Source organism: Lepisosteus oculatus, chromosome 10 (genome assembly GCF_040954835.1).
Source record: "Lepisosteus oculatus isolate fLepOcu1 chromosome 10, fLepOcu1.hap2, whole genome shotgun sequence".
Lineage (NCBI taxonomy): Eukaryota > Metazoa > Chordata > Actinopteri > Semionotiformes > Lepisosteidae > Lepisosteus > Lepisosteus oculatus.
The window spans coordinates 31624822-31696910 of record NC_090705.1 but is presented as its reverse complement, the minus strand read 5'-3'; the positions used below and the strand labels follow the sequence as shown (position 1 = coordinate 31696910).

General features: G+C 38.1%; 2 protein-coding genes across 6 annotated transcripts; one reads left to right on the top strand and one right to left on the bottom strand.

Annotated features, from left to right (window-relative positions):
• Positions 1-15213: 15213 nt before the first annotated feature.
• anln (anillin, actin binding protein) lies at positions 15214-37310 on the bottom strand. Of its 5 annotated transcripts, none has more exons than XM_015357528.2 (25): positions 37140-37307; positions 33527-33674; positions 32911-33189; positions 32064-32413; positions 31198-31693; positions 30159-30352; positions 29757-29864; positions 28784-28907; positions 28193-28321; positions 27646-27902; positions 27054-27211; positions 25002-25143; positions 24310-24445; positions 23991-24179; positions 22733-22859; positions 22503-22551; positions 22003-22056; positions 21692-21727; positions 21409-21430; positions 20723-20835; positions 19949-20002; positions 19293-19379; positions 18744-18851; positions 18049-18221; positions 15214-17695 (listed from the first exon to the last, which is right to left on the bottom strand). In XM_015357528.2, exons 1-25 carry the CDS (start codon positions 37155-37157, stop codon positions 17581-17583), a joined length of 3666 nt encoding a protein of 1221 aa, XP_015213014.1. In that variant the 5' UTR covers positions 37158-37307; the 3' UTR covers positions 15214-17580. The 5 variants fall into 5 exon arrangements, 4 of the variants coding, with proteins under 4 accessions (XP_015213014.1, XP_015213015.1, XP_015213016.1 ...); XM_015357529.2 differs by having other exon boundaries at positions 27054-27199; positions 37140-37306; XM_015357530.2 differs by lacking the exon at positions 19949-20002 and having other exon boundaries at positions 37140-37306.
• A 9012-nt stretch (positions 37311-46322) lies between these two features.
• On the top strand, positions 46323-66171 carry matcap2 (microtubule associated tyrosine carboxypeptidase 2). The gene is made up of 7 exons (XM_006635775.3): positions 46323-46604; positions 49831-50513; positions 56652-56795; positions 57753-57885; positions 59965-60270; positions 61207-61304; positions 65241-66171. Exons 1-7 carry the CDS (start codon positions 46580-46582, stop codon positions 65397-65399), a joined length of 1548 nt encoding a protein of 515 aa, XP_006635838.2. The 5' UTR covers positions 46323-46579; the 3' UTR covers positions 65400-66171.
• Positions 66172-72089: the final 5918 nt, after the last annotated feature.

Sequence of the window (72089 nt, the reverse complement as noted above, 5' to 3'; positions counted from 1 at the left end):
AAACTTGCCTTTTTATTCGCTTAAATGCAGTGCATTAAAGTGCTCAGAGGCTTTTGTAAGTTTTTCACCATTAAGAAGCTGGGATGCCACTAGGTAACAATTGGTGGCTATTCAACACAGCTTTCAAACTTAAATGCATTTCCCTGGAGTTTGTGCTTCTAAGCAATAAGTAATTGCTTATTTTCAGACCTTATGCTCAGCTCATACAAACACCTGGAAGCTCAGGAAAAATAGATTTAAAAAAAAATCATAAGAGGAAAAATATTAGACTGGCCCGATCTGTGTTGATTTGTTACATACAAATTTTGGAAAAACAAATGAAGACAGTTACATGTAGACAACTTCATAACTACTGTATATCATCTGTATTTAATGGAAAGAATAACTTTTTCTCTCAATTTACAGTCAGAAAGATTTAGCAAGCACTGAGTAACATGGATAAAATTTATGTCACCATTAAGATCTCATTTCATTTTCAGAACCAACATTTCTTTGTAGACTGTCTTTTGTGCTTTCATGACAAAATTAATATAGATTTGACTAAATATATTTCTGTATTTAACCCTCCTATCACTGCTGGCACAATGAAAATTGCAATTGTAAACTAAAATAAATAGTCATCTGAATTCCCTGCGTTCTTTCTTTTTCTTGTGCATTTGTCTCCAAATTTGCTTGCCATACTTTTTGTTATTTATTTCGATACCTGAAAGCCACTAATTCCTGTCAGGTTTCAAAGAAACCAAGGGCCTATCTTGGAATCAGGACTGCACCCTGGACAGTATGCCAGTTGATCGCAAGACACTCACACACAGGCACAATTGAGAAATATCAATTATCCTAGCCAGACATTTAGAGGAAACCTGAGAAGACCCACTTGAATGTAGGAAGAACTTACAAACCTTTCAAGGAAAGCCCATGAACCCAGAAGCTGTGTGATCAGTGACACTTAACTGTGCTACCCGACGTTTGTCCATTTTATTTAAAAAAATTAAACATCCGGCAATTGGTAATATTTCATTTATTTTCACCTGCACTTTATTCTGTTTTTGCAATAGGCAAAAGATGCCTTTTGTAATGCTATATTCATTATAGAGTAGCTTGTTAGCATGGTTAAAAAACATCTCAGAAGACACAAAACAAACAGGAGGAAACTCCTGATTAAATATTCTTCTTCTATATAGACCCTAATTGCATTCTTGAGAGCTTTTCCGATCCATACTGAGTTAGCTGTGATACATTTTCACAGGTTTATTATAAATAAAACTATAGATAAAACTCAATAATAATGTGCCTAATAAAGCATAATTTATTGCACATAGGCAAGGCAATTTCGAACACTTCCCACTAATTAACACTTGCACAGAACTAATGCTATTTTCTACCGGCCAATTGACCTAGTTCCCAGTTTAATTATTTTTTAATACAAGTATTATCTTGCCTTGCTAAAAAAAAAGAAAAAAATGGATTCTCAAACTGCTTTAATAAATACTTTGAAGCTAGTCATACTGAGATTGGTAAATAATTGGTAAATAATATTAAACGTAAGGCAGCACGATGGCACAGTGATAAGCATTTATTCGCATTTATACTATGCTCCTCTAATGAGTTTGCCAATTCCCTCAGTCAGACAAGCTATAAAACAAAGTATGGAACAAGATACCAAAATTGTTAATATCTTCACAGATGCTCATAAACAAAGTAATCAAATGAAAATCATATCATAGTTGGACACTAATATTAAGGACATGAAAAAACAACATATTAAGATATATAAACTATGAATTAAAATACATGGGAAAAGAAAATGAGAACATGATATCAACTGATTCAATTTTTGGATGAGTACAAGTTTCAGCAAAGCTCAGCAGGTTCACATATATGGAGGAAGATCTATGTTGGTTTTCCGTTGGAAAAGCCCGGTTCATTTCTTCATTAGGCCCAAATGTCAAGTGAAACAAAAGGGGAGCACTTCACAGTGTTAGAGGTTATGTGCAGAGCAGGTAGTGACCCACTCACACACTCTTGATATAGAGTTATTGGCAATCCATTCACATACCCTTAACAGAATAATCAATTTAGCCTTAACCTTTGCGAATTCTCAGTTATGTATTGGGGACAAATTACTTTTGATCGTATTGAACCAAAAGACAGATAAATACTAGGAATAAGCAGTTAGAAACAAAGCAATCACAAAAAAATGACTTATTAAAGAACTTCCAGCATCTGAGCACTAGATTGATATGAGAATGAGATTTATATAATGGAAAGGATAATAACTTCTCTCAATATACAATCAGAAAGGTTTAGCAAGTACTGTCTAACGCGGTTAAAATCTATCTTGCCATTAAGACCTCATTTCAGACTGTAAAGTAAAATTAAGTAATATTTCTGTGTAGACTGATTTTTTTTGTTTTTCTGTAATGATCAAACTAATCCAGATTGGACTAAATATATTTCTGTATTTTACCCCTCGCCCTTCTGCCACAATGTAAATAGTTCCAGAAAGTGCAATTGTAAACTAAAATAAAAGATAAAAGGAAAACAATAAATATGTATAATGTACTTGTAACCATTTATTTAAAAAATAGCCACAAAACAAATTAAATCAGCACATGTATGATTTAAAGATATTCACTACAAAGACAGTTTAAATTTAATTTTATTTCCTAATTCAAATCTATTAATTAATAGAAAATGTATTTATTGTGAGTAAGAAGTATTGTGTTGTTCATTAATTGTCCCTTTAAAGAAATACAGTAGGGCCTTCATAGTATTGACCAGTTACAGTTGACAACAATATTATCTTTCAAAGTAAAATTTTATACAATACTAAAATTCGCTTGGTAATTTGCAAAGATTAGTTTAGTTTAGGTACTTGAAAAGGTCATTTACCACAACACAACAATGCCATAATCTTTCTTTCTAGAGAGAAATCTCCTGGGTTCTCAAGGTGCTGTTTTTTTTATGCAGCAGTCCTGATTTTTAAACGTAGAGAAATTTACAATTCATATTTCTAAGTGTACAAATACCATAGCTGCCATTGTCAATGCACATCAAAATTCTTTACTATTTCTTGATTTTTCTTTGTGTATTTGTCTTGGGATCTGGAACTGATGTTGTTTTCCAAGGCACTGGGCTGTTGAAATGAAATGCAATACAGAGCATGTGTCCCTTCTGCCTGCCTCTCAGGGTTAGTTACTGTGGAGATTGAAACTGAAATGCTTGCCTGATGCTTTTTGTTCCACAGCTCTGATCCCTTTTGATGGAGCTGAGCAACTGAAATCCCACTGACGGTAGGTAAACTCAATTCTGCTTTGTCCATCTGAAAGTAATAAAATGGGACAATCCAGTCAAGAAGTGTAGCTTTTTTCTTTTGCCCTGTTATGTCCCAGGATAATATCATTGTTAGAACAAACATCTAAAGTATTAACTCTTGCACAAATGAGAGGTCTTGTAATGACCTTCACCACTAAGCTTCAAGGATATAGAGGAATGGGCACCTTAATTGCCTTGGCATTGTATCTCCAGCACTATATTTCTGTTTCGCTAGACTGCGTTCCTGTTATATTTCCAATTATATTAAAATAATTTCTTCATGCCAGGTGATGCCCATATGAAAATTTTGCTGGTTAACTTGCTTCACCTTGTAATGGAGTTATCATGGTTTGCATGTTCTTGAATTTTTAAGTTCTTTAGAACCTGTGCACAGTACAAAGTACACAGTATCCAAATAACTGCAAATGTCATTAGAATTTTAAACCATATTCCCTATTGAGATTAAAAACATTATTTAGAAAGCAAGAAAGCTTTCAATGCTAACATATAATGCTGTTCTCAGGGGGATGAGAAGGGCCTCTTGTCTATGATTTGTGCATTGCACTTTGTAAATTGTCATCTTTCTACTATGTTTTCATAATACCCGTTTATAGTGACTCAATTAATGCCTCACTAATAATACTATCTTCAGTATTATGAGTGACCTGTCATTTTAATTTAGGCACAAAGGCTTGCTAATTAAAATATACCACATTTTAATCAATCAGCCACTCAAAAGGTGTCCATAAATTGTTAGCATGGCAAAAACACTTTGTTCAGTTAACCGAAACACTGAACTTGATCTTAACACCAACTCCACCTATACTGAAGTCATTAGTGTGCATGGTATTGGACATGTCAACATTTTATTGCGTCCAGTTTTTATTTCATTTTTAAGACGCAGAATATATTCCAGATTAAAATACATCCATTGAGAAAGAAACTGTGCCGATGTTGATTGAAGGGTATGTCAACGGAGGCTGAGTCATATACTTTGCTGGAAGAATAAGAGAATATAGGAAAGGGGTCCATAAATAATGGATTGCATCTGGATTTACAAATCCCTTGTGTACTCAACACTGCTTATGACAATACTACACTTTGCAGCTTCCTCTTCATAACCGAAACAGATCTAGAACTCATATTTTAGTTCAGTTTACTTTGTGGCATCAATTAGTATCTGAATTAATGGAAACTCTCAACTAGATGCCCTTGAGTAAGAATAAACAAGATCACCCACTGTAGTTCAGTCAGGAAAATAATATCATTTGTTAGACCTTATAAATTTTACACTGTCGGCCTTTGGTTCTGTCCTTTGTGACAGCTGGTTTGTGGGCCATCAGTGGGGAATTTGTGGCAAACACAGCAAGATTTACAGTTGGAGGCAACTTTTAAAATGCCTTCCCTGCTGGCCATTGGACACGTTTATGAGCTATCGAATAAATACCAGTTACACCCTGAAGTGTGAGGATGCAGGACCTGGACCTGAGTTGCAGAAGATTTCTTTGTCTGAACCCTGGAGATCCTTCGCCAGGCTACAGAACACGATGCAGCGGTTGAAGTTACTTTTGATTCACTTCACAGGGAGATATACAATTTCCTGCAGTTCTCTTTATGGCCCTGCTGGGATTGTACAGGGCTGCAATGTCACATTGTCTGGGATTCTGTGATGAAGGACTTTCACTAACACCTTTCGCTGAAGGTCTAGTGACTGACCTGGTTTCTCTTGTTCTGAGCATTCAGTTTTCCCTCCTGTCTATCCCCAAGTACCATATTCTGTAGCTGGTCACCCTTTATATACTACATTTCATATATACTCTCTTCATATGAGATGAAACAAAAAAATGTGACTCAAACATAAATTGAAATAATGTTAACTTGACAGTACTTAACATTTTTTAACCTTTCTGATTATTCCAACAATTCAAGACATTTAAAAGGGTACATTCATGTGAAATCATGAAAATAATTGTCTCTGTATCCTCAGTAATTTGTGCATTCTGGATTTCAGTTGATTGCAAAAGCACCTATATTAAACAGTCAGGGAGACAATTATCTCTGACACAAAGGAGAACTGGGTCACGTGTTTGTATTTGTGGACAGAATCTAGACTTTATTCTGTGAATTAACATACTATATTCATACCAGAGGAATGGCAATTAACACAAAGGGACAGAGACAGAACAGCTCGTTCCCTGCTCAGTTTTAAAAAGAGTCAATGTATGGAGGTTTGGGCTCATATGGAAAGTCAATTTAATAAGAAATGGAGATGTGAAATACAGTCACAGCAGGAGAGGCACATTCACATCACAGTTGCAGTTGTATACAGATGTCCCACAGGGACAGCACAAAAAAGTAATGAGGAAGCTCCTTTCAGACACAGCTTGTGGTAATTGCATAAAGTGACATTGATATAAACTGTAATTCTAAATAATAATTAATCAATATATAACACAAACCCTTGTTAAGAACAATACAAAAACATACAATATGTAACTACAATATAGTTGGGATCGATGATGTAAAATACAGTAAATCCCTTTCTAGCTGGACAATTTCCGCATGGAATTGCTTGTGCTCAAAGATCTGTATGTTGAATGAACTACAGTATGAACTATGAAATGGACAGTTACAATACTGTTTTGAATGAAAGGCTCAGAGTAGAAAAAAAAATTAAATTAAACATTCCACAGATTGAATAAAGATCTTTGAGCTGAAATGGGGTTTTTTAGACATTTGTTTAGACATGGTTAATGTGCTGGGAAAATGAAATTGTTTGACACAAGCAAGAGCAACAAAACAGTGACTGACGATCATTTTTAAAATGTTCCACAATGCCTACACAAACCAGCTTCAAACATTTCTTACACAGGTTTGGAACACATCTTTTGGACAAATGTGTCTGTGTTTTTTTTTTAACTAGACAAGAAAATTAGATTGAGCGTATCTTATATGAACAGTGATGGCAATGTAATTTAGTAGTGCTGTAAGCTCTGATACAGGCTGCAACAGAGAGTCCAAAATGTACCTTAAACAAATTGGCTTGGGCAGATGGGACCTCAGCACTCTGCTATGCTGATGCATTTTAGATATCTGAGATAAACCCCTATCCTTCTGTTACAGTGCCTTTATTTATTGCTTATTTTTGTTAGGGATCAGAATCTAATTTTGTTTTCCTTCCTTAACCCCCGAAGGTATTATATGTTTTATATCCTTACCAAGGAGAAATGCAACCATGAGCTCAATGGGAGAGGTATAAATAACAGTGATACAACTGAAAAACGTTATGCATTTTCAGAAATGCAGCAGAAGTTACTCGTGTTTATTGTAAGTCTAAACGTATAACTCATTTTTAGTTCATGAAAAATTGAATTCAATAAGGTATTTATTTTTTTAATTTTAAAAAAAGCTGGTCTTAAGTTAGAAAGCTGTGAAAAAAATAACATTATCTGCTAGCTATAATCAATATCACTACCATATGTGATTATCACTACATGGCCGTATGGGGCGGCCCATAATTGAGGCACTGATTCTAGGCAGGCCCCGAGCACAAACACACCCCACCCACAAGATTTCAAGTAAAAAAGAAGGTTTTTATTCATACAAGCCTTTGTCGTGTGGTAAAAGTAAGTGTCTTCAGACAGGACTCTGAGAAAAATACTAGCCTGCCTTGAGGAAAAAATAGAGCTCTTCCCACAGGACAAGATAATAGTGGGGAAAACAGTGAGCTATGACACTCTCCCCAGCCTGAGCAGGAGAGGAAATAATAGCAAAACTGTGGCCCTCCAGCCAAGCTGTGGAAGACTAATAGCCAGCAGCCACCTCAGCCAGAGATGTGGCAAAATAAATTAGCCGTAGTACTAATTAATACAATTTATAAATTAGACGCAAGCATTAAGACAAGCGACAGATTCAGTCTTTGCTGGTAAAAGACTAGGCGATCCGACAGGGCTCTTTCTGGGATTCAGCTCAACACCACACACCACACAGTGTTCCATTTATTCTGTCTGGAGCAGAAGGCAAAGCTGATCCCGCACCAGTGATTGCTGGTTAGCTGATCTGCGTGCCTCATTCTCGGGCTAGGCGTAGCTTTGATAAAAACTTCCTTCCAGGCAGTATGTGTTGAATGACTGGGCATTCCTTGAACAAAGGGGTCAATTATTATTTATTGTGTATTTTGTGAAAATTTGTTAACAACTCAGTTATATTCTCCAGACAGATTCTTTCTTACCCAAACTGTCATAATTCAATAGCAAGCTTCCTCAGTCTGACACCATTAATAAAGCAATAAAAAATGTAGTTTGATCCTAGCTATGGATTTGTTCTCTAGACATTTTAATATGGCCTTATGTCATTTTTAAGATACTTGTAAAGCAAGTCTTTTCAAGAGATGTGAAATAAAAGGGTCAATTACTCACAAACTTGTCAGTGCTGTTTCATGTCTAAGTCACAAGAAATGAATAAAGTTCAGATGGGGCAAGATTTATTCTGTCACCCTAGGGACCCACTTTGAAGAGCTCAACTTTGAATTTCATGTTAAACAGTGTACAGTACTGCATAAAAGATGATTCCATCATGAGCATCATGAGCATCAGCAATCTTGCTTCAGAAAGGTCTTAGACATGACATTTAATAAAAAATACAGTATGTTGTACATACAGAAAATTAGTGTAAAATGAATACAATAGCTTTTTTCACTTTTGAAACGATAATATTAATTTTTTTTATAATGTTAATAATAATAATAATAATAATAATAATAATAATAATTGCTTACACTTATACAGTGCTTTTCTGGACACTCCTCTCAAAGCGCTTTACAGGTAATGGGGACTCCCCTCCAGCACCACCAATGTGCAGCCCCACCTTGATGATGCGACAGCACCCATAGTGCCCCAGAACACTTACCACACATCAGCTATCAGTGGGGAGGAAAATAGAGTAATGAAGCCAGTTCATCGATGGGAATTATTAGGAGGCCATGATTGGTAGGGGTCAATAAAAATTTTTGCCAGGACGCTGGGGTTACACCCCTACTCTTTTCAAGAAACACCCTGGGATTTTAAATGACCACAGAGAGTCAGGGTCTCAGTTTTACATCTCATCCGAAAGGACAGTAGTGCCTGTTTGCAGTATAGTGTCCCCATTAGGATCCACACAGACCGCAGGGTGAGCACCCCCTGCTGGCCCCACTAACACCTCTTCCAACAGCAACCTTAGTTTTTCCCAGGCTCACACCTGCTTAGCTTCAGTGGGTAGCCAGTTGTGAGCTGCAGAGTGATATGGCTGCTGACATGTGCTGTTGTGCACATGATTACATGCATTAACAGGTTCACAAAAGCCAAAACATTATAAATGGTCTCCATTACTGTCTAAGAACATTTTTGCATTGCTCTGGATAAGTCTGCCATCGAAACTTGGACTGATGTCACAAAACTGGGTGTTGACTCATACAGTAACCAAATTATTTTGTTTCTGTGTTTGCTAATAAGAGATTCTGTTGTTTCTGCTCATCATTCAGTGACCCGAAGTTATTTTTTTCAAACCCGAAGAAGGCTCCAGAACCGAAACATTGTGTTTCCTTTCTTCTCTTTTCAGCATGGAATAAATCTTTACTTGTGCCTTTGCAGCCTACGCATGCCGACGCAGATACCTACTTGAAATACTAAAGTAAAGTGGCCTATAGTTATGAATAGCCCATGGGAGCTAACAGAAGACTAACAAATGGATCATTTCAGTAGTTCTGTTAGATCATAATGAATGCAATAAAGGGACAAGAAATGCTTAGGATGTTTGGTATGACTCGCTAAGCTGAGGGAATGGCAGTCTTGCTGAGAGGATTGAGCAGGAGAGTTTGCTATAAGGCTGTAAACGGAGGGGTGGTTGCTTAATATTGATTTTCTAATAATGTTTTTATTATATCCTTACACTTATATAGTGCTTTTCTAGACACTCCACTTTTCTAGACACAGACTGGCCTGTTGCTTCTCTTTTCAGTTTTGTGCGGAGCTCAACCAGTCAACCCTGCCAAATGTCCGGAAATGGAAAGGCTCCAGGGGACTGTGGAAATGTATCGTCTTTGACGAGCCTGCTGGACAGTCATACAAGGTAGGATTGTTAGACCTACTGAGATCCCCATAGAAAAAGGCTGGTTCCCTTTTAATTATAATAATAATAATAATAATAATAATAATAATAATAATTGCTTACACTCATATAGTGCTTTTCTGGACACTTCACTCAAAGCACTTTACAGGTAATGGGGACTCCCCTCCACCACCACCAATGTGCAGCTCCACCTGGAAGATGTGACAGCAGCTGTAGTGCACCAGAACGCTCACCACACACCAGCTAACAGTGGGGCGGAGAAAAAAAGAGATGAAGCCAATTCATAGATGGGGATTATGAGGAGGCCAGGATTGGGAAATTTGGCCAGGACTACAGGGTAACATCCCTAGTCTTTTTGAAACTTTTTGTGTCAGGACCTCAGTTTTATGTCTCATATGAAGGCCGGTGAAATTCTTACAGTATAGTCTCCCCATCACTATACTGTGGCATTAGGACCCACACAGACTACAGGGTTAGGGCCTCCTATTAGACCCACTAACACCTCTTACAGCAGCAACCTTAGCTTCCCAGGAGGTATCCCATCCAGGCTCATACTTGCATAGTTTCACTGGGTTGCCACTGAATTGCTGGGTGGCAAGTGGCAAGTGGCACAGTGATTAGCATTGCGTCCCTTGGTTCAGTTCCAGACCTGGGGTGCTATACTTGTGGGTGTTATCTCAGTGTCTGTATGGGTTTCCTCCAGGTGCTCAAGTTTCACCCCCACAGTCCAAACACATACTAGTAGGTTAATTGGCTACTTTGAAAATAGGCCGCAATGTGAAAATGTGTCTGTGTGTGTGTCCAGTGATAAACTGGTGACACCTCCTTGCACCCATTGCTTTCTGGGACAGGCTCCTGCTCTCCCATGACCACGAATTAGATGAAACAACTAGAAAATAGATGGGTTTAGAGAGAAAAGTTTAACAAAAAAGCTTTTTTTTTCTTCCCATTTTGATGTAGTGGATGTTTTGATTACAGTACTCTTCTTCTTTTGGAGTGCACTTTGTTTTTTTCACAAGACTCAAGGGAAGACTTAGGTTCACTGGTTAAACAAGAAATCAGCACTGAATTAGTATCACTCTAATAGTGAGAAAAGAGTTGAAAAATGAGTCTAGGATCTCTGCTTTTGCTGTACTATCATCACTGAATGTGCAATTCTGCAGCTATTTAGAGTCTAAAATAGCTGTAAAATTTCAAAATTTCATGCTCTTGAGCTGCCATTCCTTATTATTAGGGCAGATTGGAAGATTTTTTCAGTAATCCCCAGCAGAAGATAAATGGATTCCCATTAAGCAATTTCATGTTTTTCTCAGTCAGCAAGTAAGTCAGATGTTTCTAAACTGTTTAGATTTTCTAAATGGAACACAGATCTCAGGATTTTATGTTCTTGTTAAGTTTAGTGTGACACCAGTTACTGTAAATTCTACAAAATGCAATTTGTTTGAATTTTAATCCATACAAAAATGCTTAGAAAGTACAGAAACGTGAGCCACAACCACGTTTTTGCCACAGGCAGGTTAGCACATTACCTAGTTTAGCAAAAGAATGTCTTGTTTTTGCCTCTTTCACACACACTGATGTTGGGGTTTATACATGAATTTGCACACAGAATACTCAAAAAGAGGTACGTTATAAACCATTAATAAGGATTTGTAGATGGCAACTGCTAGATTGTCTTTTTACATCAAGAGTACAGTTCCTTGAAAAACGTAACCTTAGATGTAGCTTATTCGGCCTCCAGTCAGCATAGTGTGAAAAGTGTTAATATCTGGGAATACATCTATATTGAAAGGCCAAATGGCACAGTGATACTGTACACCATGAATCAGTAATTCTGCACCACAACAATATGAGATGACTCCACGAGTGTGCAGCTAAAAAATCCTTTGACACATATAGGACATCAAGTTTTGTGGCATGAACAATAATAATTTTAATTATTTATCTTTACTTGATTTTGAGTGTTTGGTCGCTCTTAAATGTACGGCTCTGGGTTTTTAGCTAGTATTTTCAGGATATGAACAAAATTCAATTTTACAATTCACTTAGAGTTGCCAACAATAAAATATAAAAATCATGTAGGATACTGTAACAGAAAGGAAATGCATTTCACTTTATAATACCATGTATTAATCTTTAGATAAACAAATTGGAGGCAGAAAAATAAATAAAAAGATTCACCATGGGCCAGCTCAACCATTTAAATCAAACAGCATGAAATGCTTTTTATTGCAGAATAAAAAAATAATAGTGGACTTTTGCTTGGGAAAGTTCAGTATATGTCTTAAATCTACAGACCTGAGATAGGATTTGAACTGTGCTTAAATTGATAACTGAATTCAGGAATTACTCCTTCGATTAGATGAAAACTGATCATTACCTGTGAGCACTAAATATGAGATATTGATCAAGAGTTCATTATTCCTACAAACGTGACCAGCTGAACAATATTTCAGCATAATTTCATGTTTGATTCATGGAGGACAATATCATACATTGACTAAGCAAAGGCAAAAACTGGCAGTATTTTCTTCTCGGCAAAGTCAAACATGCTCAAATTCTTATTGCACCGTACGTCTACCATAGCTTTTGGCTTATTTCAGGAATCATGTAGAAGTGAAAAAGGATAAAAAGCATCCATCCATTTTCTGACTGCTTCTTCCAAATCAGTTATGGGGGAGTTAGAGCCCATCCTGACTAGAATGCCTGCAAAACAGGGTACACCCTGGTTGGGTCTATTTACTCCAGGGACAGATTAGCTTACCCGTGTGGTTTTGGACTGTTTGAGGAAACCTACATGAACATGAGGAGAAAGTATAAATTCCACACAGCACTTCAGGTCCGGAACTGAGCACAGGGCCCCATCACTGTGAGCAGGAATGCTAACCAAGCTGCCACATCACCCTGCAACCCACTGAAATCTAAGCAGGGGTGGGCCTGGCCAGTACCTGGATGGGAGACCTCCTGGGAAAAACTAAGGCTGCTGCTGGAAGAGGTGTTAGTGGGGTCAGCAGGGGGTGCTCACCCTCCAGTCTGTGTGGATCCTAATGCCCCAGTATAGTGACGGGGACACTGTACTGTAAAAAGGTGACGTCTTTCAGATGAGACGTTAAACCAAAGTCCTGACTCTCTGCGGTAATTAGAAATCCCAGGACATTTCCCGAAAGGAGAAGGGGTGTGACCCCAGCGTCCTGGTCAAATTTCCCATTGACTCTTACCAATCAATGGGAAAGCCTCCTAATAATCCCCATCTATGAACTGGCTTCATTACTCTGCTATCCTCCCCACTGTTAGCTGGTGTGTGGTGAGTGTTCTGGCGCACTATGGCTGCCGTCCCATCATCCAAGTGGGGGCTGCACATTGGCGATGGTGGAGGGGAGTCCCCATTACCTGTAAAGCTCTTTGAGTGGAGTGTCCAGAAGTGTAGGGAATTATTATTATTAACCATTGTGCCGCCAAGCTGCCCCCTCACAAAACCATGACAATCATCAGCAGGATTCATCACCAATGCAGAGTGAGAACAGCTGAGTGCTACAGTTGGTTACCTGGAAGCGTCGAGCTTCTGCTGCTCCAACAGCCGCCGCTGAACCTCCCAGCTCGACTTCTCCTCCTCAAACTGACGCCGCTTCTCCTCCAGCTCCTTGTGTTGAGCTTCCAGGTTCTTCTTCATCTGTTCATGGTGGCGCTGGAGCTACAGAGGAGACAAGTAGAAGATGAGTGTTCTGACTTCCTATTTAAACTACTGCACTTATAACTGCAATACATTTTCAGTTATCAGGATTTATTTTCTATCAAATATAATGTTGCTTTTTTCTAACAAAGTAGAATCATTACGCTAATTAACATTCATCATCCACAGGGTAGATTGGCAGATCTACTGTAAAACCCACAGCCTTATATAGTGTCTCTACTAAGAGAAGCTTGCACATTTGTGAAACCCACCTTACACTAGTGCCAGATGCGGTCTTCTGCGATTGTGTTGCTTTTCTCTTGTACGGCCTGGGCAATCACGTGCCTCTTCACTAGTCTTTGAGCTCTAGATGCTCAAAATCTTAATGGTGAGTGGGGTGTGCACAATGCAACTCTCATATTCCCAGAAGAAAAGCTGTTACATGAGCAGCATTCGCCAACGTCTGTTCATCTGAAATGTCTTCTCACGGAGTTACAGAAAAGGAAGCAAGTGATGTCCCAGGGCTTGATCAGTGTAACTCCATGCTGTCATATTGCCATGAATACCTCGAAAGTAGAGTTCTGTACAACTGGAAAGTAATTGAAACTACTGGTTGGGAGCTGGCTTTATCCAACTATCAGAAGTCTTTACCCACCTTGGACTTTCTCACAAATTATTCTTACAATATTAAATATTAAAATTGTATTAAGTTGGGATTTTTGTGCCATTGATCAACACTAAACACTATTGCCAAAGAGCACAATTCTACAAATTCCCTTAATTATAACAGAATATAACTGATTGCATAAGTATTCACCCTATTTGCAATGACGCACCTAAAAAGTCTCTGGTGCCAACAAACTGACTTTAGAAGTCACAAGTGTGAATGCATTATGATTCCATATTGTAACACAAAACATGAGAAAGTCCAAGGTGGATTTAGCAACGGTCACTAAGAATCTGACAGCACTTTCAGCTCCATTTTTTTGAGCAATAGCTTTCAATTTTATATGGACTTTATCTCAAAACAAAATTAAAATTTCAAAGACTTAAATCCACTAACAATATGTTGTATATTGCACACATACAAAACTTGAACAGTAGCTAAATTGACAGAGAAATGTGCCAGGAGAGCCGGATGTTGAAGAGAGTGCACTACTGAGCTACTTTCATCTAGGCGTTGTTATAAAAAGGGATAGAGACACGTGGAGTGGTTTGCATCAAGAGCTATGACCAAGGATTGTGGATTTTTCCTCAAAGTTAAGTACCATCCTGGAGCTGTAGGATAGAGGAAATTAAGCCTTTATCTTCCTCAGCAGAATTATTTTTCATTAGGGCACCAAACCCAGATCTCTATTAATATTGCGGAAATGAACTTTGAATCTAAATGACAATATTTCAATAACTGTTATTTTAATTACAATAGCATCCCTGCTGGAGATAACGACAAGCTAGAAATGCACAGTAGGTGGGATTTGTTGCATTTTTAAACTATACAATAAATGGTATACAGATTTGGCAAGACAAATAAGCTGGTTTTCTTTTGCAATGACTTGTTGCTGAGCATAAGTATAATAACCAATTACAATTATACACTTAATTCATCCTTCAGTATATTCCTTTAAGCCGTTTCTGCTTTGTAAAACTTACTCAAAAGCCATTTCTTAAGAATAACTTCTTGAAAAACAGACTGTGAAGAAATGAATGTGCAACTAACCATAATTGATTATGACCAGTATGGGCTTACACAGAAGAAAATTAATTTATTCTGTATAGTCATTACTATTCTGTTATCTGCAATTTTCCAAAATGTCATTCAAGCGATAAATAGGAGATAGAATAACCAATTTAATTAACACAGTAATTTGGCAAATAATTAAGAATGGAAATAACACCATTTTTATTCAGTTACCATCCACAGCCATCATCCAGCACAAATCGTACTTATAATGTATGCTATTAACTTTATTTCTTAAGCAATGGCCGATGAACTTTAAATTTGCATATTCTTTAATACCATTTATTTGATAACATTTCTGATTTCAAAACTATAATTATCCTAGTAACACTGCCAGTATTAAGCATTCAATAATTAAATGACTTGCAAGACTACAATAAAGTTGAATAAATGGCATTTATTGGCATCTTAATTTCCAAGGGAACACTGCAGATGCAATGTTGTACAGCTTGATCCACAAACATGCTGAAAGGCTTTGCCATTTTCATTAACTGAAAAAAACAATTTAAAAATGCATTTCAGAATGGACATGCTAGCAATATGGTGGAGGGGGGGATTCTTTACATTAAAAGCCCTTTGTAGATATTGATTACAATGGAAATTTTCTAGATGAACTATTTCCATTATATTACTTCCTTTCATTAAACCAAAATTGTCCGTGGAGAGCAATCTCAAAACCGCGTTCTTATAAAGTATTTAAAAGCAATTTTAAAACCAAACCAAAACCTGAACCCTGAAGAGATCAACAGAACAATTTTTTTTAAAAGGTTAGTGTTTTATGAAAGCATCAGTACTAAGCAGTTAAACTTATATGCAGAAGTTCACTTGCCAGTAAAAGAATATCCAATTGCTGTAAGTTAATTATAAAAAACTCTTCCCTGATAATAAATCACCACATATTAAGCATAAAAAGTAGTTAAATGTAGATTATCTTTAGGTTTAGCATTGTGTAACATTCAATTTACCTGGAACTTTAAAAATGTTCATAAATGTAGATATGACTAAAAACATATATATAGAAAAACAAACAAAAGAGGAAAGTTCCCTGGAAAGTAAGTGACTACAAAGACTGCCTGCTTGTTCTAAATTAGCAAATTGAATGTTATGCATGCCACAATTAAATGTACCTCTTCACAATTCAAAAGCAGTCTAAGTTACAGGCTGGGAGCTGTTGAAGTGATCGTTCAAAACCGTGGAGTGTCAAAACCTCTTACATTTTCTATGCAACGTGCGTTTTCAGATATACAGCCAAAAGCAATACTGTACGAAAGGATAAAATAGTGACATATTCATAAAAATGACCTATATCGTCCCACTTTGTCACCTTGGTGTAGAGTTTGCCAGTTACCGCAAAATAAGTCCCTTAAGCAGTTATTTTAGGGAGGCTTCCCTACACAGTAAAACGTTAACCATACTTTTCTTTCAAACTTAAAATGACACCGATCAAAAGATAGCGAAACAAATAAATGGATTTCTGAAACAAGCACAAAAATTGGAAGGCACGGTTAAAAAAAAGCTTATATTACTCTACATTGTGCTGCTTTAAAAACTATAAATAAAATTTCATATTCGTTTAGATACAGCTAGAACCCTTAAATGAATAAAATCTCACTGGAAAGTAGGAAACAGCTTTCTGGATCACTAGTATGTTTTACCACATAGTGTCATGTTTTCAGTGGGTAGTGATAATACTGCTATTATATCTGTAAGAAATATAAACCTGCTTCTTTACCTAATCTTACAACAAACACAGCTCGGATACATAAGTTAATGTCATGTAAATCCATTAAAAACACATGCCCTTGATCATTGGCTGCCAGCCTTGCTTGTAGCTTTCTTTTTATTCAGCTTCAATCAATCTATGCTTTATGACTAATACAGGTTATACATTGTATAGCATTAAAATAACTTGTGAAATAAAGACGAGTGCACTTGAAAAGAAACTGCACTGCGGACTTAAAAGCGATTCAGATAATCTCTCATTTCACATTCATGCAATTTGGCTGAAGGATTAGAAGAATACTGCAAGCATGTATTGTAATATTAATAGACAAAGCTGAAGAGAGTTACAGTGGAGTAAAAGGTGACCAGCACTAGGTCAGACTTTGAAAACATATTTAAATTTTGGCCCGATCCAATGTGAACCTTATGTCTTTCACATTCGGTCTTTTGCAGCATTTGCAGTTTATTCTATCAAAATATACATCAATGGGTGTGTAACACCTCATTGTACAAGGATGTATTTTTTTTCTGCCACGAACCGACAACCAGGTGATGCAATCTACTGAGCCCAGCAATACAGGGATGAGCTCAGGATGATCTCAGCATAGCTGTGGTGTAACGATAAAGGGAACAAATGCCATCCAATTTTTTTCCGCACAGACCTAGGTAAAAACTGTGCCATCATCACAATGGCCTCAGCCAAGATCAGAGCTGTTCTCGAATTGACAATCCCTCAGACACAAAGTATAACACTAAGACGTTTTCAAATATTTCTCCTTTAACAATGTTTTAGATTTATGGCTTTATCTACCAACAGGATTCCAGATCAAAAACCCTCAGAACACTAAGTTGAATTGCTTGTCCTTATATAAAAAAAAAAGTTCAATGCTTTATTCATTGCACATATTATTGAGTTTTAAAGAGGTTAATTGTCCAGCAGGAAGATTTGTTCTCTGCTAAATTCTGGTAGTAAACACTCTGTTTTTTCTCCTTTAAGTCGACTGCTTTATCAGCCCAGTCAACATCCTCAGGTGGGTCTATAGCAGGAGTCTGGCTGCCACATTCGAAGATCAACTAAAACCTGGTTTAGCTTCTGCATCCACAAATTACGTTCGTCTTTGGTGTCAGCACTTAGCCAATTCCTGTATTAAAAAGAAAAATATTCTATGAAATACCTTCAGTATCCACAGTTAAAAATAGAATATAAAAATGTGTAAAACATTTAAAATATCTCATTGGGACTAAACATTGTTTACACTAATGGTCGTCAATGGCTGTAAACATGCATATCTACCAGATGTTTGTGTTCTGGAGTCTAGCTTTATAATTCAACTTTCAATTTCTGAATGTACACATCCTTCTGAGGTACACTTTATCTACCTAATTTACATTTGAGGTTTAAGACATCATTTCTCATATGGCAATAGCTTAATTTTTCAAGTAGCTACTTAAGGTCTTACATCAAACCACAAATCCATACTGCTAATTGCCTTACTTGGTAACACACAGCGTATTCCTGCACTGGCTAACCAGAGTCTCTTTGTCTTCTTCTCTCTGAGGTCTGACGGTGATTAATTCAAAGGTATTGGGTCGAGCACAGAATTCCCGGTTCGCAGGTTCAATCTTCCTGCTGGTGCAATTCGCTAGGTTTATTCGACCAATGGGATTCTGAAAATAGATACAGGAAACCATTATTATTTAATCCCCCCTCTTCTCCTTGTGAGAAATGTATACATATGCATGAAAAACTACCAAAAATCACAGGTGCTCCCTAAGTAAACATACCAAATAAAGGGCACAACCTAACAGTGAGACCTGTACAGACATCAGCAGTTTGAGTCTGGGCTATGTCCTTAGCCACCAGTGACTGGCATTCCCCCATTAGTTGTGCACAAGGCTCACTTGGTTTGGGTGATACAACCCTCTTCTAATAAAAACTAACTGTGCCCTAAAGCAGTGCTTGGGATACAGTGTCAAAAATGACATTTTTGTGTCAGGCGAGAGCACTCACAGTCCTCATTTCACCTGTGCCAGCAATGTCACAGCAGGAGCAGGGATGAATTACCAATGGCAGTGTGAAAGGATTTTTTTAAAAACCTGTCAATTCCAGGTGACAACCAGACAGTAAAACCACAAGCTGAATCACCAGAAGAGGCTTTTTTCACTTCACATTTAAGAAATAAAACAAACCTTGCGCTTCTCATCATCTGGGTATGTCCAATAAGAAATGCAATAGCCGGAGAGAACACACCATCTTCTGTGCCAAGCCCCAAAGCCACTCACATCTTCAAACATTGTCTGCAAGAGTAAGATAGTGAAGGTTCACATCTGTACTACATAGATATTAAAATTTGCCATTCTTTCTGTTTGAGAGACACTGCACTGAAACTTTCAGGCTGATGCAGTGATGCATTTTACTCATTAGGAAGCAGAGGCCACCTAGTGGTATTTAACCTCCATAAAAAGGCGAATTAACCATTTCCTGCAAGAAATGAATATTTACTTACAATATCTTGGTTTAAAAGCCAGTTAATACTATAAGTACACATGACTGATCACTCAGGTGATATTTAAATGACAAGCAATATAAAGCACCAGACAAGCTTTCTTTTCTAAGAATGTAGACCAAATTTTATAAGTTATTTCTATTAATCCACTAGATCCAATAATATAAAATACTTTATTCTGTACACTAAGGAAGACTAAGTAAACACATCCTGGACAAAGGACTGAACTTACCAAAAACCCTCTTTCTTCGATCGATGATCCCACCTGACATTGAAGTTTTAAGTAAATATGACCTTCCAGAGGGCACAAAAATGGCACCTGAAAGAAGCAAAAACCTTGGTTCACATATAACAAAGAAAACCATAACTGGAATCAAATTCTTAGTGCATTTGCGATGTCTGGAAATACGAGCGAGGGCTTGTCAGTCAATTCTGATGAGTAAAAAACGTTTTACAATAATCTAATCTTTTTTGGTCCATTTCCCATAAATGTGGGTCTAACTTCCACCTTTTCTAAAGAATAAAAAACTTTCAAAATATTACTCATAGGATCTTAAATTACAACCAAATAGAATGTTGTAATCAATTAGTAAACAACTGGTAATTGATGTTAAAACCAACTGATTTTACAATTTTAAGAATTGTATCTATAGAAAGAACCATAAAGCCTCAACAAGTTGGCTGAAGAACAAAATCAGTGCATCTCAAACCTAGTCAAATTAAACTCAAGGACTTACTGTTGTTAAAAAGCGACACACAGGGTGCATTAATCCAGATATAAATGCAAACTTTCTATGAAACGTTATATACGAGTAGAAATTAAGCATGAAAGAGAGGCAAAGATACAGCAGAGAAAACTAAATGTACAAGCAAAGCAAGCATAGCAACCTTGTACTGAAACATATCACCGAGAAGTTGCTTGTCGTTCCCTTCATATTTCATCTACAAAAAAAGAAATTGATATCTAAATATATGCATTGCTAACAATTAACAGAAGCGATTCCGGAAGCACTAGATTTGGCAGTGAAAGCAGCGTTAAAAGACATGCAGCTCTATAAGTTAATACTGAAAAGAAAAGACTTTGTGCTCCCCAACCCCCCACCAACATACCCATGAATTTATTTTTAGATATTTCAATGTGACTCAGCTTCTACCATAGCCTAACAGACCTTGGAGAAAAAACGCCTGTAGAGAAATCTATTTTGAAGTCCTAGAACACCAATTTATGACCAAGTAGATTTTATAAATTTGTACTACATTTCTGGAAATGTCTTTGGACAAGACTTACTTTGTATATTGCATATATTAAGTATAAAGTTTATAAAAAACATTTTAGAGAAGATCCCCCATTATTTCAAATCATTAATTTATCAATAAAACGAGGCTGCCATTACTTAGAGCAAAGACCTTGATCACTGCTTTTACAGGTACAGACCGAGGCAGAACCAGCTTAGGACAACCGTGAACACTTATTCATTCTTCTCATTGCCTTAATACACATTGAAAGGTAAGTCAACCAGACAAAGAAGGTACACAACCCAACACTGAACATTTCTATAAATTCGAAAACTAAAAACATCTAGGTCAGGTATGAATCTGAATCCATGTCAATAAAGTCTAGTCCACAAACACATTAGCTGTAATGACAAATAAGTGGTCTACCTTATCAAGGACAAACTTGTTTTTCCCAATAGACGTCAGAGTCAGCTTGTGTGATCCAACAAGGGCAAAACTACTGGTACGAACAGCATTCGGTCCTCCAGGGCTGGCCATGACTGCAAGCATAAACAAATAATTTAACTTTCTCCGGGAAACACTGTACAACGCCAAGAGAAGTATACCCAGACTTAACCTGGACTTCCTACCCTTGGCAAACTGAACTGCCAGAGAGACTTTCATTATTTCACTTTAACGTATGTCCCATGGGAATCATTCCAAAGCACAGGTGCTCCCCCATGTTCAAAGAGTGAATTTAAACCTACACTGGTTTCAACCTACACTTAAACCATACACTGGTGTATGAAAGCTTAAATAGATACTTTATTGATCCCGTGAGGGAAATTGCAGGGCAATGTACAAATCTATAAATAAATACAGGGCCCAATTCATCTGATTCTGATTCTGAATACATTAATGTAGTAAGGCAGCTATAAGGGTGTGAATCAACATATATGTTGTATTAGTTTTGATTTAAATTGAGCAAGAGTGAATTCAACTGCTTTAGTTTCATTTTGTGTCACCCCCCCCCCCCCAAAGTGTAGCGCATTGAAAAGTAATGTTTTTTATAATTACTCACTGTAATAGCCTCAAAACATCTGGTTTATAAATGTAAAAAAAAAAAAACTTACCCGGAGTCTGAAGGCTGCTTTTCTAGAAAACAAAAATAAATTCAACTTCAATTTGCAAATTTACCAAGCCTGTGGCGAGAAATCCATTTTGTGTTGCAGCTAGTTATGTGCATGTTTCTTAGGACTACATTCGACATACATTTAAAAAAAAAGTCTGTTTAAAAAGGCTGCACAGTTTCCAACAAAGCCACTAACACAGCCAGACAGCCATTTGTTAGAATGTGTCGCATTATCGTAAAAGTCCAATTACTATTCCACTATAACATTTAAAAAAATCACTTACAGTAATAGAAGTAAGAAGTCGCTTGGGAGTAATTGCCTAAAGAGAGAAAGAATCGAGTTTCATTACAATCAAAACCAGTTTTAAAATGATACAATTTGATGAACTAAAACACTGGATTGCAATATACTGTAACTTTGGAAATGTGTCATGATTAATTTGTGATGGATCTCTTTTAATACGCAGAACCTGTGATAATCCGTCACCATTAAACTTCCATATCAAGAAGCATATTTTATGGGCAACACATTCTGGGATATTTAATGCAACGAAAAAGATGACTGAATTCATGCTACACTCGTTACACTGCATACCTTTGATTTATTTGCTTTTTTGCGCTTGTCAGAAGGTAGTTCTCGCTTTTGCACCTGCAACAAGAATTGCAATCCATCAAAAACATCATCACAGTTCAAAGTAGTGTCCCAGGCACTTTTCCTGTTAAGTCAGCAGCACTCACAAAAAGGTGATGCTGGATTTTGAAGTAGTGCTATGGAAGATATTTAGACCACTTTTAAAAATCCAATATTTCTACATTACCAACACGCAAAGTGCATTTTAAAAAGTGCGCAGTCAATTTACAATTACAATTACATAAATTAATCCATGTAACGAATCTAATCAGAAATTCTCTGGCAAGAGAGGCTCTTTAATCACATCTACCAAGCTGCACTCAAACCCTATTACATTTAAGCTCTGAATTGCTTAATTTATTTGAGGTGTTTTAAAAGAAACCATACAACAACATTGTACCAGAGTAATTCATGGACAAAACACTGATTTACATGCAACCACTTACAATTTCTGATGTACTTACCAGGCAATAAATCTCTACATCTATTTCAAAGTCATTGGAGACATCAGAACTGAAAGAGTAAAAGAGGAGAAAGAGAACTACAAACACTGCCATTTTTTTTCACATTTACAAATCTGCAAACATGCTTATAAAATCATAAAGCCTATAGCTTCCCAAACGGAACTGTTTCGGAAGATTACGTTGAAAATACATCAAACTGCACAAAAGAGAGCATACATTCATTTACTTACAGTGTGAATTTAGTTGGAAAGCTAAGGGCATCTCCACTCAGAGCATTCTGAGTACATGCTAGGGGTGTCGCCACAGTATTTTCAGCTCCAGCCCGGATCATTATGAAAAAATAATAGTTTGCCGATTCTGAAAATTAGCGGAACAAGAAAAAAAAAAACATTTTGCAACAGTCTTAATAAACCTTCTGCTTGGCTCTTGCCTCTGCAATTTCCCTCATGGGATTAATAAAGTATCTATCTATCTTTATGCACAGCAATGCTTTGGTATGTGCCCAAATGTTCCCTCATCAACCCAGAGATCCATGTTCAACTCCTGGTCAGGGCACAAGTTTTTGCCGGTAGCCAGCCGTTATATCGCCCTGCAACTCACAACAGGCAACCCAATGAATTTAAGCAGGTGTGAGCCTGGCCAGTAATTGGAAGGGAGACCTCCTGGGAAAAACTAAGGTTTCTGCTGGAAGAGGTGTTAGTGGGGCCAGCAGGAGGTGCTCACCCTGCAGTCTGTGTGGGTCCTAATGCCCCAATATAGTGACGGGACCACTATACTGCTAAAAGGCGCCATCCTTCGGATGAGATGTAAAACCGAGGTCCTGATACTCTGTGGTTATTAAAAATCCCAGGGTGTTCCTTGAAAAGAGTAAGGATGTTATCCCAGTGTCCTGGCCTCCTAATAATCCCCTTCTATTAATTGGCTTCATCACTCTGTTCTCCTCCCCACTAATTGCTGATGAGTAGTGAGCGTTCTGGCGCACTATGGCTGCCGTCACATCATCCAGGTGGATGCTGTACATTGGTGGTGGTGGAGGGGAGTCCCCATTACGATAATGATAATGTTATGATAATATTTCTTTATTAGCCCTATACAATTTCTTGCATTAGGAATTCGTCTTTTCGCATACCCCAGCTTTTCTCCATGGAGACACAGACACACAGACAGGGGTCAGAGCGCAGGGTCTGCCATTGTACGGCGCCCATGGAGCAGTTAGGGTTAAGGGCCTTGCTCAGGGGCCCAACGGAGTAGGATTCCTCTGCCGGCCGCAGGATTTGAACCGGTAACTTTTCAGTCACAGACGCAGATCCTTAGCCACAGAGCCACCACTCCGCCCAAAAATACCTGTAAAGCGCTTTGATGGAGTGTCGAGAAAAGTGCTATATAAGTGCCAGGAATAATTATACATTGTGTATGTGCCTTTCATGAATTGTTCTCGTTTTAAAAGACATGTTAGCACAACATTAAATCAAAAAACAAAAACCTTACCAGGTTTGTGTGCAGAACAAACAAAGTCAGCTTTTAGAGGAAGACGCAACTCAAACAGAGAGATGGATCCCTTTGACGCAGAGCAGCTAGCATCCTGAGCTTTACATGTGCTGGGAGTCTTCTTCTGAGCCGACGGCCCCTCGCCTTTTAGTTTATTCAGCTCTTTCAGCAACGCTGCTCTCCTCTCGGCTAGAAAAATTAAAAATAAAAATACACATATTTGACTGAATTCATATTTTGCTGGGATACCAGAATGTTCTTTACCAAAGCAAAGATACTCAATACATGTTTCAGATATGGGTGACTCGTAAAAGCTTACTGGCAATGAGAAGAAGCCTTTCTGCTTCAGCCTCCACCTGAGATCCTTTCCCATGCTCCTCGTCCACACAGCAATTCAGAGCTTGGCTGGCCTGATGAATCACAGTCTGTTGCATATTGATCTCATTATTAAAAAACTGGAAGATAAAAAAAAAATAGGCATTACAACGTTTCCAAGCACATGTGGAAATACTGCAGATTGCACTAGAAAGAATTTGTGACTTATTGATCGAAATAGTAATCTAGGCCACGATCATTTAAAAAACAGAAATACAGACAATACTCAAAGATTCTTGGGACAACGAAACCCCACCTCCAGCCCCAGATAAGAACTAAAGCCCAAATTGAAGGGCAACTTTTGCACACATACCATGAATTTGCTCTAGGCTACAACTGTGGTGTCAAGCAGTTCACTTAACTTCAAACGTTTCAGACAAACTAAGCCAAGTCAAAGCACCAAGACAAAAAATTAACCTTTCAGCGGCACTACTGAAACAATCTGAGGCCTTGTAGAACTTACTCTTGCTTAACGGTTTCAGTTTAATAGGTTCACCTTAAAAATAGAGGATCTGGCTAGAAACAAAAAATACACATTGACAAGAACTACAGGAGACCACACACAAATTCTGACTAAAGAAACTTTTAAAATACCTTTGACCAGAACAGATTTGAACAAACTTGAAGAAATGTTACCTTCATTTTCTGCTTAATGTTCACTTGGCCTACACTCCTGTTCTCTTCAAGCTTTTGGGAAACATCTTCTTTACGGACAATCACTTGCTTAACGTGAGGTCGATCTACTTCCTTAATTCTCGTTGATCGATAAGCATCGATGCTACAAAAAAAAGGTTTCAGATGTTACTTTTGCCTTCGCAACACATCTTTTCTATTTATTCAAAAGACCACCACACCTTCAAAATATAACATTTGATTAATATATTTTCAGTCTTTACTTGGTCCTTTGCAGTAGGGATGTTCACACACCTCGTAGGAACATTTTAGAACTCACAAACAAAAGTTAACTTTAATTTTTTCATCATAACAGTGGTGTAAATCATAATACCAGATTATGTACTGTAATCAATACCTCTGAATCAATTGTTATAGCCACAGGCATGAGAGCAGTACAAAGTAAAGCATCATTCTGCACTGCCACCTAGTGTTTTAACTTAAGGCCATTTAGTTATGATTGCTACCACAGAAAAATAATATGCTAGCTATTATTATTCATCTTCATAGACCTGCTGATTATGCTTTATCTTGGTGCTTCTCAAACATTAATATTCTATATTTGTTTTTCCAGGTAAGATCTGACAAAGTCTTTGGTTTCAAAATTATTATACTATGATATTGTTGTCTCTCTTTATATAGTTGGGAAAAAATGATCAAACTCAAAAAAGGACACTGTTCTGCACAAAAGATAAATAAAGCCAAGTCTGAAACTCAGATTTTGCTTCATGGATGATAACACAAGCCAAGATCTTATGTGCTGTAAAACCACCATACTGACTTAAGTGGCTATTAATTAGCCTGAGTGTTAATGAGCTCAGTTAAATGAAAGAGACAAAGGTCACCATAGGCCAGGATTTAGAACCATGTATTTATACAATATAATTCTAGTAACATTGTGTAGGAAGGAGATGGTATGTCTGCTACTGCTGTAAGAAAATGTAATGATTAGAGAATTTTTTTTAAGTCTTCAAAATGGAAAGCAATGGCTACAAAAACTACCAAATATCACCACCCTGAAACAAAATTCTAACATATACAAGGTGGTAATTTAGCTAAAATTCCTTCTAGGCCAGGTGTAAAACTTGATACTGAAGGTCCAGTATACCTGCAGGTCTGCATTCCAACTCCATTCTTATTGAGCTAAAGCAGGCAATAACTGGCCTGACTGGACCAATGAAACAGATTATCCGAGCTCTTCAGATTACAACACTTTACAAATATCCTGAGGCACTCACTGGCCTTTGATGAATAGGATTGCCCATCCTTGCTACAGGCTGGTCTTGGTAGCTAAGCAAGGTTGGGCCTGGTCGGTACTGGGTTAGGAAACCTGAAAATTCATGAGAATGAGAATTCCCAGCCATAGTTCTAGAGACCCACACATTCCAGCCCAGCTCCTTACTTAATTGAACCCTTCAATGAACTAGCTTGATCTGAAGCTTGGCAATTTTCTTTCTACTCAAAAGTTGGAGATCTTAATGGTCTTATAAAACATAAGTTGAAGGACAACTTACAACATCTTTAGAAACAAAGTAAAAGCTTAAATCAGTCTTGTTTAATTAAGGGTTCAACTATGTAACAGAGCTCGACTGGAACAAAATACCAGCAGACATGTGGATCTCCAGGACATCTCCAGTTTGGAAAGTCCCACTGTAAGGGAAACAAGGCTTCCAAACCAATAGCCCAGTATGGGCACAGAGGACGATGAGCTGTAAAAGGTACCATCCTTAAGATGAGATGTTAAAACTGAAGTTCTTTAAAGATCCCATAGCACTGTTCAGTAAGAATTCCTCAAATTTAGGAAGTTAAATGCTTGCATGTTGAGGGTTACTAACACTATTTAAAACAGTTCTGGCATTTATCAACAAACACACTTAAAATGTTTATATCTAGTAACCAGGACTGTATAATACTTGTAAAATCCTATTTCTAATCTTAACTAGAGTACATCCCATATCTTCCCAACCCTTAATTTGACTTTTAAAACAAAGCAAAAAAAACCTTAACAGGCTATACCTGTACAGGAGGTTTTGGTCATCAGCCACAGAGTCAACACTTTCAATCGATTCAGCCCGATGAACTCGAGCTCTTTGGTATCTGGTGGGTCTTTTCCCTTCTGGCGTTTTGCCTTTCTCACGAGCTGTGCTTGTTGGGGTAGATGCCTTTGGAAAGAACTGTAACAGTTAAGCTTCAATGATAAGGATACATATTTTCATACATTTCCAATAAAATCACATTACCAGGTCTAAAGATTTAGTTCAGAAATGAGATTCAAATTGTAAATAGTTTTTAGAATTTGCACGGCCCAGCATAACGAAGAGAAAATTATAAATATAATAACAGAAATAAAAATAAAACCGAAAAAATATGCTGAATGAATTTATTTTACAAAACTTCAGGATCTATGCTACTTATTCATTGTGTTTCTGCCTTCAAACTGGTGTTTGTATATATATAAATAAATGCACCTATATTCATCAACAGACAATGCCATGAAAATAGGAAGAAAATTCTTTATGGTGCACAAACTTGAACAATTTTTAATCTTCTTATACACTGATAGATCAGCCCTCAGTGCAATGTTAAAACAAGACCCTTATCTCCTCACCTCTGGACTTGTGACCACAGAAGCCACTGTCTCGGCCAGGGGAGTCAGAAGGGACATCGAGGAAATATTCAGAGGATCCTCATCATCTTCAACATCCTGCTCCTCTTCATCCTCCAACCGATCCTGTCCGGGAAGCTTTGCTAGGGGGCTCCGTGGACGCTGCTCGTTATCGTCTTCCTCATCAAACAGCTCATCGATGACCCCAGCGCTATTGATCTCTTCATCCACATTCATCTCAATCTCCTGATTCCCTGCCGCTTTATTCAAACCATAATTGTATTTCATTAGTGGTGTCATGAAAATTTTGGAGCTCCGCTAGCCCACTCCACCATAATCCACTGCTACAACACGGCAATAACTTAAATTTTAAAAATCAGCCACCAACATTTATTTATTTTTTTTAAAGTGGGATATCACGGGACAAAACGGCAGACATTTGTACAAAGATTTAAGGGATTTAAAAGGGGTTCAGTGATAACGGATACTACTAAACTCCAGTCCTATCTTGCAAAAATCAAGAAACTAAACCCATACAGGTGATACATACATATATCTTGTTTTTCCCTTTTGTCTTCTAGAGGCTCAGGCAAGTTCTTCTCTTCCTCTGTGAACGCAACTTTCTTCAGGGGACTAGATGTGGAAGAACTGCTGACAATCGCGTCCTCTTTGAGTGAGTCTTCCGAAATAAGGAAAATGAATATTGTGTTAAAAAAAATCCATGCCTTATTATAATGTCCATTCCAAAGAGTTTCCCTCAAATACATACAGAAACAAGCTTAAGTCATTTCTCATGAAACTATTGTTTAATGATAGAAAACAGGACTTCTATTTACAGACTATGTGAAGTCTCAGAAATCTCTGTATAAGTGTAGAATAAGGAACTCAATGTCATGTGTTCAGTGCTGTAAACCTTTCCAAACTGGTTTTCTACAAGCTATAAGTTCCTAAATTAGTAACTTTTTTTTCCATTTATTTTGCAAGCTTGTATCCAAGCCTTTATAAGACTGTAGGCCATCTCCTTGTTTTTCTAAATTAAGTCCCAGACATCAATCATTATCACTTATGTTGCCCTACTGTACCTTCCTGCAGAATCATATATTATGTCCTGATTAATAAGACTTAGGATTCCATTACATACTCAAAGAGGTGCCTGAGGATTTCAAAGACGAGCTGGTTGGGGTCACATCTTCTGGATGAGATGCTGGTTTACTCTCAGACTGTGGAGTATCCCGAGGCTGTCCCAGTGGTTCATATGCAATCCCCTACAGGTATAAAAAATAGCTTTAAAGCCTATTTGAAAAATTTTGTCTCGTTCACAAGAACTTTACATTTGACTACATTTCCTTCTTGGAAAGTGGATTACTATTTATCAATCAATCAAGGTTTATTTATCAATGCACGAACAGTACAACATACAGTGGTGTTGTCGGCAGTGAAATGCTTTAACCGGAGAGAAGTTATCAGGGATTAGGTTAGGATTATGATACAATACATGATACAATTGCTATTTGCAATACAGCTACAGATTGCACGAACGTAACACCAAATCCAAAGAGGAATACAAAGTGTACTTATTTATGAGTAGGTAACTGCGAGATAAATTTGTAGGTGCCCACTTTTGGTAGAGAACCACTGGGATATAATTTAGCTAAGGTCTTCTTGGCTTTTAGCACAACAGCAATTCCTTTGACTTGTGAAAAGCTTGTGGTGACATGAGCAAAGCACTGCTCTTCCAGCCAGCATGTGTAGACCTTGCCGCATGTCAAATGTTGAATGGCTTAGCCAACGGGCATATCAGAGGGGCACATTTACAGGCCTCGTTCTTTCCTGAGTGGATGTGGAAGCCATTGAGTTTGGTATTCAAATTGTAAATTATCATGCAGATAGATATACAACAAGAACAACTCTCTATGGAGATAGAAAATTTGGGTTATCACATAGATGAATAGATGCATTTTATCTTGTAAAGTCTTTTATCTTTTCAGATACTGATCTTTGTAAGTATTTAACTACATAAAAGGACCTTAAAATATGCTATAGTATTAGCATGGCAATATTTAAGGGATGTTCCATTTACAAGGAATGACTGCAACAGGGAAGCAGAGTCTTACACTTGAGGAAGGCAGGTCTTTTGTGTCTGAGCTTTCATTTTTGTCGCTCTTCCACATGCTGCCCTTCTGGAAACGATTCCGGATCGATGCGAGTTCCCTTTCACGCTCCTAAAAGGGAAACAGTATAATACAGATGTTTTTTTAAAACAAAACAGTATTCCATTGCTATATATTTTATAACTAATATTATTTTAATATGTGTGTGTTTACAAATTACTTGCATTTCCATTAAAAAATTAATTCCAGCCTTTTTTAAGCAAACATCACATAAGTCCATCGCTGAAACTGAATGGAATCACCTTAAGCTGAAAGGCATTAATGAAGTAAACACAGATGTCGTTTAAAGTTGTAAACTCCAAAAAAAAAAAAAAGTTGAATACAACATCAAAAAGATGTAAATACTTGTTTCTGTTTCTGAGCGAGATCTGCAGTTGCGGTGCCTGACTGGTGTGACTTCAGTCTTTCTTGAACTTGCTTCGTGTTTGGCGTGACAGCGGGAGTTCTGTGTCCCTGGGCGGAATATGGGGGACTCTGGACTGTGCGCTCCTGGCAGCGTTCTCCAAACCGTTCTAGAAAAGACTTCACACCACTTCCACCTAGACAAATACAAAAATCCAAAATCAAGATAATAATAATAATAAACATTATTTTATATAGAGCCTTTAAAGCTGGCTTCTCGAAGCACTTTATAGAATGACAACAACAATAAATAAAAAGAATACACAAAATAAGACAACTACAATATACAGAGGAGAAAAGGATGGTGGTACTAAGAAAAGCAGAGGGGTGAAGAATGGAACCAGTTAAGTAAAGGCTTTTCTGAAGAAGAGGGTTTTGAGTCTGGATTTGAAGGAGTTTAAAGAAGGTGACTCTCGGATATCCTTGGGTTCCAGAGCTTGGGGGCATAACAGGAGAAGGCCCTGTCACCCATACAACGTAGATGGGCTTGGGGGATAGTAAGGAGACCAGAGTTAGAAGAGCGAAGGTTGCGAGGTGGGGAGTAGGGCAATAATAGTTCAGACAGGTACTGAGGTGCCAAGCCATGCAGAGCCTTATAGGTGAGCATGAGGATTTTAAAGTCTACACGGAATTTGACCGGAAGCCAGTGCAAGGACTCCAGGATAGGAGTAATGTGAACACCTGCACTACACCTGGTCAGGATTCTGGCTTCTGAAGATAAATATAAATCATCGCATTGCTCCCTGATCAATCCTTCTGCATTAGTGAGCTTAACTGTAATTATCTTTAGGTCAATTGTGATCCTCAGGCCTTAACATTGCTTTTTATCTTTGACTTAAAACAGCTCAATTAATTATTTACAAGGGAACTGAACAGTAAAAGCTGCTGGATCGTTTTACAAGCTAAAATCATGTAAAAGGTGCAAAATACAGTTAAAACAAGCAGGAGATAAAAACATACTTCTAAAACCAGAACTACCTACCTGGTGTAACTGCTGTGTTTTTCGGCTGCTGGAGTGAGCCGTCTTTGACGAGTTGTTCTCTTGTCAGAGGAGCTGAAGAGGTTGCTTTGGCTTGTGGAGTGGAGTTGACCTCAGTTTTCCTCACATTAGGAGAGACTTTTCCTGCTTGAAATGCAGGGAGTTCTTTGGGTGGCTGAGATTTCTGTGGGCTTTGGGAATTAAATCTTCCTATCTCACCTGAAGCTTGAGCTTTTGATAATTCTGGTTTCTTGGGACTAGGAGAGAAAACGCTCCTAGGAGGAAGTGCAGCCTGGTGGCTGGGAAGGTTAATTTTCTGAGGACTTGAAATCAGTCTTCCTGTATTTGAAGCAGATTGAGTCGTCAATCGAGTTGTTTTCTGAGGGCTAGATGGGATGTTTCTGTTGGTTGGCAGCACAGATCGGGGTTCTGGTGTCTCAGCTTTCTGAGGATTTGGTGGAACTACTCTGGTTGACTGAACAGGCAGATGGACGGAACTCTGGAAAAAAAACAAGTTTTAAGTAAAAAATGAGCAAATAACCCAAAATGTTCTATCAGAATGATAGTTAATAAAAAACTAAGGACATTTCTGCAAGTCAATAGCTGGAGAACAGACACTATTTAATAATTAACTATACTGGACTTCACATATGACAAATTATCCAACAAATTCAAACAGTTATATACGAGCAAAAGAAATAACACACAGAAGAAATTTAAGATCTTTAAAACCTAAATTTATCGCTAGTTCCTGTATAATCCACCTCATTATTCATTTGCATAGAACTGCCAAAACAGAAGAACGCGTTTCTCAGTAACAATACCAGTTCGCAAAGCAGTAAGGAATATTAAACTCTTTGTTTACCCACCTGTTCACCAGAAAGGACTGGTTTATTCAATGATGCTTCAGCAGTCTTTTGAGAATATGATGCAGTGCTTGGCTTTACACTGGCGCTGCTAGCACAAGCAGATGCCCCATTGGTAGCGGATGGTTTTGATAAACAAGTGGTGCCAGGCTGTGCTTGTGCATTGTTTCGCTTTACAGATGGATGGCTGAGGTCATCTTCCCACGAGCCAATAGTGGCTGCAAGGTTAGCAAATCGGCCTTTCCTTCCTGCTGGAGTCTCAGAGGAGCCAGACACCAGGGGCTGTTTGGGAGGGGAAGGGTCTTGTCTTTGTGGCTTGATAGATGAAATATATCCATTATCTACAGCATCACCTAAATAAAGAGATTAAAAACATAGGTTGTAGATGCACTTGATCAAAGTGTTGCACCACCCAGCTCCATCTAAATTGCACCACTCCATCTAAATTAGCTTCAAATATCTTGTTAATTATAAAATTGTACTGTACAAAATCATTTGGCAAACTTTAGAGGCGTGTGGGTCAAAGGTACGATTAAAACAATCCTGGCAGCATGAAAACAATTTGGAAGGAAAAAAAACCAAAGTACTTGGTACTTTTAATCTCTTGACCACTTCTCATCTTCATGAAATGTACTTGCTGGAGGGAGAATCTTGACATCTACATACATAATTTGTAATATAAACCAATAAAGATGAAAAGATTCAGTTTCCTTCCCAGGACAAAAATGCAGTCATGACCAAACGTATAGACTGGTTTAGACATAACCCCTGTAGTTCAAACAGTACACTCACTTTCAGGTGATATTGTAATTAAAATACACTTTTATACAGGAAGAGCTAGGTCCATTACCTTCGTTGTCCCAGTACTGTCTTTGATCAACCAGCTTCTGCATGCGAGATTTTATGGATCTGGTTGAGTGGGCCGGGATCTCCTCTTCCTTCTTGTCAAACTCTGGGGCAGGCCTTGCGGAGCTGCTCAGAGAAGCTACAGCGGGCTTTCTGTCAGTCTCCGCGGTTTTAGGCACAGCCTCCTGGATTACAGGCTCTCTATTCTCTTCCCCTGTGGCTGGGGCCTCTTTGTTATCAGAACACCTTCGCTTAGATGGAGACGGCTTGGTGGAAGGTTGAACTTAAGAGGGAAAAAAACAATCATATTTCATTTTAAAGCAAATCAAATGCTTCAACGATTGTCAGGGTCATTTCTGATTAAATGGGTATCAGAATTACAATTTCCATATGAGACCATTTTAAACAGCAGTTAGCAGGACAAGCATCACAGTGTTAACATTTCACTCATATTTGTTTAAAAAGAACGATTCCCAAAATAAAACGCCCCACTTTTCAGCCGGTTTTATAAAGAAGTATGCTTATTCTGTCGCAAATAAGAAAAGATTGCAATTGTAGCTACCAAAGTTTCAAAAACACAAAAAAAGCTGCATTTATGTTACCGTCACACAGGGACTTACCTGCCTCAGCTGGCTGCTCAGGCAGAATGTTAGTTTCTGTAAGGGGATCTCTGGCTCTTTTTGCTATCAGCCTGTTGGCTGCCGTGGGTCTCTCTGCCATTTTCTTCTGCAGATTCTCTCTGCGGGCACGAGTGCGCTCAAGGAGTTTCTGCAATTCAAATTGGCAAAAAGAGCAATATATACTTAGAATGAAACAATGTGTATTGCAACTCTGAATGGGGAGATTCAACTTATATTGTGCGTCTTTTTAAAACCAGTAATCCCACTATTATTAATGGCCTGGCACAATCTTACAACCTGTCGGTGTCTCTAAGGTTGCGTCATTTTGTAAAGCACATCTGAAGACATTTAAATGTCTAGAACATGATTGTTAGAGTTGTTTTATTTACTGTAAGGGAATACAGAAACCGAAGACATTGGTAAAACCCACACAAAAACGAGCCCAGAAACATGAGGCGGTATTCTGCGGTCCTTTAAATACTGCAAATATTAAATAAATAACAGACAAATGAGTTGAAAACTAATAATGCGGCAACTCGAAACACATTTTAGAAATTATTTCTAGATCGACTTCTTATTTGATCTCTTTAGCTGATCAATACATTTGTGTTCTCTCATATTGACTACTGTAATGCTCTACTCGCTGGGGTATCTAAATCTACTTTGAACAAACTGCAGTATGTCCAAAATTCAGCAGCCAGAATCCTGACCAGGTCTAGTGAAAATGATCACATTACTCCTATCCTGGAGTCCTTGCACTGGCTTCCTGTCAAATTCCGTGTGGACTTTAAAATCCTCATGCTCACCAATAAGGCTCCGCATGGCTTGGCACCTCAGTACCCGTCTGAACTATTATTGCCCTACTCCCCACCTCGCAACCTTCGCTCTTCTAACTCTGGTCTCCTTACTGTCCCCCAAGCCCGTCTACATTGTATGGGTGACAAGAGCCTTCTCCTGTTATGCCCCCAAGCACTGGAACTCTCTGCCCAAGGATATCCGAGAGTCGCCTTCTCTAAACTCCTTCAAATCCAGTCTCAAAACCCTCTTCTTCAGAAAAGCCTTTACTTAACTGGTTCCATTCTTTACCCCTCTGCTTTTCTTAGTACCACCATCCACGGTCTCCTCTATATATAGTAATTGTGTTTTATCTTTTGTATTCTTTTTATTTATTGTTGTTGTCATTCTGTAAAGTGCTTTGAGAAGCCACCTTTAAAGGCACTGGATAAAATAAAGTTTATATTATTATAATTATTTAGAAAATCTAGCTATGACTGTTTGACAAGTAGTGTGCTACGTGATGTCCTTGTTTTCTACACATAATATACTGTTATGTCCCATTCTAAATGTTCTCAAAGCAATGTGAAATGAGTGAAGTACTTATGCAATGGTACATAAGATATTGTGTTGGATATAAACCCACCAACAGCTACAAAAAGTCATCAGAACTGCTAATTTTGCCTAAAAAGTTAAAATGAATTACAATCTGATTTGAAAACACAGGCCACAATTATGTATACAACACAATTATACACTACACAGTCATGCACAGAGAAATAACATAATCTACCCCTTTTCACCTTAATATATAAAATACAAACATCGATGATTTCTAACATTCAGGCTTGGTGATACAGAGGTATGTTACTCACATTAACACAGTACACTGTATTACAATACACTGAATGAAAAGCAGCTCAGAACAAAAAAATAAAAACTGTAGACTGGGCTTGAAGCCCAAGGCTTCAAAAGATTTACTACTGTACATCAAGACTTGAAAGCAGGATGAAGCACATTCCAAGCTTTACCGTTTGGGAAGCGACGCAGTCGAAATTTCAGTTGAAGCTGAATGTCATTGCTTAAGAATGTGTTAATCACATGCGACTTCAAACTCAACTTTTATTGGGTAAGCAGCTTGCAAAGTTTACAGGAGGGATCCATCTGGGAGTACTGTTAACTGCCACATAGCACATTCAAAAAATACAGCCAACAGAGAATCATCAAGTAGGGCAATTAAAATCAGTAACACAATTAATTAGGTTTTACAGGTTAAAAATGTGAGATCTTGGTACTAAATTTAATTATTTGAATCCCTTTATGGAGACTAAAAGAACAGAATATGAACAAAAACATTTTTGTACTTCAATAAATCATATTCCACACTAATACTCAGGAAGAAATTGACACAAAACTAGTAAGGATTTTTCTATTTCCTGACTATAAAAGTAGTGTTCAATTTGACAAGTCATCAACTCTTCACACCTGGAGTTCATGTTGAAAACCTACAGTAATAACATTCTCAAACTTTGGGATCAGCTGCAATTGGAACGCTTCCCAGAAAGCAGACCTGGGGAAAAACTGGAAGGCATTCATTTCCATTTAAGGGAATAGGTAGCCATTCTCCCTATAACTGTCTACATACTTCAGTCACCGAAAGTGCGCGTTTATTTAAAAAAAAGCTGCCAATACGCTTAAAATGTGTAGACGAGACTAAAAAGCATAGCATACAGAAAATATCAGCTTGACACTGCATGCGGTACTTAATTTATTGAGATTACATAACTGTAATCTCAATAAATTGTTTTTGCATTTTAAACGCTGATTTGTGAACGTTGTGACCGTTTTGCATGTTTTGAACCTTGCATTTATAACCCCCAAACAAACACACTGGGTGGGTCACTCTGAATCACTTCCCAAGATAATGAGTTCTCTGTAAAAAGACTGGGCTGGCCGTAAACTGACATCAGTCCCACCCCTGTCACTGTAGTTTATAAATTGCGCGACTGACCTATTCAGACAGCCAGTGGCCTCTGGCTTTTCCAGTTCTTTTCCGGCTAACTTATCCGCCTGCAGTCATCTATGCTCTGGCCAGACTACGGATCTTTAACTTAAAGTTTAAGTATGAAATGTATTCTAGGCATTGAGCACTATGTGCTGCTGTAAACTATTTTTTGTGCACGCTTTTATTCTTTTAAATACATTGCTGCTGTTTTTAAATACCCGAGAGAGATCAATTGAACAGACGAATGTTTATTTCGGCAATCCCTCTTACATTACCTAGTATCCTGCGTTCGTTTTTGCAACGATTTAATTCATTTTTGTAGTGAGGTTTAAAATGATATATATCAGCAAAAAGATCCCAGCAGAAGTTGCAGAATGTCGCTTTCAGAGAGCACGGGTGTGGTCTGACCACGTTTAAAAAGTGCAAATCGGGTGTGCTAACGTTCTTTGAGCAGAAATAAATATGAACCACGTAGCAAAAAAAGAGTTTATTAAGGTATAAATGGTTTGAAAAACAACAGAAAGGTTGGACAGCCGCGCAATAACATATCGATTGTTAACCACCAATATTCGTGATCGTCTGTTCATGCAGGCAGTGTCCACAGTCTGTTGGAGAAGTATCATAACTGTGAAAACTGGACATTGGAAGTTAGTTCCCAAGTATAACAAATAAATAGCATCTAACGTGTTTCCCTGCTCATATATATATATACGTCACTCACAACTAATCTCTGCATTATTAAGGATTTAAAAAACAAATACACTTGTAGCGTGTCTGTCTGTAAGGGGATAATTCTCGAAACTAGCTGAAATCGATAATAAAGTTTCCACTCACCTCCGTAAAAGGATCCATGTTTTTTTGCCGTGGATTCCGATCCACCACTGTATTTCAGGAGACTACAGTCTTTTAAATAATAAGCTATTATCCCGTGAGACGCGCTCAGCGCAGCGATCTTATTTTCTCAACGCCTTCTGTCTTCTCCCAGCCTGCCTCTGTTCGAATTTGAATTTCAGCGCCGTGCTCACTGCGCAGGCGCCACGATCACATGACAGGTGGGACCCTGCGGGACGAAGCGACCAATAGGAAGAGGGTACATGAGATACAGTCCGCCTGCTGGTGTTGACAGGCGCCCTAAGAGATCGTTTATAAAAGTGTGAAGAATTGTGAATGTCAGTTTGTCGCCTTTAATATAGTGTCCTAAGACTGACATCATGCATGTACCTTGGGTGCAGTTTAATTTTGTTCGAGGAAAAGCAGAAGAGTTATAGCAAGGCGACGGCAAATGTAAAATTCGGTATATGTAACTCCTGTGTAGATCTGTTTTGCTCTGTAATTTGTGGATACTCTTTTAATGTTGTCTATCGTTACTTTTTTTTCAAAACATTTGGATTCTATCGATTAGAAGGTTATCACTTTTATAGCTAGTTTACAAACTTCATAAAGTCCACATAAGATATTATGTTTTTTATGCTTTTAACTCTAGAAAAAAAAAACACGATACTGTATATACAGAGGAAAGTGACTAACTTTTAATAACCGGAGTTAATGGGAGTCGCAAAATTGATGACAGAGCATACACAATTCAGAAAGGTTACGCACTATGGACATAATAATGATTATCGACTGTAATCTTAATACCTTTGTTATAATAATAAATAATAATAACCTATTTCCTAAGGCTGGTAAACTTATTTTTAATATGTTTTGTATGAACAGAAAATAATCAGTGAACACCCAGTCAATACTGTAGATTAACTGTGTTGTATTTAATAAATGTCTACACATTTTAAATAAATTGTAAATCTGTAAAAAATTAACATAGCCTATGTCTAGATTAAGGTTAAACTTCGAAATACATGGCAGTTATAGGTCACACTTTAGTCCTTAAGACAAAGTTTTTATTAGAAAAAAAATAAGTATCCAGAAATGAACATATTTGTATCGTCTGTGACTTACAAGTGTGTGATCATTTTCATTTCAACTGTACCGTTGTCAAATACAAATTTAACAATGTGAAGTCAAATACAAAGACAAATACAGTATGAAATAATGAGTTGCAAACTCATAATGCTAAAACAATATTTGTACAATTTCATTTATTCTGATTCCCTCAATAAAACATTTGCTCCAAATTTAATGGGAACACATTTTTATCCTTCTAATTTTGACAATGTGCTACTCAAATCAGTTTTGAACAACAAATATTAATTATCATATCAAAAGCCTATGAGGTTATGCAGTATTATGGCATTACAAAAACCCAGTGACTAGGTTCATACACTTCTATAATTGTTTGAAACTATAAGAGCAAGGCCATTAAAGAATGGTATCCTCTTCCACTGTGGGACAAAAAGGTCTCAGCTAGTGACAATTTTACCATGCTGCTTTGCTCGATGACCATGGTTTTCCAGAAATATTCGCAAGGAAATGTTTGATGACAAAGCTGGTTATGGAGGAATTTGCCAACTCCAGGCACATTAAATATGGCACAAAATGAGTGACATCTATATATTTGAACAATTAACTAGTAAGTTCTACAAAAAATGCCTCAATCCTGGTTAAAATATCAGCAAGGCAGGTGTATCTGTTTGTGTGTCCTGGGAAAAGATTCAGAAAGGTAACAAAATGGAAACACAGGTAACATTTTGGATAGTGATTAAAATATTAGTACCAGCAAAGTCTATAATTTCATAGCACATATTATAAAATATTTCTCACACGTAGGCAGAAATTGTTTGTACTAAGGTAAGAATACATATGGAGATTGAACTCCGTCAACTTAAATTAAACCAGTCATTGACCCAAATCCTGGTCCTAATGGGCTCGTGTATCTGTAAATTTTCTAGGTCTTTTCAAAGCTTTGCCACCTCTAGAATTTGACTAAGCTACCATACTGGTCCAGTTATACATCCAGAAGTCCAGCAAGGGCTTTAAGACTCCAACTGGCCTTAGATTTAAATCAAATGCAAGACTATGCAAATACCTGGCAGATGATGTCTAATGTAGACAGATGTAGAACCTTTCATGCAGGTAGCAAAAATAATCACTAAATGAGAAACACTGAGCTTGACGAGGTGACGTTGACATTTGTGTTCCCACAATATTAACATCTGGAGAAGCAATAAAAAAAGCAAACAAAATGTTAGGATATGTAGTTAAAAGGGAAAAAAATAAATCAAGGTATTTATATAAGATAGGTGGAGATAACAATGGGAACCACATTGTCAAGAAATTGTGACTAATAAAGTGATCTTATCTTGGCTAGCAAAGACTAAAAAGTTGTCTTTAGAAAAATCCGCTAAATACAATATTCATAATCTGTTTCCCCTCTTATCTCATTTTCCATAGCTCTGTTGTGAAGCAGAATGTCCAACCTTTCTTTTATCTGGTAGATGTCCAAGGCCACCTTGGTAATCCAAAATATACAGGCAATGTTGAAGACCCAGACACAGAATAAGAAGTACCTGTACCATTGACCAGGTATCCCTGTGAGAAAAACGGACAAGGTTTTATATTATTTAGCATTGGTTCTTGCAGACAAACAACATAGGAAGTGATTATCATTTTCTATAGAATGTACTATTTATTTTTAGGAAATGACTGCTGTGAAACTACCGCAGGCTTCTGGTCACTCTAAAAAGAGAACACTCTGTCAATGTGCAAGGTGAAGGAGCTGTTGATACACTTGTGCTAGTATCTATTAAATTGCAAGTCTGTTGCAAATTGCAATCAATTTTTAAAATATTTGAAAATTCCTCTCACAGAGATATAAGAACCAAATGCCAAAAATGGAATGAAAGAAAAAATTGACATAATGTTAATCATAGATATCTATATATTGTACTTTATTTATATATTTTTCTTTCTCATCATACTGTACATGTACATGTATGTCTCTTATTTGTTAATGGTTCATGTTGTGTATTGGCTAATTTATTTTACATGCCTGGAATGCAAATTCCCATCTGAGACGATAGACGAATATGTAGTCAGAAAGGCTTTTATTTTACATATACTGCACTGTATGTATCAAAGAAATGTTCCTGAGATTCATATGATGAGCAATCCATCACTGAACTAGAGAGCTAAACTTTTTGCTAATTACGTGGCCATAGCAGTCCACATGCATGTCTAATTTATCTTCAGTATTATTATCAGCAAAGTCTTTGGTTCATTATTTCAGTTATGAAAATTTTCTTCACCATTTAATTTAATGCGCGGTCCTCCACAAAGAGTATCTGCAACAAACTGAAATATTGTTAACCCCCTTAGCCAAACACCAAAACCACAAAAATCATGTAAAAAAATAGTTTAATATGTCCGCCCAGACCTCAGAAACAGTTTGTCAAAACTGAGGTTTCGATTGTTGCCATGTTCTGTGTTGCAGAATACAGGCCAGCATATACAGTAATATGGATGTAAAATATGAACTATATTACAGATTATTAATTCAAAAGCAAGTATAATCCTGCATGGACAGAAATTGTGCAGTACTGTGATGAAGCACACTGTAAAAAACCAATGTTACCTCTCTTCATTTTACATATGAAGAACATAGTTCATACAGTACCTCATAAAAGCCTACAGTACTGTATGTCTTATGTGTATTTGGAAATGCCATTACTTTGATAACTGTATTTATTAGATGTCATATCTGTCATATTATTCCAACCCTAAAATCAGCAGATTTTGTTTCATAATTGAAGGATTCAGTTTACTTTAAAAAAACACTTAAACACTATACTGCAGCAGAAAACTTAAATATAAATTAAAACTCACATTGAGGGATTGGATTCCTTGAATTAGAATGTCCTTAGAAGACAAAACCATGAAGTAAGCACAGTAACTGCACTATGAACTTAATGTAATAATTCAAGAAGTAAAAAATAATTATAACCTCATCATTTCAATATTTCTCATTCTGTTATAACATGCTACTAAAAATATGAAAATAAAAGCAAATTATAGCTTTTTTTTTAAATCGTGCTATCAAAACACACAAGCACCACACTTTGAGTATTACATTACTTCATATTAGGAGCTTTTTTAAGTGTAGGAACAGTAACAATCTATTTTCTGCCATTCAGAAAAGTTGTGCTTACAGGGGACTCACTGCAATGCCACTGTACTGTAATATATTGTCTCTCAAAAACGTTTTAACAATATTTCTAGAAACACTGTTAAACATTTCTGTGCATCTGTATTGAAGTTATTTATCAAACTACATTCTTTTTTAGTAAAACAAACTTCACATTTTGTTGGTGTAATCCTATAAACCATTTTGCTTTAAGGATTACATGAATATTTTTTGCCAGGGTGTTATGGTTTTGGTATATATATTTAAACTGCATGTTTCAGAGAAAAACATAGCATTTGAGCTTTGTTTATGGCATGAATGTGGTACTTCAAACCTTTGTGTACATCTAAACTTTAAAAAGACTATTTCTTTATGTGGGACAGTCACAAACATGTATGCTTTAGTTACACTTGACTGTTTTCTCATTGCAGAATAGTTTAACTCACCATACATCAATTCGTAATTTTCAGCTTCTTCTTTAGCTCCTAAAATAGAAAGAATATAAAAATCATCTTTCGCCATGAATTGCATTGGTTTCAATTTACATCAATTGTTAACCTCCCCATTTTTTGTTACACACCTGTAGTTGTCTTGCAAAGTAGTGTGATGAGACACATTATAATCGTACTCATTCTTGCAGCCATTCTGAACAGCAGCTGAGTTTTCATGCACTTCTCATCTGTTACTTCCTTCGTTTAAGACTACGTGCAGGAAAAACACATATCTCTGTCAAAGTGCTAAAAATAATACCCAATCATCAGCATTTAAAATAACACTTCTCTATATATTGTTACTATAAACTTCCTATACAGTAGTTTTTGCATCATATCTCATATGTGCAATGTGCCTTGGTCCATTTGTTCAAAAGCATCACCCTGTTAGACAAATTCCTAGATATTTTTATTACCTAAAATACCTAAAAAGATATGATAACATGCAAATTGCTGTTTCTGCGACATAAAAACTTAATAAGAAGCAATAAATAATAAATAAGAAGTAAATAGAATCATCTAGATTTTTACTTAAAAAATGTTTTAAATCAATTAAATTCATAGCTTCATTTGTGACTTTTTAACCAAACAAATTGAAGACTAATTATGAGATTTTAATATGTAAACAAACTGTGCACCTTTACCACAAATATTTTGTCCGTATAAATATTAATTATTAGTAGGATTAATTATTAATTGGAATAATATGATGTTACAGCTTTAGGTGCCTCTTCTATGCCTGTTTAGGTGCCTCTAATCTAAGAGAAGTGTGTCTTAGATTTGTTATAACGTTTGTGACACTTGGCAGAGAAAACACTTCTAGTTTCAAAGCAGAGTGGGTGTTTGTTGAGAAGTCCCTTGATCAGAGTTTGCGGGGGTCACTTGATCAGAAACCATTGTAAAGATTACATTGGTATACCTAGGTACGTTGTGGGTTAACGATTGTCAATAAGCAGTACAGAAACACACAATATACATGTAAGATCACATTAAGAGCACAGAGGGACAAGACAAGGGGAGGGGAAAAACAAGAAGAGGAGAGACAAGAGTCTGGAAGAATCAGAACTTGAAGCTTGCACCAGGAGAGAGCTCCTACATCATGATCATCCAAACAAAACCTGACTAAACTGAGTCAAGTTTCTGAATATCGCTAGAGAGAGCGTGCTATTCTTTGTTTTTAGGGAACTTGGGTTTCCTGGGTAAAAGATACCTTGGTTAGAAACGTCCTTCCTGCTAAGGGTTCATTTTTATGGATAGAAATATAGGCTCCCATTTATTTTGTGGCATCTGGGGTGCAGAGAGAGAGATTTAACTGCAGGTTGTACAATATTCCTTAAGAAGTCAGCTTACAGTATCTCTAGTTTGACCTCTGTAGGCATTATGAGTTTCATGCTTAGTAAAAGTCTGGGATTTTTCTGGGTGATTAGAATGTTAGTTCTTTGTAAATACTGTACATATAGTGTGTTGTATGTTTTGTTGCGTATAATGTAGTTCGTGTATAGTGTAGTGTAGTTCGTGTCTTGTCATCATTAATAAATATTTGTTTAACCAAGTGAGCCTGCTTTATTACCATTCTCACTAAAGCTGTGCCAGAGAGTAAATAATTCACGTTCCCCTAATCATAGCAACCACTCAGGTATATTCTGGAGAAATAATTTACAAGATGGGGGTTATGAATAATTAATTTACTCATTGACTAAACCGCGTGGTCAATTCCTGAAATTCACCCACCCATTTGTAACAATAACTTTTATTTTGCCACTAATCAACAATCAGGACAAATATACCCAGTAAACAATATAGAATAATTTTTTTTCTTATAAGAAACGTTTGCCATTTATTTTCTTCTAGCAAGAACAGTTCTTTATTTTTCTCCAGAACACAACATTTCTAGGAGGGGATTATCGTTTACCCCAGCTTCTCTTTTCAGAAACGTGGTAGAAGCCTGATCACAAATTATGTTGAGTAGGCAAAGCTATAAAAGCTCTGTTATTCCCTTGAACAAATCTTCCAAATAAGTAATTATAACGTGACAAAAACTTTTTGTCATTTAGGATACAACACAACTCTGTAGTCCTGCAGAATTCAAAGGCAGACTTAAATGGTAAATGAGCAAAGATCTGGAAAGCAAGATATGGTCTCCCAATTAAGCAACTAATTGATCAAAGGCAATTCCGAAGTTGGTTAGAATGAAAACTGCAAAGACATTACAGCTGCCCAGGATCATAGTTGCAGAAACAGGACCACGCATCACTGTGTGGCCGGGTTAAGCCTAATACTTCATATTAGTTTCCAGTGAACAGATGTAATTTGTCCCTGGCCAACAGTAATCTGGCATCTAGTATAATGTTTGGATTTTGTATTGTATCGTATGCCTGGGCTTCCCAACCTGTGCTTCCTCCTATCTACTTCATATCAGATTTTTACTGCAGCCACCTATTTAATTACTTAATTAAATCAATAAATCAATAAAAAGGTGCTGTTTTCTACAATGGAACAGAAAGGAAAGGATACAAGTAGGCTAGCTCACCAATGTATTATAATATGGCTAACATATTGGTCTAAAGTTAAAGATAATTTTTGTCTCAGGGCAAATAACATAAGAAACAAGAGGAGACTATCTAGGAGACTATGACCATCTAGTCCACCCGGTACAAAGTTATGACACATATCAATCAATCAATCAGTATCATCCTTTGTCCTATAGTTTAACACATTTTGGGCTTTACAGATGTTTATAGCAGTTAACAATGGGACAGTTTGTTATTTAACTAGTGGTTATTAAATCATGCATTTTCACAGCATACTACAGTACATCTCAGACTAGCATTTATGCAGAGTATATTCTGAGTATAAGGTAAATACTACCAGAATACTAAGTAGGATTTCCTCTTTAGATGTAAAAATCTGTCATCCGTAACATATTACCTAAACCAGATTAAAACATTAGCCTGCTGAGGCACAAAGACATATTAAAATAGAAAAATATTATAATGACAAGCACAAAGCATTGTATTGTACCGACCGCGGGCTTCGGTACGGAATGGAGCAGGCGTAGGACTCAGGGAATGAGGTTGAACAACACATTTAATTTCCAGAACCGGGGAAAGGTACAGACACAGGGAAAGGGGTTATAGCGCTGCACCTGCTGTAGATTAACACAGACACATACACGAAGGGAAGAGACCGTCTCCCTGCCTCCGTCCCACTATATACAGTCCCGTAGTCCCGCCCCAGGCGCTGTTCTCAACCCGCCGTGCGTGCGCATGGCTAATCTCGTAGCATATTATTAATAATTGTTATAGTTTTGAACTATTGGTTATCGATTTTTACACCAAATGCAAACATTTTAACCTAAACGTTTAAACATCAGATCGTACTTTTATGTGTGTGCTGCGTCAGCATTTTGTCCACAGCTAATGTTACTCACTAAGCACCCGCTTATCTCTTTGAAAAGGGCTGAACACCGATTGGCAAAAGGGAGATATATGAACTGCATTGCTGTGAAACACTGGCATTCATGGATTTTTTGTTAAATATTGCGATTTTGTATTCAAAATGAAGCAATATGTTTGCCAAATAACGCAATATCCTTACAAACTCACATTCGTATAACAGATATTTCGAGATACCGAGCTGCTCTGTCGTAATAACATTTTTTTGTCCTTTGTTCCGCTAATACAGTAGCAGAATTTGCATTTTTGGAAAAAGAAAACTAACATGTGAATGAACACGATACCCATGGAAGCCCGTTTCCGCCAGGGAGTAAAACAAACCGCGCTATGGTATCTCGGAATTGCGACTTTGTATCTCAGAATTACGACTTCATATCGCAAATACGACTTTATATCTCACAATTGCGACTTACAAACCTCAGTATTACTTTATATCTCAGAATCTCGCAATTACGACTTTTTATCTCACATTTGCGACTTCGAAATAGCCCACATTTCATTGCCTGTCCTTTCGTTATTGTAATGGATTCGGGTTCTAGGGCACGCCGCTCCCACCCTAGTTCGTGTCTTACCTGGGCTAAAGAAGACCTTCTTCAAAACAATTTTGGTACAATTCCTTTTTTACTTAAAATAGAAAGTCTTCTTTAGCTCAGTTGGCAAGATCTGGGTTCGAGCCCATGCAGTGAGGCACGAAGGTGGGAGCGGCGTGGGCACAAGCCCTAGAACCCGAACCTGTTACAATAACAACAGGACAGACAATGAAATGTGGGGTATTTCGAAGTCGCAATTGTGAGCTTATAAAGTCGTAATTCTGAGATTTAAAAGCGCAATTGCAAGATATCATAGCTCGTTTTTTTTCACTCCCTGGCGGAAACGGGGCTTCCATACGATACATATTGTTGGATATAACAAGCCAGTAGGAAAGTAGCTATTGTGATGTAATGCAGGTGTCATGGCAACAGCCTGGGTGCTCTCTCGCCCGGTGCGCTGCCTTCCTCTCACAACAGAGCCAGCCGGTGCAGCGTTGACTGTTCTCATTGCCATGCTGTCTTAATGTCCCCGTCGCTCCTATGAAATCCTCTTTCGGTGAAAGTAGACCTCAGTTACCTTCAAAATCGTATATTGATATTCTTTATTGTTTACATTTTTTTCTTTAAATATCGCATCTTCTCGTTCTATCCCATTTAAGTACAACAACGGACGAATCGTCTTTGCTGGTGTTAAGAAGATTGTTTTTTCTTTCGGTTTCCAATGCTTGAATCAATAAAAGTAACTGGTACGTACCGAATTTGCGTTATTTCTTAGGAAATAAAACTTGTGATTATTCCAAATAAATAGGGGTGTATTAAAAGTCCGACGAGCTGTAAAACAGTGCATCTACTGTATTTCCTGTAAGTAAAATTAATGTCTGCTTCCTAGAAAAAATTCGAAAGTGCATGGGCTTCTATACAGTATATTAGTTTGTTACAGCGCATCATTTTGACAATTGTTATGGATTTTCTAATATCGTATTAATATGTATTTATTTTGTTGCATTATTGCGGCTTATTTAATTGCATGAATGCAGGATCGTAAGTCTCTGATGACAGAGGCAGCTGTATACTTGATTTTTTTCCAATCACAAAAATGTGTTTTTTAATCTAGCTAGCCTAACCCATGTGCATACCTATTTTTTTCAGTGACAGTATAAATAAGTCCCACCTTATAAAACTTCAGAGGCTCAAGAATTAAAGCCTTTCTAGCCTAACAATGATGCCTCGTGATTATACAGTACAGTATAGCTACTGTATACAGAGGAAGCTGGTAATCAAATATGTGATCAATGTATGCATATACTGTATGTGTATCCTATTTGGATACACATACGATTAAATCTTTACAAAGACTCATCCTAAAGAATAGATGTATATGCAGTATATATTGGTCTTCTTTTTTATTCTTCCTTTGCTATCATAGCTTCTCTTAGCAATCTAAGAGACGTCTGTCACTATATGTTGTTGTCAGCCTCATACGACACATGTATCATTTTATAAGCACAACAGTTTTTACAAACAGGTTATTAACCGCTCAGTGTTTTGCTTAGTATGTTTTATCTCCCACAGTCCAAAGACATACTGGTAGGTTAACTGGTTTCTGGGACAATTGCCCCTGGTTTGAGTGTGTTCATGTCCGTGTCTGTGTGTTTGCCCTAGCATCCTGTCCAGAGTGTATTCTGCCTTGCACCCACTGCTTGCTGATATAGGCTTCAGCTCCCAATGTAGTTTGGACTTGGGGCTTTGAAACATTGTCCTGATGAAAGATACATTTCTGTCCCAGTTTTAATCTGAGCAGGTGTCTGAATACTTTTGCTAGGCACTATGTAAGTTCATAAGAAAGGTTATTTCACGAGGAATGACAGCAGCCGAAAGTTTGGGAGAAATTAGAATCGTTTATTGGGATGTGGAGATTGGGCGTAACCCGCTTGGCTGAGGGCTGACCTCCCGACCGTTAGACGAGGAGGATAGGACCCCCATGTGACCAATTGGGCAGCTGCAAAGGTGGAGAGGAAGTGGAGGAGGGATGCAGAAAACGAACGAGGAAGAGGAGAGGGTGATGTTTGGTATATATGGAGACCGGTTGCTTACGTCAGAATTAGTGGGATTTGCAGCAGCTGTATTGAATGAGCTCGGCTGCCTTCATTCCTCCCGAACTTTCATTAAAAACTCCATAAATAAGAGGAAGCTGTTTGGCCCATATAGCATGTTTGGTTTGCTTATCTGCAGGATTTAATCCAGCCTTCCATTTCTGGAAAGAAACCCAGATATTGACTTTGACAGCACAACAGGGTAGCGTTTTGAGAATCTCACAGAGACCATGAGCATTCCTCTACTTGTTTTTTGGTCTTTCAATTTTTAAATGTTCTTCTTTAGTTTACATTTCTGTCCTCCGGTTCTTGTTTCATGGCTGGTTCTGAAAAAGTCCTTCGTAGTGACTTTGTCAGCGCCTTTGAGATGTTTGAAGGCTGGAATCAGGTCACCTCGTACTGTAGTCAGCACTGTTTGAGACTAAAAAGATTCAGTTAGCTTGACAGAGTGAACTGTTCCTTTGAGACCAAATGTGGCAGCTCTCCGCTGCACTGCAATTCAGAGCAAGAGTATCTTTTTTTTGTAATGTGGTGACCAAAACTGCAAGTGGTATTGTAAACGAGGTTTTACAAGTGCATAGTTCAATTTTTCAGAAGAAGCTTATTCAGACTCAGTGTTACCATATTTATTTTTGCTTTTTGAATTTCCCTTGTGGGTTCTGATCCTCCTATATTCTCCTAATTCGACTAGTTAAATAGATTATTTCTAGAAATTAGAAAGAATAGTGATTCTAATACAAACCCTGGTTCGCTAGCTTCATCACACTGACACAAATACTGTATAAATGTGTATTTACTGTAAATGTGCATGTAAAGTACTGTATACATTTTTATGGCCATATCTGATTCAACAAAGCTTACTTTGTAAATGAGAATGCAAGAGACTCTAATTCAATGTTATGTCAGGCTAAAATATTTCAATATGGAGTTAGTGTCCACCACTTTAAACTTTAAAAAAAAAAACATTTAATCAGATTTGCTGTCAGTCCGCTTTAGAATATGCAGTACGTTCATAATATACCACACCCAGTTCTACATTCACATTAAGTTTATATAAAAATATTCGTTATTGTAATTGCATATTATATTTAGAATATTTCAGTTTGGTTAATTGAACATTGCATTATCTTAATAATTGCTATTGACACTATTGCATTAAGTGCAGGATAGTGAGGACAAATTATGACTATTTCTTATCTAAGATGTATCAAGTAACTTGAGACAATTTAAAAAATGCCTTCAGCTTTCATACAGTTTTGGATCATTTACTTCAAAAAATACATTTGGGATTGGTTTACCACTGGCAACAATGCCCATTCAAAATATGTGTGCTCCTTGTTTTTGACATTGTTAGTCCAGTAATGACAAAATGATCCTACAGATTTTGTTTTCACAAGAAAGTCACAAACAAATGCCTGTGGCATTTAGAGAAAAAAAAAATTAAGTATAACCGCAAAAGAGATTGAATGTCATTATAGATTGGAGAATCAATGCCGCTCTCTAAAGTAAACTTGAAGCAAAACAAGTTTAATGATGCATTTAATTCTTTTACTGCAGTTGTGAGTGGTAGCTAAGGCACTCTTTTAATCCATGCGGAATTGAGCAAAAGAGTAGCAGCCACATTATATTGTAATTGTTGTTTCAAATTCATCATAGTTTCATTTTGGTGCTAATCATTCTGAAAGGACTTTTTGTCCGAATGACAATTTAACATGACCTGTAAAAACCCGTAACCTGGAAGTATTTACACATGATTTGTCTGCATGTCAAAACAATAGTTATAATAATAAATGCCTTAAACTTGACATACCCCAGTTGATACTACATTACAATTAATTCTCCCTGTATTCCCCATATTTCTCTTGTGTTATTGTTACAGAACGGCTTCACTGGCCAGAGCTGGAGCTCTCTAAGAAGTATTTATTAAGTCCTATGGACAAACCCGTTAGTTTGAGTCAAGTGGGCCTTCAGAAACTTTCCTCCAGCATCCTCAAAGATATTTTCACCACTGGAAGCAGCAGTTATAATGTCCTGCTGCAACATGAAGAAGGGAAGAAACGACCAGTACAGCCTTTTTCCACTCGTCATAAAAAGCTGAAGAAGTCTGTGAGATGCTCGTCCACAGTATACAGTAAAGAACAGCACAAGGGCATTGATCCATTGCCACTGGTGGCCCCAGAGTGGTCTGGGGACACCAAGCAGTCTGTGGTCTTTAGGGGAGGCTGTTTCTCCAGCAGCACAAAAATCAATCATGCTATCACTGTCACGGGGAGCTCTATGGGCTTGTCTCCGAGACCCAGGGGCAGGACAAGGAGAATGTGTTTCTCCAGTCTGCCAAAGACAAAACTCCCTCTCCTGCCTAAAGGCTCCATGAGAGATGGGGAGAACACTTTCAGGAAGCTCTGTATCCTGACTGCCATCAAACCTTCGAATGTGGAAAAGGAAAAGGTGAAATTCTTCAACTCAGACTTCACATACAACCCTCAGTTTGAGTACACCAGTCCTGTCCCCCCTCTTGTCTTGGCAAAACATAATAATGCATCTGACAGATTTCTAACACAGGTAGGTGCTTCCTTTGTGTGGGAGTGTTATACAGTAGCTGTACTGTAGCTAATATGTGATGTGTGGTTTGTTTCTTTTTGGAGTCATGTGAAATGGTTTGACCCTTTCTTCTTCCCTGAGTATGTCACCCCCTTAGATTCAAAAATGTCCTCACCACTGTCTGTTTTGCTCTCATTTTGTGACCATAGTGCCAACACAATGTGCTGCAGTCAGTCAAATTTGTATTGAGCGACCAAGGATTGTTAGGCATAACAAGATAACTGCCCCTTTAACACACTGAGTGGGTTATGTAGAATGGAGTTTAGGTTCAATAAGGGTAGCTTATGGAGTAGGATCACCTCACAATACAAGCTGGATTATAAAATAAGAGGACCCTCAGTTTCAAGAGCTGATTTCAAAGCTCATATAAAGCCAATAAAACTTAAAGAAGGTTTAAATGGATATGGATGTTTTTGATTATACTCATTACTGTGAAAAAGGGGTTAAGCTGGAACACAAGTGTGCTAAACAGATATATAAATAGCACTCGGTAAAAGTCCAGTAGGTGAAAGGTTCAGTTATGCCTCACTACCAACACCTGCTTCTGTCATCCTCAACTGTTTTATTAAAATCCATCTATCATAAATCATTCAATTGTAGTGGCCGCTAGCATGTCAGCTACACTATGAAGTTGTTTGGAACTGATTTAAGGCTCCTAATTCCTAATTCATACCAGGAGAGCACAGAGACTGGCTGCAGTCTTAAGGTCTGTCAAGAGAACAGAAGAAATTTAAAGTTTGAATTCAAACCGCTACGGTTGCCTCGAGCTCCCTCACAGCGAGGTGACAGAGGTGTGACCTTCAAATTTGTAATACAAACTATCGAGCCAGAGCTTAAAAAGGGCACCTTTTATATTGGATGTACTACAGGGTATAGTACTTCTTTAAAGACTCTGAGTGAGAACTTGAGCTCTCCCTAATTAGAGTCCTGTCAAACTGCTCTTCACGTACAGTAGCTTTGTCACAGCCAATTTAATACCATTAAATCTTTGTATGCGAGTAAATGTTGATGGTTTTAAGATTTCATAATTCCCCTGAGACAAATAAGAAAATGTACTAGAGTGTTTAATATTTTTCAGTGTAAAGTTGGTTTATTTTTAAAGGAGTGAGAAAAGTATAGATTATTATTATTATTATTATTATTATTATTATTATTATTATTATTTTATTATTATTATTATTATTACTTAAATATTTCTTTGTTATTATATACTAAAATCCAAAGATTGCACGAACAAAAATGATTAATGGAATGCAGGTAAGGAATCATATAAAGGAAAAAAAGTGGAACACGAGACAGCACATGTTCCCTAATCCTATGTCACAGCTGTCAGGTACAAAGATGAGGACAAGGTATACTTGCTGCATCAGAGATCAGCATTGTTATCCTTAAAATACAATTAGTTTCTCTGAACAGGTGGGTAAAAATAGAGGACAGATTGAGTGGCACTGGAAAGTTACATGATGACACACTCCAAACCTTTCTTAAAGGACGTGGAACAAAATACCTGGGCTGATTAAATATTAAGTAATTATTGCCCCCTTACATTAAGAGAGTCATGTGTTTAAAGTAAAAGCTTTTTTTTTCCTGACCAATACAAATTTGTTATTGGTGTAGACATTCCTGTTAAAACAGAGACTTGGAGAAAAAAAGATACTGTACTTATTAATATTAAACTTACTGGCTTACTTTCAAGATACTGCCATCTTTCTTTGTGTGTCTAGGGTGATGTTTCCAGATATAGTTGCCTATTCTTTAAAAAGCCATTGGCTTGAATCACCTTCTTCACTAATTTTCATCTGTCTGTCAGTAAAGAGCTTTGGTACATTATGTTACCAGTACATTTTTTCTAGAAGCTAACTAAGAGGAAAATGTCTGACGCAAACCAATTTTTTAGACTACAGTGTTACACATTTTTGCTTGTTTGCAGAATAGAAAACGTACTCAATCCTTTTTAAGCCACTGAGTATTGGACTGCATAATCATTTAATTACATTCACAGTAAATATAAATCTTCTAGACCCAGGATCCCTGTTGATTAAGATGAAAGTCGTTTGAAACAAATCGTTTGAATACCTTGATTTTAAATGCAAGCTGTTGTCATCAGTTTTTTTATCAGTGCTCAACATGCGAATTGCAAATTACTAGTTTGAAAGCACCTGACAGACATTTTGGAGTGCAAATGAGAAAGAACAGCTGTAGGTTAAATAATGCGATATATACTGATATCTATTTTTTGGTCAGTCTATACAATTCATGTAAGGCAAGGCCCAATGAAGGGAACTAATTTTAGTTTTTCTTTGCATTCCAGAAAAGGAAGGGGTTTAGGCAATGCTATGTTATATATCCTTTGTCACAATGTTGTGTATTGGGCCACAAATGTATTTGTATGCTGACCAAGATGGATAGGTTCCTTTGAAAAGGAATTTCACAGTCAGCTGACAATTTCTTCCGAAAAGAAGAAATGTGATCCTTCGAATTCCAGTCCTTTTTTTATACAGAGGCACTGATCACATGTTTAACATGCAACTCTCTGACTAAAGACTAATAAAGTCATTAACCTTTTAGCCACCTTTTATAACCTTTTTATGCCACTGTCCTGTAAAACATCTCTTTGATTTATTCTGTGAACATTTGAATCAATTATTAATTATAAGGCTTGGCTGAAAATACCGATAGCTTTGTTTAGTTGCCTGCAAAGTTGCACTTGTGTCACCCTTGCTGTCTGGATAAAAATCAACATGATGCCCTTGACAGGAATGAACTCACTGCATATTTAAATTGTGCCAGAATCAGTTCCCGTCAGCACAATTTAATTGTTAATGGCACATCCACGGGTATAGGGAGTGATCCTTCTTAGTGCTGTGTGCATCAAAACCTATTGCATGGAGACTTTACTGAGGCAGCATGAGTAAAGTCACTTGCACTTAGCTAAACTGTTGTGGAACATTCATCAGAAAAAGTACTTCAGGGAGACTACCTGACACTTATTTATCCCATGCTGGCTGTAGCCTTCGTAAAAGGTTAATTTGCTTTGACATCTAGAAAGAAGTCAAAGAAGTGGTAGGTAAACAGCTAGTGTCTGTAGTATAATATCATCAGGATCTACTAGGATTAGTGTCAGTGCATAATGGTGGTCTATGATTTGTTGCTCAAATGATAATTAAATGTAGAAAAAGATGAAAGCAGTTTGAAATGCAGTTTATGCTGTTTGAAGTGTAGCATACCCTGAGCTGTTGAACCTAATTAAATTATTACAGTTGGAATGGTCCCAGAGCTTTTATTTGTCCCATGGGTTATGGTAATTGATGTCATAAATAAGTATTTTGTATGTTTTCTAGCAAACGAATTACAGTAATAATATGCTAAGACACAAATTAAATGGAGCTGGTATATACAGTATGAAAAAAGCATGTTTGTCTTTGCATTTTTCTTTATTACATTAATTAAAGTTGTCTTTTAATCCTCCCTTTTTGAAGAGATTTTTAGAATTGGATTTGGGTAGCAAGTTTTAGGGGTCTTGCTGTTTAGCCACCAATATGCCATTGTCTTTTTAATACATTTAATTTGTTTAAAAATGTATTAATAAATACATTTTCCTGAAGTTTTATTCTAAACTGGGTTGAATCCCAATAAGGCATCTTATGGGCAGAGTGGTGGCTCTGTGGCTAAGGAGCTGTGCCTGCTGCTGGAAGGTTGCTGGCTCAAATCCCACAGCTGGGAGAGGAGAGGAATCCTACTCTGTTGGGCCCCTGAACAAGGTCCTTAACCTCAACTGCTCTAGGGTTGCTGTATAAATGGCTGATCCTGCACTCTGACCCCAAGCTTCTCTCACCTTGTCTGTGTGTCTCCTGGAGAGCAAGCTGGGGTATGTGAAAAGACATTCCTACTGTGAGAAATTGTATAGGGTTAATAAAGTGATCTTATCTTACTGTATGTGGTAATATCACTACATACAGTAGTGTGGAAAAAATAAGAGAACTCTAGTTTCCGGGGTTATTTCTAGGCTCATATAAAACCAATGAAAGCTAAAAAAGGTTTTAAGGTTTGTAGATATACAGTATGTTTTTTTATACACAGAACAGTGCCTAACCAAGAACATGTGTGCTGAACAATTATGGAAATAACACTAGTAAACACTTAGTAAAACTAAGACCAAGCCCGTCTACATTGTATGGGTGACAGGGCCTTCTCCTGTTATGCCCCCAAGCTCTGGAACTCTTTGCCCAAGGATATCAGAGAGTCACCTTCTCTAAACTCCTTCAAATCCAGACTCAAAACCTTCTTCTTCAGAAAAGCCTTTACTTAACTGGTTCCATTCTTCACCCCTCTGCTCTTCTTAGTACCACCTTCCACGGTCTCCTCTATTGTTATTGTTGTATTGTTGTAATTGTAATATTCTTGTATATATCTTTGTATTCTTCCTATTTATTGTTGTATTCTTCTTATTTATTGTTATTGTCATCCTGCAAAGCGCTTTGAGAAGCCACCTTTAAAGGCGCTATATAAAATAAAGTTTATTATTATTATAAATGTTTAAATCAAATAGGTATGTGAAAAGTTAATTTCTGACTTACTGACTCAGACAAAAATTAATTCCTTTAAGTAATGTGTTTTATTTGAGTGAAATTCAAGTTGAATCATTTATAGATTTCCATTTACAAAGGAGTAAAATAATTTGTGATATTCATAATTTTCTCAGATACTATCAATATACATATTCATATTAATACATTTGGTTTAACAGCACTTTATCAACAAAGATGTATCATTAATCATGTAATTGCAGTATCGTTAACTTATCCTGTGCGCTAGTAAAGTTGTTGTGAAGCAATTTAAGTATAGCTTTTTTAACTTCCAACACAAAAAAGCATTTAGTATATACCTGGAGGGTACAGGGCCTGTCAGTGGTGTTCAAATAGTCCAAGAGAATAGAAGAAATTCCCTGCTTGACATCAAACTGCGATGATTCCCATGAGCTCTCTCACAGCGAGATGCCAGAGGTCATGTGACCTTACTAATGTAGAATGTGTCGAACTTTGTAATACAAAGTTCCGTATGGGTGCAAACAAAGAGTACATTTCTTAGGGTTTACAGTAACACTTCCTCAAACCCTCTAAATGAGAATGTGAACTCTATTGAGTGTCATGTCAAACTGCTTTTATTAAAACAGCAACATAATGTAGCCTTCTCACAGCTGGTTTAATACCATAAAAACCATAGTGTGTGGGAAAATGCAAATTGCTTTAATAAATCATAATTTCCATAAGACAAATGAAAAAAAACCATACAAAAGTGTTTCATATTTTCCTAAATGAACATAGTTTACTTTCATAAAATCTGGATTGTTTAATTAATATTGCCCATTTATTGTGTTCTAATGTATGTAGTATTATTTAGAGCACTCTAGAAAATTCTTAAGCAATGCAACTTCAGAGAAATGTTACCTTAAATCATGAAGTTGAATTGAACCGATTGAAATATCTTTCCTAAACTGGGAACAAAACTAAGAAACATTTCCTCAAAGGTATTTGACAGTTACTGCCAGCAAAAACCGCTACTGGATTATGAACAAAGGGTTCTCTCAAAGTCTTGGCTGACTTCCACTTTCTCCATTACCAGGAAATATTTTACCTTGGTAATGTGCACTTTTTCTGAACAGAAGAAAGCCATTTACTGTATTACCAGAGAGTCTTGGAAACTTCCAGCTTCAGGGTCTGCTGAAAGAACACGAGCAGCACAAACTAAAAGTGAAAACCAGAGAAATCAATAACGCTGAAATATTGGTGTCTCTTCAAATTGTAACCCCTTCCATCCTGTGGGAGAAACATAGTCAGAAAAAGAGATTAGACAGAAGAAATTATATAATACTACTAATAATAATAATAATATAGTGTGCTAGGGCATTATTTCAACAATGTAATGTACTAGTAATAATAATAACAACTATAATACATAATAAAATGTCCCTGCCATAACTGAATGCATAGAAGAAAGCACTTATTTTTTTATTAGGTGAATCCCGCTATGATTTACTCATACTGTAGATTGTGTCTTAAGTGTCTAAGGAGACATGTTGTACTACTGCATATCTTGTAGGCAGTGAGGATCATGGAACTGGCCCTGCAGAAGTATGGAAACTATGAAACATTTGAGCAGGTGACTGGTGGCAGCCTTCTTTCGAAGAGCCGGATATGGAACCATGTGAAAAAATACATGGAGAAAGAAGGTTGTATGGGAGAGGTGAGGTACAGTTGTGCTACAGTACTGTGGTAATCTCAGTTATGAAGTACAGACATAAAACATAACTTTTTATTATCTTTGTGGCATATCTTGTCTCACAATAACTAATACTATCTAACATTTAGATATATACTATACTTAATATTTAATTTATAATATGTACTGTATAAAATAATGAACTCATTTAAAGAACATCTGAATGATCTCATCTTTTTGTTTCAGGGGAAAATGTGGAATCGCTTATCAAATCTCTTGTTTAGATTAGATCGCTGTTTTTGTCATTACACCCACTTGCAGCATATTTGCAGTAAATCATTTTCACTGATGGGTTTTTCATCAGACAGTAATTGCATAGTAATGCTTACTGAATCACACTTCACAATAAAACGAAATCTTACGGAGATACTTGTACTTCCAGATTTATTGCAGTCTTAAGGAACAGTCGTCACCGTACCTGTGTATGGTATGCTAGTCTGCAACACTAGAGACACTTCAGTGGAGCTGTGACACTCTCAGTGAGAAAAATAATTTAAAATGTTATTGTAATTTTCAATATACTCACATGCAGTTACCTGCAGCGTAAGAGCATGTTGGCCTGATCAGTTAGTGCATCTGTATACCTAATGTATATGTGTACTATTTTAGAATCAATAAAAGATTTTTAATGTCTGATGTTCCCCAAAGGATCTGTAGTAGGTTACAGTCTTTGCACGTTTTTAAAACTGTAATTTACTGCTTGGAGTACTGCAGAACTGTTAAATGGAGAATGGTTTATTTTTTAATGCTTGTTGCAGCTATAGCAATGCTGGGTATTCTGGAGCTGTTCATATGTGTGCTAGTTTGACTTAAATAATAGTAATTATTTAAGTCTTGGCCGCTGTCATCATCGTTAACCCTTTGAGATCGTTCTTCTTGTATGCATCATTAGATACAGAAGGTAATTGTTTTCTTTGGCAGATTGTGGTTCACTTGACAAATGACCTTCTCTCCAGAGCCTCAATGACAGTAGTCAACGGCCGTCCAACTCTAACCATCAACATCTCCACTGCTCGGGAGCACTGGCTGGAAGGCATGTTAAGGCACGAAATAGGTCTGTAAGTCCTCTTGTGCTGCACGTTTGGCTTTTACTTTGTCTATGTTTAACTAAGACTGAATAAAAACAAGCATCGTGAACAAGAGGAACAAGTAATAGGTTTATTCCATGCTGAAAAAAAGAAGAAAGAGAACACAACGTTTCGGCCGTGGAGCCTTCTTCAGGTGTGAGAGAGACAGGGCAGTAGGCAAAGGTAAAGTAGCGGTAAAGTAGCGGGAGAACAAAGGTTGGTTGCCTACTGCCCTGTCTCTCTCACACCTGAAGAAGGCTCCACGGCCGAAACGTTGTGTTCTCTTTCTTCTTTTTTTCAGCATGGAATAAACCTATTACTTGTTCCTTTGCAACCTACGCATGCTGACGCAGCTACCCACCTGAACTATCGTGAACAAGATTTGATTTCAAAGGAGAATAGCATAAAAAATCAAGTTCAAGTTTATTGGCATTATACTCATATACAGGTATATGCTATAATGAAATGCTGTTTAGCTAGCTCTCAGACGATACGTAGTACAAAAAAACAACAACAACAACAATACAATTGTCTAATAAAAGAAAGAGACAACAGGCAGTGTGCAAAAACAACAACAGGCAGTGTGCAAAACAACAAAAAGGTAACAGGTAATGTGCAGAAACATGCATCAACAGAATGAAAGGATAGAAATTACGGGGAGTGAGCTTTTTGACATGTAAGGTAGAGGTAGATTTCAATGTGTGAGTTTTTGGTAAGAAAGAAGTCACTGTGAGATAAGAAAGAAGGCACTGTGATAATTCAATTCAAGCTTTATTGTCCCCTAGGGGAAATTTGTTTTACGGCACAGTCAACCACAACACAATGACAAATACACACCATCAAAAGGGAAGATAATACAGTAGTGTTACAGGAGAAAAGAAACAAGAGACAAGGTACTGTAGTTACTTTGCATTGTTTAAGAGTGTACTTGCAGTGGGGATGAAAGATTTCCTGACTCTGATGGTTTTACACCTGGGGGCACAGAGGTGTCTCCCAGATGGGAGACGTGTAAATTCACAATGGAAGGGGTGAGACACACACTCTATGATGCTTTTGGTTTTCTTAGTCACCCTCTGTTTGTAAAGGATGCTGATTTGATTATTCCTGATTATTCTGCCACTTATATTCACTAATTTACCCAGCCTGTTACAATTACTGGTACTTATGTTGCCAAACCAACAAGTGCAGCAGGATGTTAAGACACTTTCAATGAAAGATTTGTAGAAAAGTGTAAGAATAGTTTTATCTACCTTAAAGTAGCTGAGTTTTCTAAGAAAGAAGCGTCTCTGTTGACCTTTTTTATAGATAGTGTCACAACATTTGTCCCATTTTAGGTTTTTGTCAATGACCAGTCCCAAGTACTTACAGTCATCTACAATTTCAACAGACTGACCATCAATTATAGTGGGTTGAGGGGGTGTGGTATTTTTCCTTAAATCAATAACCAGTTCCTTTCTTTTTGAAACATTTAACTTTAGGGAGAACGCATTGCACCACTGAGTAAAAGTATTTAGAATGGGCCCATGATGGTATTCTATGTCCTTTAATAAACTGACTGGCTGTGTCATCAGCAAACTTAATGAGATGTCCATCTGTGTGTTTGCTTATGCAATCATTAGTGTACAAAATGTACAGCAGAGGGGACAAGACACAGCCCTGCGGTGATCCAATTGATGTGTAGCAATGTCAGATAAGCACTTCCCCAATTTGACCTGCTGAGACCTGTTAGTTAGGAAGTCTAGCACCCACCTCATCAAGTTACCATTCAGATTGAAGTACTTGGAGAGTTCCTGTGCAAGCAACAGTGGTTGTATTGTGTTGAAAGCAGAGGAGAAGTCAGCAAATAAAATGCAAATAACAAGTATTTAAGGAGAGCTTTGTTTTGCCTCTAGTATAGCATAATAACCTAGATTCCTTTCTCACTAATGTGTCAACTGAAGTAAAACGGTCAGTTTTTGTTTCAATAAAACGTGTCACTTGCTTTGTCTGAATAGTCTCACATTTGAGGCTGTATATACTGTATAAATGCAGTATATGGCACTTGCTTATTTGCTCTCTCTTGTTAGGCACTCATTATTTCCGGGGCATTAATAACAGCCTCCAGCCCTGGTGTAACTGGAGTGGGCGGAAAAGGCACAGCCTGAAGCCCATCAACCCCACAGAGGAGGGCCTGGCCAGCATCCACAGCGTGCTTTTCCGCAAGGACCCCACGCTGTGGAGAGCCGCACTGCTCTACTACACCGTATACCAGGCCAGCTGCATGTCCTTCACTGAGCTCTTCCACTCGGTGGGTCGCTTTGTCAAAGACCCCAATACCCGCTGGGACTATTGCGTACGGGCCAAGAGGGGTCAGACTGACACTGCTGTTCCAGGTAAGAAATCCCAGGCAGAATTCAACTGAAATATCTTCTTACTGTACTGTACTGGAGTGGGTGGCATTGTGATAAGATAAGATCACTTTATTGGCCATATACAATTTCTTCCATTAGGAATTCATCTTTTCATATACCTCAGCTTGCTCTCCATGAGACACACAGACAGGGAGAGAAGCTTGGGGTCAGAGCGCAGGGTCAGCCATTGCACAGCGCCCCTGGAGCAGCTGGGGTTAAGGGCCTTGCTCAGGGGCCCAACAGAGTAGGATTCCTCTGCCGGCCGCAGGATTTGCACCAGCAACCCTCCAGCCACAGGCGCAGATCCTTAGCCACAGTGCCACCGCTCTGCCTATGCAGTGATGCAGTGGTTAGTGTTGTAGTCTCATAGTGCAGGGGACCTGGATTCAAGTCTCAGTGTACTATCTGTGTGGAGTTTGCATGTTCTCTCCAAGTTTGCATGGGTTTCCTCTGTGTGCTCCGGTTTCTTCTTACACAGCAAAGACATACCAGTAGCTGAACTGGCTCCTGGGAAAATCAACCACAGTGCATTTTTGTGTTTCTGACATTCTGCCCCACAATGGCCTGGCGTCCCATCAAGGGTGTGTACCCTGCCTTGCGCCCGATGCTTGCCAGGATAGGCTCTGCAACCCTGAAATTGAAGAAGCAGTTCAAAAAAGGGATGGATGGACTATCATGTGGTCCCAAATTGTACTTCTGGTGGGCACTGCCATGCTGGATTTGGTCTTATTTTGATATTATTTCTTTATTTCTTCCGTTTTCTTTTATTAAACTAGAAACAAAACAGTATAGCATACCTAGTAACACATCTGCAGTTAATTTCAGATAACAGCTATAGACAATTGTACAAATAGAAAATATTCATTTCCTTGTTTTTTTTTATTTCTATTTGACTTTATTTCATTTTTGTCCTGTTAGGTTGTTTCAGTAAGGACCAGGTTTACTTGGATGGTATCCTCAAAATCCTGAGGCACAGAGAAAAAATCAACTTTCCACTCTTGACAGCTCTAGGGAAGGTAAGCATCAACATCATTATTATCGGTTCATTTAGCCAGCAGCCATATCACCCTGCAACTCACAACTGGCAGCCCACTGAAGCTTAGCAGGTGTGAGCCTGGTCAGTACCTGGATGGAAAACCTCCTGGGAAAAACTAAGGTTGCTGCTGGAAGAGGTGTTAGTGGGGCCAACAGCTCACCCTGTGGTCCATGTGGGTCCTAATGCCCCAGTATAGTGATGGGGACACTATACTGTGAACTGGTACCGTCCTTCGGATGAGACATAAAACCCAGGTCCTGACTCTCTGTGGTCATTAAAAATCCCAGGGTGTTTCTCGAAAAGAGTAGGGGTGTAACCCCGGCGTCCTGGCCAAATTTCCCCATCTGTGAATTGGCTTCATCACTCTGTTCTCCTCCCCACTGATAGCTGCTAATGTGTGGTGTGTTCTGGTGTACTATGGCTGCCGTCGCATCATCCAGATGGATGCTGCACATTGGTGGTGGTGGAGGGGAGTCCCCATTACCTGTAAAGCGCTTTGAGTGGAGTGTCCAGAAAAGCTCTATATAAGTGTAAGCAATTATTATTATTATTTAAACTATGAGAGAACGATAGGTTATAACGTTAGGTTTATAACCTTTCTATATAAGAAAACTGATTATGTGGCTGCTGAGGTAACCGGTAAAGGCATTAGGGGTTTAAATGTGACCCAGGTCACTATCTAACTATGACCAGGATTGTTTGAGCAGCAGCGCAAAATTGTAAATTTTCAGGTAGTTAAAGCAACTGCAGTCTGACAATTTGGCAGCAGTGTACAGTAAGTCTTGGAATTTGATATTTATAAGAATTACATCGTATTTTTCCGAGAGTCACATTTTAAGTGTGGACTTTGTGAAAGAATAATTTGCTCAATTACTTCAAAAAAGAAAAAAAAAACATTATACTGACAAAGCTTTAAATGTAGTGAGTGGAGGTCTGTGCAAGAACAAACACCCCCCAAAATGATATTTTTTAATGGCATTGTAAACAATATTTCAGGAGACCTCAACTTGTCCGCTCCCACCTACCCGTTTATAAATATTACACTTCTCGCTGACTCACTTGAGCATTTTGTTTTTGTATTTGGCACTCCCCAGAGACAGGCCGTACCTCCATATTCTGTGGCTCCTCTTTTTCTTCAGTGTAAGTGAACACTTATCCTGAATCTCTGGCAGATTTGAAAGCAAAACCAAAGTGAAAATAAAACAGAAACTTTGCACAAGTGTGCCGGTGGCCGGTGTTGCTGTGCTGACCTCCGTCTTTCCTTATACAGCCGCATCAGTCCTCTCATAACCTTTATAGGAGCCAAGTGCATCTTCATTTCTGATGTCTTTTCTGCAGGTGCACCTTTTGCCAGCCAAGCCTCTCCAGTCCAGCCTCCCTATGCCTTTAAAATAACTTGATTGCCCAACTTGCCAGCTGCCTTCCCTGATGCTGCCAGGCCTTGTTGCTCTCTGCCAGCCGCACAGTTACTCTTTCTTGTGTCAAACTCCTGATTTCCTCCACCCAGATTGTTTCAGCTGTGTGGGTAGTCAAGCCTCAGAGCTTCTTTCCCAGTGCTTCAGATTCCTTGTCAGATACAGTGCCTTGCGAAAGTATTCGGCCCCCTTGAACTTTTCAACCTTTTGCCACATTTCAGGCTTCAAACATAAAGATATAAATTTTTTATTTTATGTGAAGAATCACCAACAAGTGGGACACAATTGTGAAGTGGAACGAAATCTATTGGATTTTTGAAACTTTTTTAACTAATAAAAAAATGAAAAGTGGGGCGTGCAAAATTATTCGGCCCCCTTGCGTTAATACTTTGTAGAGCCACCTTTTGCTGCGATTACAGCTGCAAGTCGCTTGGGGTATGTCTCTATCAGTTTTGCACATCGAGAGACTGAAATTCTTGCCTATTCTTCCTTGCAAAACAGCTGGAGCTCAGTGAGGTTGGATAGAGAGTGTTTGTGAACAGCAGTTTTCAGCTCTTTCCACAGATTCTCGATTGGATTCAGGTCTGGACTTTGACTTGGCCATTCAAACACCTGGATACGTTTATTTGTGAACCATTCCTTTGTAGATTTTGCTGTATGTTTGGGATCATTGTCTTGTTGGAAGATAAATCTCCGTCCCAGTTTCAGGTCTTTTGCAGACTCCAACAGGTTTTCATCCAGAATGGTCCTGTATTTGGCTGCATCCATCTTCCCCTCAATTTTAACCATCTTCCCTGTCCCTGCTGAAGAAAAGCAGGCCCAAACCATGATGCTGCCACCACCATGTTTGACAGTGGGGATGGTGTGTTGAGGGTGATGGGCTGTGTTGCTTTTACGCCAAACATATCGTTTTGCATTGTGGCCAAAAAGTTCGATTTTGGTTTCATCTGACCAGAGCACCTTCTTCCACATGTTTGGGGTGTCTCCCAGGTGGCTTGTGGCAAACTTTAGACGAGACTTTTTATGAATATCTTTGAGAAATGGCTTTCTTCTTGCCACTCTTCCATAAAGGCCAGATTTGTGCAGTGTAAGACTGATTGTTGTCCTATGGACAGACTCTCCCAGACTCTCCCACCTCAGCTGTAGTTCTCTGCAGTTCATCCAGAGTGATCATGGGCCTCTTGGCTGCATCTCTGATCAGTCTTCTCCTTGTCTTCTCCTTGTCTTCTCCTTGTCTTCTCCTTGTCTGAGCTGAAAGTTTAGAGGGACGGCCAGGTCTTGGTAGATTTGCAGTGGTCTGATACTCCTTCCATTTCAAGATGATCGCTTGCACAGTGCTCCTTGGGATGTTTGAAGCTTGGGAAATCTTTTTGTATCCAAATCCGGCTTTAAACTTCTCCACAACAGTATTACGGACCTGCCTGGTGTGTTCCTTGGTCTTCATGATGCTCTCTGCGCTTTCAACAGAACCTTGAGACTATCACAGAGCAGGTGCATTTATACAGAGACTTGATTACACACAGGTGGATTCTATTTATCACCATCAGTCATTTAGGACAACATTGGATCATTCAGAGATCCTCGCTGAACTTCTGGAGCTAGTTTGCTGCACTGAAAGTAAAGGGGCCGAATAATTTTGCACGCCCCACTTTTCATTTTTTTATTAGTTAAAAAAGTTTCAAAAATCCAATAGATTTCGTTCCACTTCACAATTGTGTCCCACTTGTTGGTGATTCTTCACATAAAATAAAAAATTTATATCTTTATGTTTGAAGCCTGAAATGTGGCAAAAGGTTGAAAAGCTCAAGGGGGCCGAATACTTTCGCAAGGCACTGTACATGTTGCCCTTCAGTGGCTCCTCTGCTGTGCTCAAGCTCTGCCCTCTTACCTTAAGCTTTGGCCATCACCCTTCTGTATAAATGGAATCATAGCGCACCTGTTCCTCTGTGCGTTGGAGCCCTCCCAGCCACTGATGCCTTCCTTCCTTGCCCTTGCTTCCTCTGTAACATCTCTGCACCACCATGTTCACCTGGACACCAGCTTCACGGTGAATTAAGGCTATTGCTTGTTGGAGCAATTTCATTTCATGCCTTCTATATTGACTGCTCTGTCTCCCCTCTGCAGCATTCACAGGCTTTAGTGTCTTTAAGAGAAAAGAGTCTGCTACTCCCTGGTCTCATGAAACTTCTCATAAGAGCATAAGAAAGGTGAAACGAGAGGAGGCCATTCAGCAGGTGAGCCAGTCAACGACACGGTTGGGCGGCTTGTTCCAGACCCTCACAACTCTTTCACTGACAAAGTGCCTGCTGTTTTCAGTTTTAAATGCACTTAATGCACCCTGCTTTGCAGTGTCTTTGGGCAGGAGACAGCAAAAGGTGCTCCATTGTGTCAGAATGTGACATGTAAACGAGAGAGGGATCTCCGAGTTACAATTTTGGAACTTGGGGTAAGAGTGTGGCGTGGTTGCTGTTTAAAAGCGATGTGACCTTGTGTTTTCAAAGGTTTCTTATGAGGATGTGGACCGTCTGAAGGATTTGGCCACGATGGACAAAGTTCGGATTCCCCACTTCCTGCAGGATCAGACCCGCTACATGGAGCAACTTAACAAGATCATGGATGCCAACCAGCTCACTGACGAGGAACTGCAGGCTCTAATCTGAATCCCTGCTTCTCCACACCTCCCAGTCTCATCTGTCCAAGAATGAAAGCATTGAAAAGAAACAAGACTATAATTAACTGGTCAGTTCCAACCCTTTTTAGGTGGTTAAACTGAACTTCATGACAAACACTAATACTACAGTGCTTATAAAAACAACAATAATAATAGTAATACAGTTGTGATACAAAATAATTTGTTTTGAACATTTAATGTTTTCTACATATTCTTAGTCTCTGTAGACAAAAAGTAAATTGTTCACTATTCTTCTTTAAGAAGTGTTTGTTACATGAAGGGGATGATAAATTTATCGTTTTGGTCTATTTTCACTTATAAGTGCACCTAACCTACAGCAACAGCCTTGTTCACACATACAGTATCTAATGTCAGCTTCTGAAAAGATCGTTTTACAGTGATTCAATTACATTTTTACACAACGTTTTTTACAGAGCTATAACAAGAATTGTAATTTGACATTTGAAAAATGGTTCATTACCCAAAATAATGTTTAGCAAATACACACATCAAAATGAAGTGCTGTGGTCATTGTTTATACTGAGTAAAACCTACAATCACTGTGAAATGACAGAGTTCTTCAGCTTTTGATCTCCTAAAGTACCAATACTGCTGCTACTCCAACATCTTGTATGGATTCTGTGAAAAGGTTTGCACTTAATATTTTATCTTAATCTTCAAAGTTTAAAGGCAATGAATTGTAATGAGAAATTGTTCTTAAAAGCACAGAGCAAAGTGAATAAAATATAATATAAATACAAGTCTCAGTATGATTGGGTGGAATTGTCTTTCCCAGGCATTTAAAGCCTAATCTACAGTTCTGTTGAACAAATGTTAACATTAGTAGAGGTCTTACACATTACTCCTTTAGTCAGTAAATATCATCAGTAAGTTCTACAGTGTATAGTTTTAATTAAAATGCACATAAAACCTACATCAGGCAGTTTGGTTACATCATTTTAGTTTTTATCAAGACTAATGCTCTCCAGAAACCTTCAATTTTCTGATAATTTACAGGATTCCCAGTAAAGAGGAATAGATTTTTCTCTCTTCTTCTGTTGGCTACAAAAAGTGACTTAAGGTCTAGTTTAATTTACTGTTGACAAAACAAAGTGGGCTGTACATAAAAGACTTGTGGGGATCTCAGCTAATGAAATATACCCACAGTATATGAAAATTAAAATCACGTAGTGAGTACCACATGCAAGTCCTTTAGGGACTCTTCTCCCTGCAAAAGCTAGTTCAATCCCCTAGAACCATCAGCGCGCACACAGACTAGCACAAGGCCCGTATACTATGAATATAACTGCAATTTTTAATTGTTCTAGGAATTTCACTAAAATATCACTGGTAAAAAAAAAAACACTGCACAAAAGTATCCACAAATGAATGTTGTTGACCGCAGGAACCAAAACAAAAGTCACCTCACTAAAACTCCAGAACCACCAGTCTTGGTATCTTGGTGCACTTCCTTCCACTCTGAAGAAAAGTTGACACTCTGCATACTCTTTTAATTGCCTGTAGCATCCTCTTCTGTCCTGACAGACCCAATCAATGTGTTCCATTATACTCCCCGTAACACTACTGTCCTCATCAAGTACAGGGTGGTGGGGAGGAGGCGGTGCCCAGCCTCCACCTCTTCTTAGGCCTCTGCTTACAGTAAATACCCGTTGCTACCCCTGGTCACCACAAGAGGGCCCTGGAAGACAATGAAAAGGCCCACTGAACTTTTTTCAAATTGAGCCGTGTGAGAATATAGGGCTGTCCATCTTCGACAACGCCTGAGCTACCATTAAGAGCCCTACAAAGGACGTGACTGCCCAGCGTTCATCACAAAACTTTGCCTAAGATCCATCTGAGTGATTCCACACCGACATTCTTTCTCCTTATCAGGAGAGTTAGCTTAAAGGCCGGTGACACCACACAAGCACTGTTACAGCTCCTTGTGACCAGCAGGGACATGAATGAAGGATGTGAAATTCTCGCTGATCATTTTGGGGGTTGGGATTGTAGGCAGACATAACAAGAGGTTATCTGAGGGACTGATGGTGCAAATGACCAGGTGTCTCAGTGCACCTGTACCCCCTTTCCTTTATATTTTGTGTCTCCATTATTTATCCCCTTCCTGTTGTCTGCAGCAAATACAGTGTAAGGGAAGAAAAGAGAACCTGAGCCTGTGACTTTCAAATAACAAGAGTTACTGTATACTGTACATCCTCTTCCTGACCAGAACTACAGAACAGTAGACAGGTGGGGTGCATTGTTCCTCCTTCCTTTGTCCTTTGTCTTTCCTCTCTATGCCACTGTTCCAGGTCTTGTTCAGCCTGTTCAGGATCTTAACACAATCTAATGCGTCACCTCAGACCGTGGGGTAATTGGTGGGTGTCTGGATAAACAGAGTGTTCACACTCATTCAAGGCCCCTCAGGACAATTCCAGATCACCCAGAAAGCATCTTGTACCTCCAGCAACCTTATTTACTGTATCTCTTGCAGTAAATGCCCAGCCATCTACATTGGAGAAACAGGAAGGAGACTCGGAGACCGCTTCAGAGAACACGTCAGGGCTGTGAAGATTAAAGATCTCTCCAAGCCCATTGTTTCTCATTTCACCTCTGATGGCCATGACCACTCTAATCTCTCCGTCTGTGTTCTCAAAGACGGTTTTCCGAACTCATACATCAGAAAGACCACTAAAACCAAAATTATTCTGCAGCTAGGATCACACATTCTCCCTTCTCTTAACGACAGACTACTGTTCTTTTAAATTTTCTCCATTCATTGGAAGTTTCATTTCACACCTCTCTGCACCCATTCTGACTTCACACCTCTTGATTGGCCTCTCTTTCTGTCCCCTGCTCCCGCCTCTCACTCCTCCTCCCTCCCAACCTTTGTTCTCCCGCGACTTTACCTTTGCCTACTGCCCTGTCTCTCTCACACCTGAAGAAGGCTCCACAGCCGAAACGTTGTGTTCTCTTTCTTCTTTTTTTCAGCATGGAATAAACCTATTACTTGTATCTTAGTATGTTTCTACCAGGGAACATAACAACCCCTGACTCAGTACTAGAGGCTGTCATTATGACGATGATTCAGCTTCATGCAAATAAGCATTGTTGATTTCTGAGTTATCAACTTCTGTGAATTCTATTCATGGGTAATGTACAGTGTAATCCAAAATAGTTTTTTTTAAGTTTTAGATTTCACCCTATTCTACAGAGATAGATAATGCACTGAACCAAGACTTCATATAGATTGTGAACTACATATAAAGTGTCTTTATAAAAATGTTTATAATTTTTATATATATATCTATATATAAATAATATAATTTTGAGTGATGCATCATTGCAAATATAAACATAATTTATTCACTGAAGCTTTTCTTCTGGGACCCACAGACAATGTATCTCAGATCACAAGATCTGTGATTCTCTCTGTTGATTTGTTTGCACCACTGGGATAGATATAGATTGTATAGGTGCACCATGGATTTTGAACCATTGTCATAGATAGCGATAGCCTTTTATTTTATTAACTATAATATTAGTAATGACTACATTAGACAAAACAAACTACTGTATTTTCAACATGTTCAGCAAGCTTTATTTTTGTGACAAATCTAATTTATTCCACAAGGGGGCAGAAAACTGGGACTACAGATCTTTCATAAAGGCACTCATTTAATGAACCATTTTAGATCTGTCAGTAGCATAACCAAAACAGTTTTAAGATTACACAGTATTATCATGGTGAACTGAAAAATACTTTTGGTTTATCTTTACAAAAATTTGATTAGCAGCTGATAAACATTTTCAGCTTATCAGTTATCAGGTTCACAAGACCATTCATAATATTCAGGTGGTTCATGTTTGTCTTTATTGTGCACTGGTACAAAGTGCATATACACTGTTGAATATTGGCACCATGTGGCTTTTGAAAGAATTTTTAAATTAAAGCTATTAAGCTTTAATTGTCAGTTCTAAAGGTCACCTCAGCACAAATGTAAATACAGTACTTATGAGTGTGCAATTCCATTGTCTATTTTCAATTGCTGAAACTTAATTTGGTTGATTTCAATTTTGAAAAACTCAAAAGTAAAATGTGAGATTTTACATTTCAAGAACCCAGTTTTTTTTTGTTTTCTTTTTTCTTTTTAAAACGTTTTACATATGTAAAAATTCTTCCCTTTTTAATATATGGATGCAGAATTGTTAGTTAAAAACATGAAATATTCTAGAAATGTTCTTGAACCTCGGAAAGTGTCAAATCAATTTAAAATGAGTCTGTATTTAAGAAAGCCTTCCAGTTATTTCCTTCTGTTCTACATTAAAATTGTTTACAGGAGTTGGCTATTGTAGACAGAATAACAGGAAGTCACTGCTGTTTAATCAAAGGCTCATAATTTGGAAATAGGGAAATATGCTATGTGACTCTGACCATGTAATGTGTATGGCATCCATGGTGCATCTGCAACAGTGAGAATTTTACCATGGAAACCATGCATTTAATGGTCTCCATGGTAATAGCATTACTGTAATTTAGGAAGGCTGCAGATGAACACATAGGGTTCTCAGGAGCTGCATGCTTCAGCTGAGTTTGATTGTGTTTGAGTGCTTGTTTTAATGAGATACAAGTGAATGATGTTAAAACTGAGATGTATCATGCAAAAAGAATGTTGTAAGATTTTCTTTAGATGTTTCAATGAAATACCAGCAAAATCTAACACAGGAATGGTTAGTGTCTGGAAAACCTAAGTCATTTGATTAATTAGCACTTAGCAACCCAAACCAGTGCCTGTTCACTGATAAAATAGTGAATCCAGACAGTGACTCAACAAAAGAATGTGGCTATAGGGCTATATAACCTGAAGAGACTGAAGAACATAGGATTTGCATGTAACATTACAAAGACTCAAACATACTACAACCACGGTAGTGCGTCACCTTAATTTGACATTTTAAGTTGTCTGTCATCCAGGCTCTCGGATGGAACCTCTACTTGCTCCTAGTCCTTCCACTGGTCTCTTCTATGGGATGTAGGCACGGTTTTCCATTTTGTGTTCTCTCAGCTCTCAGCTCTTTCCTCAACTTTATGCTTATCACCATTCATTAACTTAATTAGGCACTGGGGCCCTGTAGTATTCCCAACTCACACCGCATTGCCCAGAAGGTTAAATCACTCTCTTAATCACTACCATAAGTCACTAAATCAGCCAGCTCTGCTATTTCAGCTCCTTGCATGCTGTCCTCTGAAGTGCATGCTCTTTACAAAAATATTCACTCTTCATGAACTATTCTAGCTCACCCTGTTTAGTCACAGACACTGTTCCATCTTCGATCATCAGTGGCTCCCCTGACACATCAGCAGTTGTTTTGCAGGTCACACACTCTTGAGACTGCGCACATGTCCGCTGGTGGTAAAGTTGGGAGCACTCAGGACTCTTTCTGTGCTATCTAGGCACCCTTCACTCTCAGCTGTGGAGAGAAGATACATACACCTTGCCTTGTGCTGCCCTACTCCCTCAGGTGCCAATGCCTCCTGCTAGCTGGTTCAGATGGCCAGCCCTGGTCCTCAGTATTTCTACCCCAGTGAGCCTTGGCAAACAAGCCTCCCCATACAGGCCACCTGTCCAGCACTTGTGATGCCCCTCAGTATAGCCTAAGCCTGGTATATTTGAGACAGAATTAAGACAGAATTGGAACACAGAGTCTCTCAAGCCAGCTGATCCCACTACTATTAAGACAACTGTCTGAAGCTGTCATGATCTTCATTTCTCCTCTTAAGGGCACTCCGACCCTTTCGTATTTTAGTTAATAAGTGTACCTGCCCCCTGTTTAGTCTACCACTATTTAAGCCCGGGGCTCTTGCTATTCCTAGCTCAGCACTGGAAGATGGACACCCAGAAGCCCGCCTACCAGCAGGTCCAGGAGAGACCCGACGGCACAGGCTTCATCGCGGTGTCCTGACCGTCTGAGTCCGGGGCTCGGAGTGCCCTTAAGAGGAGGGAATGACGATCGTGACAGAAGCACTCAATCTCCTTCTATCCAAACTGGAGCCCAGGCAGAAACCGAACCCCTTTTTCTTCTGGCTGCTCATCCATCCTGAATAACTGTTAAAGATTGTCATACTGTACAGTAGATATGTTTCTTTATAAAGAAGCAAAAGACTTTGAGTAAAACAAAGCAAAAATCTCTAAGACCTTAGCACAGCAGCAATCTCAATCTTGATTAAAAACATGTGGTACATTATGTATCTGTGGCTTAAAGTGTCTGAAACTTGTGTGACCTGAGGGAAACTAATCACATTAGGCTACTTCCTTTCTAGTAGGAATGTTGTCTTTGGAAGAGCTCAGTCAATGTCTGTTTAGAGCATTACTGCACATACTCCTTTTAAATTATGTTTAGAGATTTTTTTTTTAGTTTTAACTTTACATCACGCCGCCATGTGAACAGAAGGGAACACAAAATTCCTCCAGCCCTTTGCTAAGGGAACTGAAGTCTTGCTTTGAGCTAATTCAATGACATGGATGCACCTCATCTACATCATCACCACATTAGCCACACAAGCTGAGTTCAATCGCCTCTCTTCACATTCATCTCCACATCCCTCCTCAACACCATCGCCTTGCAGCTGCCCCTTGGTTCACTCAGTCTGAATTGGGTTCCAGTCTCTCCAGTTCTG

Bases quoted from the DNA above. Each gene is read 5' to 3' on its own strand.
- anln (XM_015357528.2), bottom strand. The intron at 24,446-25,001 runs GTAACATTTCTT...TTTATCTTCCAG, and splicing joins ACATTAAGCAGAAAATGAAG to TTTTTTAATAATGAGATCAA. The intron at 21,728-22,002 runs GTATGCAGTGTA...TTCTCTCTTTAG, and splicing joins AAAAAGCAAATAAATCAAAG to GCAATTACTCCCAAGCGACT.
- matcap2 (XM_006635775.3), top strand. From the start codon at position 46,580: ATGCTTGAATCAATAAAAGTAACTG. The intron at 46,605-49,830 runs GTACGTACCGAA...TTATTGTTACAG, and splicing joins TGAATCAATAAAAGTAACTG to AACGGCTTCACTGGCCAGAG. The intron at 60,271-61,206 runs GTAAGAAATCCC...TTGTCCTGTTAG, and splicing joins GACTGACACTGCTGTTCCAG to GTTGTTTCAGTAAGGACCAG.